The 72,089-nt window shown below is 45.4% G+C and overlaps 3 protein-coding genes across 3 annotated transcripts; 1 reads left to right on the top strand and 2 right to left on the bottom strand.

The window, feature by feature from the left end:
- Positions 1-12,709: 12,709 nt before the first annotated feature.
- LOC127325624 (uncharacterized) lies at positions 12,710-40,017 on the bottom strand. Its single transcript, XM_071827041.1, has 15 exons — positions 39,951-40,017; positions 39,482-39,693; positions 37,996-38,075; positions 36,479-36,970; positions 36,228-36,338; positions 35,907-36,059; positions 35,687-35,797; positions 34,546-35,243; positions 33,921-34,068; positions 32,947-33,824; positions 32,432-32,830; positions 31,928-32,183; positions 31,538-31,797; positions 31,211-31,390; positions 12,710-13,342 (listed from the first exon to the last, which is right to left on the bottom strand). Exons 1-4 carry the CDS (start codon positions 40,015-40,017, stop codon positions 36,928-36,930), a joined length of 402 nt encoding a protein of 133 aa, XP_071683142.1. The 3' UTR covers positions 12,710-13,342; positions 31,211-31,390; positions 31,538-31,797; positions 31,928-32,183; positions 32,432-32,830; positions 32,947-33,824; positions 33,921-34,068; positions 34,546-35,243; positions 35,687-35,797; positions 35,907-36,059; positions 36,228-36,338; positions 36,479-36,927.
- On the top strand, positions 40,016-42,520 carry LOC139837773 (uncharacterized). The gene is made up of 2 exons (XM_071827040.1): positions 40,016-40,454; positions 40,677-42,520. The coding sequence occupies exons 1-2, from the start codon at positions 40,016-40,018 to the stop codon at positions 42,518-42,520; spliced, it is 2,283 nt and encodes a 760-aa protein (XP_071683141.1).
- A 3,619-nt stretch (positions 42,521-46,139) lies between these two features.
- LOC127325623 (uncharacterized) lies at positions 46,140-46,778 on the bottom strand. The gene has a single exon (XM_051352430.1). The coding sequence runs from the start codon at positions 46,776-46,778 to the stop codon at positions 46,140-46,142; it is 639 nt and encodes a 212-aa protein (XP_051208390.1).
- Between the last annotated feature and the right edge of the window lie 25,311 nt (positions 46,779-72,089).

The raw sequence follows: 72,089 nt of genomic DNA, 5'->3' as shown, positions 1-72,089 counted from the left end.
ACTAGTATCATATCAATCCTATTAACATGTTGGGTCGATGTCACACTTCTTTATTGTTTGAATTTCAAATAATTATTTTAATAAACAAAAGTAATGATCTAATAATAATCTTGAATAAATAAATAAATATTAACTTTTTAAATTTATATTATAATTAATTTTATAATTTTTTAAATATTTTTTTTGCCAAACCTAAAACCTGAAAATTTGAAAATCTAAAAATTGGCTAACTTTATGGTTAAGTAATAGTAATCTTTATGCAAGATGCAATTATTAATTTAAAATTTTAAAAAAAATATAAAATACTGAATTTCTGGCAAAAACTAAAATCTTCCTGCTTTCATATTTTCATTTGGAATTTTGAGAATCTAAAAATTGGCTAACCGGGTAAACCCTCGTGAATTCGGATGTAACTTTTTTCCAGGATTTTTTTGATATATTATACGTTTTTTTCCGACGTCGTATGCAAAAGTTATTGCGGTTTTACCATTTTTTAAACTTTTTTTGCAAAAAAAGTGAAAATTCGAATTTCTTAATTTCTCCGAATAGTAGGTTGCATAACATACAAGAATCTGAAAACAATTTTTTTTTGAATTTTCTATCATTTTCTTTTGTATTTTACAATCCAAATAAAGGCGATCCACGGGGGGGGGGGGGGGGGGGGGCAGGGTGCGTGGGAGTAAAAAAACTCGGGAAAACCTTTAGTCCCGGTTGGGGACACCAACCGCGACTAAAGGGGTACCCTTTAGTCGCGGTTGGCCTGGCCAACCGCGACTAAAGGCCTTCGGCCAGGCCTGAGGACCTTTAGTCGCGGTTGGCCTGGTCAACCGCGACTAAAGCCCCTTCCGTCCGCCAGCTGTCGACCGAGCCCGCTGGGCCCAGACCTTCGGTCGCGGGTCGCCTCCCGAACCGCGACTAAAGACCCCTTTAGTCGCGGTTCGAATATTTCCGCGACTAAAGGGGGCGTCTGGAAGCCTCTTTTTCTACTAGTGACCCAACAAATTTTTTTTTCAAACAGGTGAACAATTTTGTGAATCCCATGAAAATATTGTTTTGGATCATAAACAACATTTAGAAACACATGAAACGTTTTTGTAACAACCATGAACATTTATGGAAATCCAGTGATTTTTCTTTTCAAGCGCTGAACCTAATCCGTAAATTATATGTTGACGGGTGAACATTTTTAGAATCGGTGAACATTTTTCCGAATCCTGATAAAGCATATTAACCTCTTGAATGTTTTTTGTAACATGAAGTTTTTTTATTAAAATCATGAAGATTTTCATGGACACCGTGAACATATTTTTATAGTTGATGCTAGTATATCAAACTATTACCTACCAATCAGTATTGTGCTTTGGTGACAGCATGTGACAGTGACGAGCAAGAGAAATATTGCCTGCCTGCCTGCGTTGACTCCACATTGCCAGCCGATCCACATCGTAAGCTGAGCTGTACTACTGCCGTTCAACCGCCAGATGCTCTAATATCCAGCAAGTAATTTACGGGATGTGAATGTAGTCCAGCAAGTATAATAAGATCGAGAAAATTCATTTGGTTTAATTTGAAGGCCAATGTTCCAAACATCCATGACACACCCGGCTTCTAAAATTTTGCTACTACTAACAAATACCCTCACACTAAACCAGCAGGTTTTTTTCCGAGTACCTGCGGAAGAACTGCGCGTTTTGTATTGAGCTTAAAAGTAGAAATTTTGACGCAGTTTGTAAGGAAAATCGGACCCAAAACGCTTTCAGCGAACGACCCACACCCAGAAGCACAGGACAAGCACACACGCCTTGCCCAACATCGAACCAAAAAGGCACATATCAGGACACACAGCTCAAGAACGCGTCACAGCTGAAAACAAGACAACTTAGAGCAAACCCTAGCTCCAGGATGGCACACGTCGACGTATGGCCCACCCATAGCGCCTGGAAGATCGGCGAGTGGACAACAAGACCTTGCCGGACGTGAGGATAGCGTCATCCAAGAAACGTCAGCGCTAGTGTACATTGCGCCCAAGACACCCATGCTCCAAGTAGCCGCCAAGCTTGACTCCAATTGCCGACATGAGACTCCACAAGCAACCCGGACAACGCCTCCAAGAAGGGAACGACGCCGAAGAGCCGCTGCTGCCTGAACCAGCAAGCTGGGTCTAGGGTTTTCCCCGATGCTAAGGTGGGGGCATGGTGAGAGGGCCTAGACGATGCTTTCAAGAAGGTGACAACGCCCACATGCATCACCGTTGTGCTACAACGGCATATCAATTTCTCCTAGCCCTTCCACTCGCCCCATATTCTACACCAGGAACCAAAAACGTGACACGACACCAAGAGATACCAGCACTTGGCACCGATGAGGGAGGCGGCGACCACCTAGAGCTTCATTCCGGCCAGCCCCAATCCCTGGCGTTCATCCTTCCACCTCCCCACGCTAGTGGACAAACAACACAACTGTGATATCCTAGCCCATAGCTCAATAGGATTGATTGGATACTCATAAAAACAAGTTGCAACTTCTTTTCCGGAATCCCAACTCCAAAGAACTCTGAGGTTAAGCGTACTTGGCCTGGAGCGATTTGAGGATGGGTGTCCGACTAGGAAGTTGATCCTGGGTGCGCACAAGTGAGGACAAAGTGCGCATAAAAGATTAGTCTAGAGATCCTAGAGTGGCCTGGCCGAGGGTGGCCGGGGTGTTACAACAATCCCGAACAACATCTAGCCAGAGCAAAGCCGCAACGAGGCGACGCACAACCCTGGCTGGACCCAGGTTAGGCCCCCGCGTTTGACGCCGCGGGATAGCCATCCACGCTGAAGCGTTTGCACCCCCGCACCAGCACTTGCTTATCCCGCCAGCCCCCAGATCCCAGCCCTCATCGGCCCAGGCAGGGACGGAGCCAGCTTCCCACCTTAAGGGGGCAAAATGGTGTTGAAACTTGACGAGGGATGCAGAGTTAGCTAAATCAACAAGAATTAGAGTTCTAGTACTGAGGTAGTATTCTTCATAAAATCCAAACCATGGGACTGCTAAGCCCCCCTCATCGCTCCTTATCTCCGTCCCTGAGCCCAGATCAGGCCTGGAATGGGCCCAGATCGGGCCCTCACTACAGGAATGGGCTGATATGCCGACGGCCGGGAATCCTTGGCGTAGCCGGTTTTGGCCGTCGGCGTAGGCTACGCCAAGGGCAGCCCTCGGCATAGCTCCTCGGCAACGACCTCCCTTGGACCGTGATGTCACACTCTTTATTTTTGAATTCAAATTTCCTTTTTCAAAAAAAATTTCAAAAAAAAAATAAAAAAAAATCTTTTTTTGCTATGCCGACAACCCTTGGCATAGAGTTTTAAGTTTTTTCAAATTTTAATTTTTTTACACCATTTTTTTTTCTTTTTTTTACTTGTTTATCTTTTACCCAAGACACTTTTAACTCTAAGTACACTTAATCTTAAATCAAATTACAATCATGGTTAAACTTCCCAGTCGGTCACCCATCGTCACATTACTCCAGCATCAGCACGCTTAACTTCTTGGTTCCATTCGGATGAGCTTCCATTAAAGAATTGACACCTTCCTAATAATAATAGCATATCAACCCTATTAATCCTTGGACCGTGATGTCACACGTCTTTATTTTTGAATTCCAAACAATTACTTAAGTAAACAACAATGAATATATAAGTAATAATAATATTGAATTCAAATAACAATAAAATGATTTTATTTTTTGGTCTTTTTCCTATTTAATATGGAATAATTAATATATTTAAATCGAAAAATCGAAATTCCACAAATAATATGTCTAAATCGATCAGAAAAATGAGAGGAATCTAAATATAACATCCATATCATCTTTTGAACCTAAAAATTAGAGGAATCCAAATATGACGACCAGTTTACCATCTGGCCAAAACACACCCCCCCGGGAGATGCGGAATGGCCGTACCGGGCGCGCTGGTGCACTGTTCGCCAACACGCTAAACGGACAAAAATTAGCACATAAAGTGATGTGTTATAGACCTAAAAATATTTTTCCCGGAATTTATTGAGCGACGGAAAGTGTACCCCTAGTTCAAATCCGGTCACTTTCCAGCGGATTCGGTGGGACATCGCATGAAGCCGTATGTATTCTCAGATAGCTAGTGCGCACATATGCATGTGATATGTGGTGCGGAGACGGTGTCCTACCACTACGCGGAGGTCTCACGTAATACTAAAATGCGCCCCATATAGCTGCTTCACAAAAAAAAATGTTTTGGCACCCGAAAATGAAAAAACCATCGCCCGTGGGTCGGATTGGAAATCCGCTCCCGGGGCCTTGCTTCCCATCCCAGGGACCACGCACGTGCCAAATATGGCCTCGTTCCGACAAACTATGCGGTGTGACGGGCCGTTTCCTACTCATTTCCCCTAAAAGCCATAGAACTTCGGGCGTGGTAGCCCTATTTGTGAAGGGTTTTCCAAAATAATTGCCGTATCCCAATTCCGACTTTTCGAGTGGTTACTAGGACACATAAAATGATGCCATGCGAAGCCGCGGGATTTTCTGACTTCGTTAAAATTGCCATCCGGCCAAAACGGGCCCCCCGAGATATGCGGTATGGCCGTACCGGGCGCGCTGGTGCACCCGTTCACCATCGCGCTAAACGGAAAAAATTAGCACATAAAGTTATGTGTCGTAGACCTAAAAACATTTTTTCTGAAATTTATTGAGCGACGGAAAGTGTACCCCTAGTTCAAATCCGGTCAGTTTCCAGCGGATTCGGCGGGACACCGCAGGAAACCGCGGGGATTCCCAGATAGCTAGCGCGCACATATGGCATGTGATATGTGGTGCGGAGGCGGTGTCCTATCACTACGCGGAGGTCTCGCGCAATACTAAAATGCGCCCGATGTAGCTGCTTCACAAAAAAAAACCGTTTTGGCACCCCGAAAATGAAAAAACCATCGCCCATGGGTCGGATTGGAAATCCGCTCCCGGGGCCTTGCTTCCCATCCTAGGGACCACGCACGTGCCAAATATAGCCTCGTTCTGACAAACTATGCGGTGTCACGGACCGTTTCCTACTCATTTCCCCTAAAAGCCATAGAACCCCGGACGTGATAGCCCTATTTGTGAAGGGTTTTCCAAAATAATTGCTGTATCACAATTCCGACTTTTCGAGTGGTTACTAGGACACATAAAATAACACAATGCGGCTCCGCGGGATTTTCTGACTTCGTTTAAATTGCCATCTGGCCAAAACGGGCCCCACGGAGATGCGGAATGGCCGTAACGGGCGCGCTGGTGCACCCGTTCACCATCGCGCTAAACGGAAAAAATTTATCACATAAAGTGACGTGTCGTAGACCTAAAACCATTTTTCCCAGAATTTATTGAGCGACAGAAAGTGTACCCCTAGTTCAAATCCGTAAAGTTTCCGGCGGATTCGGCGGGACACCGCATGAAGCCACATGGATTCCTAGATAGCTAGCACGCACATATGGCATGTGATAGGTGGTGCGGAGGTGGTCTCCTACCACTACACGGAGGTCTCGCGCAATACTAAAATACGCCCCATGTAGCTGCTTCACAAAAAAAAACCGTTTTGGCACCCTCGAAAATGAAAAAACCATCGCCCGTGGGTTGGATTGGAAATCCGCGCCTGGAGCCTTGCTTCCCATCCCAGGGCCCACACACGTGCCAAATATAGCCTCGTTCCGACAAACTATGCGGTGTCACAGGCCGTTTCCTACTTATTTCCCCTAAAAGCCATAAAACTCCGGACTTGATAGCCTTGTTCGTGAAGGGTTTTCCAAAATAATTGCCGTATCCCAATTCCGACTTTTGGAGTGGTTATTAGGACACATAAAATGATGCCACGCGGCTCCGCGGGATTTTCTGACTTCGTTTAAATTGCTATCTGGCCAAAACAGGAACCCCAGGACATATAAGAAAGTGTTTGAATTGTTACTATGTTAACATGGTACTATACATGATTCAAATATGCATGATTTTGACATAAACGGATATAGGATGTTTTTCTGAACATTTTGATACCTTATACACATTTTTCTAACGGCATATGAATTAGTTATGATTTTTACAAAATCAGACAAATTTGAAGGATGGCCTACGCCGAGAGTGGCCGTCGGCGTAGCCCTGTCTACGCCTAGGGCCAAAGGTATGCCGAGGGCTGCCCTCGGCGTAGACCTCGCTACGCCGACGGCAACGCTACGCCGAGGGTCTTTTTGGCAGGCTGGCCTAGGCGGGCCATACGCCGACGGCCCCGACTTTTGGCCGTCGGCGTATAAAAGGCCGTCGGCGTGTCGCGCCATTCCTGTAGTGCCTGGGCGAACCTGCACCAGGGGGGCCTCTCCGCGTCGCCCACACGTAGAACCGCGCTGAGGCCTGGCCGCCCTGCCGTGCCAGCCGCAACCTGCTCCACCTGGCACAACCTCCACACCACCCATCTGCGCGCGAAGACAAGCAGCCGGGGGCTCTTCCGCCGCTCCCTCCGTATTTGATGGCCGGGCGCCGCCGCTGCCGCCGGTGTTGGCTTTCTAGCTAGGATTTCAGTCGCCTTCGGAGTTGATCGCACGAGCGAACTTGAAGGCACGGTTCCTAGAGGTGTGTGACAATTGTGTCCGAGTATAGTTCTAGAGCGGCAGGTTGGGCGTCGTCCCGATGGCCAACGTCCGTGCTGACTGCCGACGTTCGCCCTTTCGTCCCCGACGGCATGCGAGGGGAGGCGACACACCAGAGAGAAGTCAACGGGAATGATTAGGCGAACGGGAAAGGATGTGTCTTCTCTTTGGAAAAGGTGTCAGTTTCGTTTGGAACGAGTAAACGACGCATATGTCATATTCATTGTGTACCACCATTAACAACTTAATTTGGTACCTAGCTCGGATCTCAGCAGCAGCAGAATTACACAAGTTAATTGGAAGATTGTCTTCATACTTAGAGTTGGGAAAATGAAATTCAGTTTCAGCTGCTGGGTCTCCTCGTCCAACATCTTAGACAACAAAGTAGAGTAGTAACCGTGAGAGTCTCTAGAAGATATTGCCAAAGGTTCAAAACCGCAAAATAACTACCTATTCATGGTTTTGAGCCAAAGAAGAAAAAAAAAACATCCACACCGGATACCACAAAATCGACAAAACCATAAATTTTTTACAGGTTCCCGCATACTGGGTACTGACTCCTCAGAACCCCATACATCTAGTGTCGAGGGATTCTTTTCCGGTAAACCGAAAAGGAAAAGGAGGGAAATTTGAAGTGGTTGTTTCCCTTCCGCCATGGAAGCCGGCCAAATTCCGGGCACCATTGGCCATAACCCGGCGAACCTGGAGCCAGGACCGCGAGGCAGACCTGCCCGGCATCCACTCCCAGCAAAAACACCGCTGCCCATGGTCAGCCACGCCCTGCGCGGCCGCCGATTCGGTGCGGAGCTAATGGCCGCCGATGCGGGAGAGGGTCAGACAAAGCTGCCTCGAGGGCGAAGTGGGGCGGCCCAGGCCAGAGCGACGCCAAGAGGCTGCGGCGGGAGACAAGAGTGGCCGAACGCCTGAGCTCGATCCTCGCCTGGAGCTGCAGGAGCCTCGAGGGCTGCTGGCGGGAGCACACCGCGCATGGGAGCGGAATCCCATAGGGTCAAGAGCGGAATCCCGCAGTTGGCACTCCCTCCATATCTAGATAAATCTAAGACACTTATTAAGTTTTACAAGGTGTTGATAATGACGAGGGAAAAAAAACAAGGCAGCTATGTAGAAAATTCGTCCATAGCTCTTTCTCTTTGCCCGTCCCGATCGATTGATGTGGCCCGGCTTTTCGTCTTAAACCCCTGGTCAAATTGTCCAAACATGGCACGTGCCGGACTGAATACATCAATTATACGAGTCAGACGAGGAGTCCCTCCTTACAAAACACCAATAATGCCCGCGATACTCCCTGGCCTCCTTCGATCGTCGCGACGACTCCCGCCAAAGCTTCCCGGCACGGCTACACACAACCTCTGTTGCGTCATGGCGGCGACGAACGACAGCCAGCTCCACAGCGATGCCTAGCTTGGCGCCGCTCGGGGCATCGGATCCTCAGAGCTCGGCGAGGACGTCCACAAGGGGCAGAGTTACAGAGGACCGGCGACACCAACGTCTTCACTGCCGCCCTGTAGCGGCTTGATGTTGGCCATGGTTTGAAAGCATCAGATATCCGGAGATGAGATCCCCGTCTCATGCTACAGAGGTTACTGTTTTCTTAGGCTATCAGTCTCTTACGTGCAGGTTGATAATCAAGAAGGCGTTGCTAATTTTGATGACATACTTGCAAATTCATATGCTTGCATGGTTTCCCTAGGTGATATGGAGACGGAGATCCCTATTGCGAAGATATTATACACTCAAAAGGTCACGATCTTCAAACGCAATCAACATGAAAAGCCTGTAGTCACTGCAACCCAACTGCTAGAGTTGATGATTAAATCTCCCAAGTCTGCACGGGCAGAAGCAACTGATCTCGCCAATGTTGTCCTAGACGGAACTGACCGCGTGATGCTTAGTGATGAGAATGCAACAACGGCGTATACAGAATTAGCAGTAGATACAATGTATAACATCTGCTTGATGGCTGATCACGGTGCAGTCTTCGATTTGGTTAATAAAGCAGCCTAATTCCTATGAGCCCACTGGAGATATTGCGATCATCAGCTGTTCGGACGGCTTCTCTCAAAAAAAAAAAAAGCTGTTCGGACGGCTAATATCACCAACAAATCACTTCAATTTCATCCTCACGAGGGGAGGTACAACTGCAAGGCTCGTCACGAAGTAAAGAGGTTGGGGATGCCGATATTGAATGCCGTGGTTCCAAAACTGAAAGACAGGCAATGGCTTCCTTTGCACCTGAAGCGATGAGCCTCCCTTGTTAATTTGTTATTAGGGGGCCGACCCGGATGCTAAGTGCCACTACCGCAAAAGCTTATGATACCGAATTTCAAGTCCATTTGGAAACTTGTGCAAGCAACAAGTAACTGCGCTTCATCTGTTGGTGTATTATAAACTTTTATGTGAACTTATCAGTTAAATAAGTATTCATGTCTTCGGTTGAGATGCAAACCTTGATCTGTTGTTTCTCATGGTCTCACCACTTTACCAGGCACTAAAATTTGCTTTCATCATCTCTTTTGAAGGTACAAGTTTAAAACCAGTCTTCTACGGTAGTCTATCTAAGCATAGATGTGCACACTCACATACCTGAGCACATGTCAGTAGTCGACCAGCTATAATCTTCTGTTTAAATAAATGTGCCAAAGAATTTATCGAGTGTAAGAGATATGTGTTTACAAAATAAATTAGCATGAATAACAGTTATATTTTTTCTCAAAATACAAAGAATTCATTCACAAAAATTATATCCTAACAAGTTATACTTATTTTATCCGTAGTAACGCACGGGTATTTTGCTAGTCTAGATAAATCTAAGACACTTATTTTTAGACAGAGGTAATAAAATAATTAATATAATATTACTATAGCTAGCGGTCCATGTCTCATATACGTCGCATCTAATAATTAACGCTAGTTGCTGATTAGTATACCTCTGAATCTGGTAGCTTAAGCGTATTCGTCCCTCATCTATAAGAAAAATATTGCCTGCCTGCCATTGTTGACTCCAGATTGTCAGCGCGCCGATCCAGATCGGAAGCTGAACTTCAGTGCTGTACTACTGCTGCCGTTCAACCGTCAAATGTCCAGCAAGTAATTTACGGGATGTGAAAAGTTACCAATATTCTAAAATGTATGATAAGATAGAGGAAATTCATTTGTTTTAATTCGAAGCTGGGACTCGTTTGGCGCCATCTCGTCCCCTGAGAGGCTCAGACGATGACAAGGCCAATGTTCCAAACATCCATGACACATCAGGCTTCTAAAAGTTTTGTACTACTAAGTACCCTCACACTACACAGCACGAGTTCCTCGGCAAGCTATCTAGTACTATCATAAAACATTCGCCAGTTATCTAGAAATAAGACAGCAGCATATGCCCTGCAAAAAAAAGGGTTGCATCTGAAGACTAGCACTATGCATTCAGTGAGAAACAACGTCCAACGGGTAAGGTTACAGATGCCGCTGTGACTCCTGCCAAACCACCACCAAGCAAGATTCACAACACCAGCATAATGTGGGTCGTCTAGGTCAGGCACCATTATGAGGAACTGCAATGACATTTAAAACCATCACTACAACAATGTTCAAAGGAAGAAAGTCACAACCGATCTTATATGTTAACATACTGAGACTTAGCGCTGACCTTTTTGTATCGCTCATATGAGTAGAAGCTCATGGCAGAATAAGGTAACCGATGTACAGTTGTCACTAGGTTGCCTTTCCAAAATGCCCCGAAGCCTTCTTATCAAACAATCCGTGAAGCCTAGTGCCAAATAATACACTTTTTTAGACCTGCATCATCTGAATGCATACCTGCCACCTGTCGGACACCTGTCGGATCAGTATGTCACAAGCTTTTATAACAGATTTTATCCTCAATATGTACGACGATGGTTGACAGAAATTTAACAGTCTGGTTTATTCAAAAACATTTTGACGCAATTGTGATTTCATAACTACGAACAAGGTTTAGCTTCGGATGGTCAAACTACAACCTGAGAAACTCAATGAATGGAGTAACTGGAGACCAGATGTGCAGAGTATTCTAAATGAACTAACAACGATAATTCGTTATTGTCAACCAGGGGTACATAGTTCCAGACAACCAGGTAAAGTGGAGAATGATTTTATGCATCCATACAGAACTAAGTTGAGTACAAAATCAATAAGTAGAACAGAAATGTAAATTTATTATGGTATTATCATCATTCAATAACTTTCAAGAGCCTCCAGGTTGAAGACTAAAGAAGCACAACGAGTATGCCACAGCCCATGAAAGAAGAAATTTTCATTCATGGTCACAGAACCACATTAACTCTTTTAGGCATCTGCAGACTGATGATCTTGCCACTGGGATATGGAGAAGTGCTGCCCCTCTGAATTGCAAAGTTTTCTGCTGGCTTGCAAGGCATTGGCGTCTCCCAACCAATGAGCGGAGATTCCGGCATAGCCTTTCCCCCTCGGCCACCTGCCTCTCATGTCCCGAGGACGAAGACATTGACACCTGCTGCTCTTATACCCCCGAGCAAAAGAAGTTTGGAACTTCTTCCACCGAGACTTCGACACCCGTGGCCTTGTGTGCTTCGCTGATATCTGGCTCGCGCATGACCACACCTACGAGAAAGCCACGATCAACACCGCCATCGCTTGAACCATTTGGAAAAGGCGGAATGCTCTCGCTTTTAATGGGATTGTGGAGGATCTTCCCCTAGTCTCCCGTCGCTGTATTGAGGATACTAGACTTCGGGCTTATCGTTGTACTACTCCCTCCTCTACCACCGCTCTTCATTATTGGTGTAATAGCTATGACCCCCCTGAAATTTCTCTTGCTTTCTCTGCTTCCGCCCTCTAAAACTGTTGTAATGTTCCTCTGATTCACTCCCTTGGGAGAGGTTAATATATTGTTCATGCTGGCTCAAGTCTGCCGTAGCCCAGGTAAAAAAAAAGAACCACATTAACTGCTACACACCCCCAAGGTTTAACCCATGTTTTTCAATTCCTTGTTCCTCACAAGATAACAGGGCAGATAGAATCCCACAAATTTAATGGGGAAATCCTTTCTCTACCATCAAATCTATCTTGTAAGCACCAATGAAATTATCACAGAATCGCGCATATCCAACAAATACATCTCGTATGTCTCAATTAGTTGTCAACGGTAGTTGTACAATATGTGGGTTATCTCACACGAATTTAACAATGTTAGGTTTGCATTTAAAAACAACTTCATGCGTTTGTGCAATTATGGATACTAGTGTATTGCACAAAAAATTTACAGCCAAGGTTTAACTTCAGATGGTCAAACTACACCCCGTAAAACTCAACGAAAGGGAGTAACTAGGGACCAGATGTGCAGAGTATCAGTAAAACTTAACAACAATTATAGTAGTTCCTTATTGTCAACCGGGGATAGATAGTTTCGGACAACAAGTTGAGGCAAGGAAAGAATCTATATGCCGTATGCAACGGACTAAGTTGAGCATACATAAGTAAGAATCTATAATGTTATTGTCAGCATCTGGTTCTCTTGAAGAGCCTTCATGTTGAAGACCGCAGAAGCACATTCTACCATCATGCTCACATAGCCACATTCACTGCTACGCCCCAAGGTTTATCCCATGTTTTTCAGCTCAAAATTCCTCACTAATGCAGGGAACATAGAAGGACCACACTACAAGGTGGCGCCGCACAGAGCAGCCGTCCGTGTGACGGTTTTGATTGGGACCACCCATGTGATGTAACCGAGCGCGCGCGCGGGTAGCGCGCAAGCGTGAGGAGTGACCGGCTTTTTCATCGCCAGCTGTACTACCGGCCCCACTCCCCTCATATTTCTAACCAATCAAAACAACCAGGTGGGCCCTATCATGATTTGGTCCAGGCAGACACCAGGACTTCTCCTTCCTCAAGCTTCTCGTCTTGGCAGCCATAATGTCATGACCTCCAACACACACAGCGGGATCAATCTTCTTCTTCCTCAAGTTTTCTCCAAAACAACAGAAAAGTAGATCTGGGAGAAGAAAGGCAGGAGAAAAGAGAAGAAGAACACATATCCATGGCAGATGAGGCGACCACCTCGTCCAGAGGGTGAAAAGTAGCAGATTTCAAAGGGATTTGCAAATCAAGACAGGTATGAACTGGAAAAACATCCTCTCTCTTTACCAAACAACCAACATGTTTCACCAATCCCCAAACTTTTCACCCTCCTTCATCCCCCCAAACAAGTTGATTTCATCATCTAGATAGAGAAATCATGATCCATAACCCCAGAGAAAAAGGACATCATACACTTGGAAAAACATCATACTGGGAAATCTTTGAAGCATTGAGTCACATGCACTTGCCTGGTAGGATTTCGTTGATCACCATGTCCATCATGACCAAACAAATTCTGGCAGGTTTGTAAAACCAAGATTCACATGCACTTGCCTAGTAGGTTTTTGTTGATCACCATGTCCATCAGGACATGCTAAAAGAGTCACATGCACTTGCTAAAAACCAAAAGAAGTAGCACTTGCCTGGTAGGTTTCTAAAATCAAGAGTACCACATGCTAAAAACAAAGCAAGAGACAAAACTACACAGCCACCAGGATCAACTTGCTTCACTCTGCATTCATCTTGCTTCCCTCTACATTCATCTTTTTTGCATGTGCACTTTACATTGGTCAACTTCCAAAACAAGAAGTAGCACACCTACTTCCTGCATTACCAAAAAAAAGGGTAAACAACAGTATTAGAAACTAACCCAGATTTTGATTTGCAGGTTGCGAAAGATGAACATCACAGAAATTAACGGACCAGATGTGCCTTTATCAGTTCAAGTAGCTTCAACAAACATAGGTTAGCATGAACAGATAAGCAGTGATGCATTTCCCATTAGATTCTGCTACAAACAATGCCAAAGAACTAAAGGATATATGAATTTGATAATTTAATTGAAAACTGCCAAGTTAATTGTGCCCAGCTACCAGATTTAATACATCACCGTTGCCAGCTAAAACTGCAAAAGTTATTTGGCACCAGAAAAAGCAATAACAGATAAGCAGTCATGTATTTGCTATTAGATTCTGGTGCAAACCATGATAAAAAGTAAAATGATGCACAAATTTGATAATCTACTGGAAAACTACCAAGTTAATTGTAAGCAGCTACCAGGTTTAGTCCATCATACTTGCCACACAAAAAAAACACAAAAGTTATTTAGTACCCAAAAATAAACAACCATACAAAATCCCTGTTTTACCACTACTATAATTGCCAGATTCTTTACTTGCTTGTAAATTATTTTTTGCAGCAGGCATGCATAATGAAGGATCCACCTCCAGGGCTATGTCACCAGATAGAGCATGCACTGAGATTACGCTTCCGCAAGCAAGTCTGCACATACTCCACCAGCTGCACGGAACGATGGGATTGAAGGGAATGTAGAAGTAGTATCAACGCCACAACCGCCTAGAGCAGACATGAGATTTGATACACTGGAAGAAGCTCAGAGGCACTACTTGGCATTTGCATGGTGGAGAGGATTTGGAATCAGATACAATTACAGGAAGAAATCCGAGGTCACTGGCGAATACATAAGAGCACCTATGGTTTGCCATAAAGCAGGTCACCAAGCAAAAGAAAAAGAAGATACGCAGAAACCTAAACCAGTTGTACCAGAAAGGATGAAGTGCAGCAACATTAGGACTGACTGTCCAGCTAGGATGGCGTTGAAAGTCAGGGACGGGAACTGGTTGGTGACGGAATTCTGCGATGATCACAATCACCCTCTAATCTTGAAGTGGTCGTTGACTGGTTTCCTACGCTCACACAAGGAGATTCCACAAGAAGACCAAGATTTCATAAAAATCCTACACTCTGTAAACATGGAGACAAGCAGAATGATGCAAGTTATGGCTACACTATATGAATCAGTAGAAGGTGTGCCATACACACCAAAAGAGATGGCAAATTTCAGATCCAAACTTCGAGCAGAGAACAAGTACACAGATATGCAAGAGACAATGGCCTACTTTGAGGACTTGAAGTCGCGAGACAAGAATTTCTACTAGAGATACAAGCTTGATGACGAGGACCGTGTCCAGTACTTGTTCTGGCTAGATAGTGCAGCAAGAAAAGCTTACAAGAACTACAATGACTGTATTTCTTTTGATGCAACTTACATGACAAACAAATACAAGATGCCCTTTGCACCATTCATTGGGATAAACAACCATGGTCAGTCCATACAACTAGGCTGTGGGTTCGTAAAGAATGAGCTTAGTGAGAGCTACATATGGTTATTTGAGTCGTTCTTAATTGCAATGGATGGAGTAGCACCGCTTAACATAATTACAGACCAGGATGGTGCTATGCGTGCTGGAATTGAGAAGATGTTTCCAAACACAACGCATCATAATTGCAGGTGGCACATTGTCGATAAAGGAACAGAAGAAATCGGTCCGTTTGTCTCAAAGATACCAGGGCTTCGGGAAGAGATGAATGATTGCATAAACTGTAGCTTGAAACCACAGGAGTTTGAAACAAGATGGAACTTAATGATTCAAACATTTAATGTGCAAAACCATGAGAAAATTGCATCTTTGTACCAAAAAAGAAGTTTCTGGGTTCCTCCCTACTTCATGCAAAAGTTCTACCCGTTCCTACAGACAACTCAGCGGAGTGAGGGGTTCAATGCGGTACTAAAAAAATACATAAGCCCTCCAAATTCTGTGCTCGAGTTTGTTCGCCAGTATGCTGATATCCAAGCTAAGATAATGAAAGCAGAGAAGAAAGAAGAGACAGATTCATCCCTTTTGACAGCTAAAAACTGGTGTTGGCACCCAATAGAGCAATAAGTGGAAAAACTCTACACGAAAAACATACACACCCGCTTTGAGTACGAAATGTTGTACACCATGTCTTATAACATAAGGCATGTAGCTGAGAATACATATGAGGTGTACTGCATAACGCACTTTGTACCAAATTACTACAATAGAACATATCAGGTGTATGCAAATCCTCCCAATGCGAATTACAAATGCATATCTGCAAATTTGAAAGGGACGGCATCGTCTGCTGTCACATTCTAAAGGTTAAAAAAAATGCTTGACAATACTTTCTAGATTATTTGTGTGTGGCTGCCTGCTAAAACATTCATGATTTCGATATTTTTGTGTAGAGAATACTAAAATGACATTTTAATGCAGGCCATGGTGACAAGGGATTAACTTATCAATGCCTACGGATTGTAGACTAGGGTTTAGTTGGAAGTAGAGGGCAAGTAAATCTCGAAGGTTTCAGCCGAAAAGTACTCGACGATTATGAAAACTAGGGTTGCGTGAAACAATGAATCGATCCTTTCTTTGTCCCTCGACTCCCCCTTATATAGGAGGCGGAGCCGAGGGATTCGTAATACACAAGTTACAGAGTCCGGGAGGGTTTCTAACCCGTCCCGTAAAATTACAAGTCTATATTTCCTAATACAACTCTAGCTTTCCTTAACACTATCTTGGGCTTCCGAACTTTACATTCTTCAAGTCGTGGGCCTTCAGTAAACCCCGGGTACCATCTTTGGCAGGCCCATTGGGGATGCCTATGTCAGTAGCCCCCGAGATTTTGCTTGAATCGAAGAATCAGGGAAAATCTCCAATTCAATAACTTTGTCAAGCTTATCATATATCTTTGGATATGCAACTCTATATTGTACAGGGATAATGGTAGTTGGGGCTAGTTCATCTGACGGATCAGGTACTAGTTAACTGCTCTAGTGGCAATCCGCAAAAACCTACTTCAAGATCACGTCCCTGGACATGATCTCGGGATACTGGTGTTAACTCGACAGGTGCCGCTTAAGGTCTTACCATTCTGTCGAGTCCCAGTCATGTTTTATCGGGTACCTAACGCGTCCGTTAGGATTTTTCTTCGTATCTGTTGATACGGAAAAAAGTAGCGAACCGACATCAGAGACGGTGCCACGCCGCTCAGAACGGATCTGGGGTCTTACCTTCGCAAAGTTTTGCGGCATTCAGAGATTGTTCGCAGCTTTGGCGCTCTGAGAATATATTGTCGAGTGCTTTTTCGGCTGTTGGAATAGCACATTTTATTGAGTCACGGATGACTTATCTTGCCCTCCCGATGGGAGTATATGTAGAGTTATTTGTATAACTCGAAATATGCTCACTTCTCCTTTTTTTTTTAAATTTCATCGGGCACGCGAACAGCGTTCCCGATGGGAGTAGCCCCCGAGGCTACAACCAAGAACTTGTGCTTGGTTGTAGGCTCAACGCCTTATGCCGTTATATTGTCATTCTTTCTCGAGCTTTTCATATCTATCGGGTGCGCGACCAGCGCTCCCGATGGGAGTAGCCCCCGAGGCTATGAACAAATGCTTGCGTTTGATCATAGGCTCTCGCCATTTCTATTTTGTCATACTCGAGCTTTTCTTTTTTCTAAAGTAGCCCCCGAGCATTTGGTCAAAAACTTGTATTTGATCAAAGGCTCTCGAAATAATCGATAATTTTTCCTGCCGCCAATTTCATTAATCTTCACAGCCGAGATTTTCCCTTAGTCAAGGTGACATCATTACTGACGATAGCCACGACCACTATATCGGGAAGACGCGAATACTGCTCTCTCTCTGTCTTGTGGGTCCAGAATCCTTATCAATTTGACACGTCGTGCAAGTGGGGGACACACGTCCTCCGCTTTTCCTGGCGCACACACTGTAGCGCCTGTTCCGTTCCCTCATAGTCAAAATACTCTTTTACCCCTTAGCCACGTGTGCAGCATCCACCGCAAAATTACTCAATCCAACGGCGCGTCGCTTCGCCAATTCTCTATATAAGGTCTTCTTCTTCCTCCGTTCATACTTTCGCCTGCGCCGCACCTCTGCTCTCCTTCTGCAAAAATTCCCCATTGCGCCCAACACTCCGTGAGCGCGGCCAGACTCGCACTTCGCGTTTTCGCCTTTGTTAATGCCACCACGCGCACGGCTCACTCGACACAGCACTCCTGAATCGAAGATGGCGGCGGAAGATCTGGAGTGGGAGAGATCTAAATCTCCAACCAAGACCTCAACCTGATGAAGAAGCTCGGGTTGATGAAGAAGGAGGGCTCTCTGCGCTTCCCCAGTGAGGAAAGCTATCCATCGCCTCCTATCGAGTATCGGGTCAGTTTCGTTGACCACCTTATTCGTGGCCTCTCCACCCCCATTCACGATTTCCTCCGCGGTCTTCTCTTTGTTTATGGGGTGCAGCTGCATCAGCTGACTCCCAACTCCATCCTCCATGTCGCAATTTTCATTACCCTCTGTGAATGCTTCCTCGGAGTCCAGCCAAACTGGGCTCTGTGGAAGCGCATCTTCTGTCTTCGCCGCAATGGCTCCCACAACATCGCCTACAACATAGGCGGTGTTGTTATTTGCGTTCGCCCTGACGTCGAGTACTTTGACGTAAAATTCCCCGACTCCGTCCAAGGGTGGCGCAAAAGATGGCTCTATGTGCACGAAGAAAGCTCCGACTCGACGGAGTACAACATAGCTCCTTTCGATGGAAGTGCCAAGATTCTTCGCCGCCGATCCTGGGACGCTGAAGCCACTGAAGAAGAAAAAACGGCGACAGAGGCACTGATGTCCCGTATCCATGAACTTCAGAACACCCGTGGCAAGGAATTGTCGGGTATCCAGATCACAGCGTATTTCCTTAGGGTTAGAGTGCAGCCTTTACAAGCTCGCAAAAATCCACTTTGGATGTATGCTGGCGAAAAAGACGCCGACAGGCTCTCCAAGGATCTTTCTGTAAAGGACTTGGAGAAGCTTATCCGAAGAATTTCGTCGCTCAGCAAGAAAGATCCTATTCCATCTTCTTGCCGCGTGGAGCCATATAGTGGCACCAATCCTCTCCCCAAGGTATTTTGTTCGACTAGTATTTTGTCCTCTCGACTTTTTTGTCTTCCCGAATGTTTTACTATTTGTCGACTACTATTTTGATGACATCCCCTGCGTAATTTCTTGTCGACATTTCTTGTCTTTGTAGAATCATCTAGTTCTAGCTTCTCTTGCTCCTCTTCCTGAAGGTGGAGAAGTCAAAGAACAAGCTGTTGTCACTGACGACAACCAGGGTACTTCTCGCCCTGAGAGTAAAGTCGTGGGTTCTCCAAAATCCACGGCCTCCTCTGAAAAAGAAGTTGAATCCGAAGCTAGCGAGTCGACTCATTCTCTTCCATCTGCTGTTTCTCCAAGGAACAAAAGAAAAAGGGATGAAGTCGTCGACTCCGGCCCCTCCAAATCCGGCGCACCTCCTGCCGAAGAAGTTGTTCCTATTGACGAAAGAACAACTTTCAACCCTTACGAGGATGCCCTTGTCAGCTCGTAAGTTCGTGTTACTCTTTGTTGTTTGCTCCCGACTTTTTTTATTTATATATTGTCGCCTTTTTATTATAGTGGTGACGAGGATGAAGATCCACCTATTGACGCGACTGCTCGAACGAGTACGTCGCGTACTTTAGTTGTCTCTAAAGCTCAGCCTGGTGGGGATGAAACCTCGCCTCCTCAGCAAGACATCGAGCATCCAATTCCAATTGGAGGCCCCCATGCCCCTTCGCCAAAGAGGGCTAGGGTTGAGCCAGCTAAGGAGTCTACCTTGCGAGTTGGTAGTTCCACAACTCCTTCAATGGATGATGTAAGTTGTCCACTTCTTTTTTTATGTTCCGAATTTTTCAAAGCTTTCGACTCTCCTTTGCTTGTTGCTGTCGAACTTTTCGCTTTCTATATTGATTTTTTGATCTCTATTTTTCGTTGCAGCCTCTAATGAAGGAGTTTATCCGTCTCGGTACCCAATTTGTTGGGTACCGTGACCATCCGAAAAAGCTTGAAGGTACTATTTTTACTGCTGCTTCTAGCAAATGACCTCCCCATGATTCTTTTGTCATGACATTTATTACTGTCGATTGTTTTTCCAGCCAATCTTGCGGAAGCCAACAAGCGCGCTGATGCTCTTGCTCTTAAATTGGAGCAAAGTGAAAAAGCTCGCAAGAAAGCTGAAGGAGATGTTGCCGCTGTCGAAGATCTTCGAAAAAGACTTCACGACGCGGAAACCTCCTTGAGTGACAACATAGCTCAGCAATCTGCTCGTGAAGATGAAATCGTCACTCGCTTAGAGTCGCAGAGTCGACGTTTTGTCAGTAAGTACTTGGATCCATATAATTTCTTCGGGTAACCATACTATTCCTTTTCTTGTTTGTTGACAAGCTATATTTTTTCTTTATTAGGGAGAACGCAGCAAGATTATGATCTAAAAAATCCTGAAGGTGATCGCCTTCTCGACGCGCTCTCCCTTCTTGAGATTCACGGAGATGAAGCACGCCAAGGCCTTACTGACGCTAGAATAGTTCTGTCGCGGCTTTTTCCCTACTTCTTCGTGAAGAAAGAAGAACCCGAGACTTTTACTGCTCTCGCCAATTGCTTCAAATCCAAAGAAAATCTTGGACCCAGTCTTCGACAAGAAGGCCTGAAGATTGGTGTTGAAGGCACCATAGCTTTGGTTGCTGACAGCCAACAGGATGTCGACTGGGCTAAAGTTGGCGTTGTAAAGGAAATGGAGACGAAGAAATGGCAGTTTTTGATTAAGGCTGCCAAGCCAAACTCGAAGAAAATCCTTGCTTTCCTTGGATTCAAGCCAACTCCAGCTCCTAGTTCATCGAAGCCGGAGGTCAAGTAGACCACCTTGTCTTTTTTTTTGTTTTGCTTCTCTTTTGATGCTGTCGCCAAAGTAGCTTTGGCAACAACTACCCCATTAGTTCAATAGGAACCTTTTGTAATAGCCGTGTAACTATCTGACCTTATTAATGAAAAAACTATGTTGCCAAGGTATTGATATCGAAGTATTTTCTCTTCCAGTTGATTTTTGACAACTATACCACTGGGCCTCATTCCTCGGCTGCTTTACCTGCTGCGACTTGCTCGAAAAGATCCTCCGCTGCCGAGTATATTGGAGGTTCTTCGAGTGCTGCACAAAATGAAGACTTGGACGAACTCCGTCAACAACTACAGTCGATGAAAAAACAAGCTCTCGTGATCATGGAACCGTCTCGAAAATCATCTGAGAATGAAAAACGAGCTGTTCAACAAGCTCAAGAAGCCATAGCGTTGAAGGAAACTGCAATTGCTGAGGCTGCTGAAGCTACGCGCCGAGAGAATCATATGCTTGAACTGATGACTGAAGCAAGCCTGGAGATGGCGGGTATGTTCCTCAAACTTAACCTTCCTCTTTTTCTTTGCCTGTTTTCTGCTTTTAACTGGTGTACTGTCGCCAAATAGGTCCCCTTTTAGACGCTGATGCCGAAGATCAACGAGTTGACACAAGATCAAATTTTCTTATTAACCTGGCACTTGATCATGGCATCCTTTTTTGGGCTACCCCTGAACGCACCCGACAAATCGTCAGATTTCAAGACCGCTCATGCCAAGTTCATGAATTCCTCGAATTCTGTACTAAGACGTTGTCCATGATTTACAACTCCATGTTTCCTCGTAATGTTCAGCCTAAGACCCTTCCTGAGCTGATGGACAAGTTTAGGGACTCGCACAAAATCCATGGTTTTGTAAGGGCTCAACTAGTAGCTGGTGCCAGGTTTGCCCTTATCATGCTTCAGATCTGCCACTCAAAACTTGATATGACCAAGGTGGTTGAAAAAGTTCATACCAGGCTGAGGTGACGGAGGATAGGTGTCGATAGAATTGATGCAGTAGTTACACCAGTGGCTGAAGAAATAATTGGTGATCTTCTTCGAATGGATGCCGACTTTTTTGCAGACGGCCACTATGCCGATTTTCTGGGTGCCTCTGCCGAAGAAGACAAAGTCAACATTGACGATATATTAGGGCATGACTAAGTTTATTTCTTTGGTAGATAACTTCTTTGTCGAAAGGAACTGTAACTTGCTGTATATATGTTGTAAGACAATATATATTTTTTCCTAGCCCCCGAGTGTTTCGGTGGCGATTTTCTTTATTGTGTTTGCGAGGTTGAACCAAGGCAAATATATTTTTTATTGAGTATATTGTATTTGTTGGTATGAGCCCTCGAGCTTTTTGTTGATCACTATTTTGTATCTTCATTGATTTGCGAGGTGCTTTGCACCAAGGCGAAACTATCTTTTTGTAATTTGGAGATCTATATTGTAATTGCTGGGCGTGAGCCCCCGAGCCTGTCGAAGAAAAAGATGTATGTCTCCACTATCTTTACTATATTGCAGCACCGCGAGCCTGCCTCATTAAAAACCTTTCCAACCCCACTCGGTGCCCTGAAAAGGAAAAGAGTGCGTCTGAAAGCTCGCGGACGTTTCAGTACATTGTATTTTTACAAAGGAGGCACTATATTTTGACTCTAAGCGTAGAACCGCCTGAGTTGCACCACGTTCCAGGGGTTTTGCTCGGCAACCCCTGTCTTCTTGTCCTTTATCCTGTATGCTCCTCCTTCGATTACTTCTGTGACGATGTAAGGGCCAAGCCATGGCGACTCGAGTTTTTCATGGCTTTTTTGTGTAAGCCGAAGAACTAAGTCGCCCACCTAAAAGGATCTCGGGCGCAAATGTCGACTGTGGTAGTTTTTCAGGTCTTGCTGGTACTTAGTGACTCGTGATAACACTTCGTCTCGAGCTTCATCTAGTGCATCGACATCATCCTCCAATGCTTTTCTTGAAGCCTCCTCATTATATTCTGTGACTCTTGGAGAATCATGCTCTATTTCTATTGGCAGTACTGCTTCGGCTCCGTGGACCAGGAAAAACGGAGTTTCCTGTGTCGCTGTATTTGGTGTTGTTCGAATACTCCATAACACACTAAGCAACTCCTCTGGCCAAGTGTGTCGAGCTTTTTCCAATGGTGCCAGCAGGCGCTTCTTGATACCATTGCAGATGATACCATTGGCTTTCTCGACTTGTCCATTGGTCTGCGGGTGCGCAACTGATGCAAAGTGTAGTTTGATGCCTACCTCTGCACAATATGCCTTGAATTCCTTGGATGTGAAGTTACTACCATTGTCCGTGACGATGCTATGAGGTACTCCAAACCTGAAAATGATACTTTTCACGAACTTAACGACAGACGCTCCGTCTGGCGAATTTATCGGCTTCGCTTCTATCCACTTTGTGAATTCGTCGACAGCGACGAGCATGTATTCGTATCCTCCTGGCGAAGCTTTGTGCAATTTTCCCACCATATCGAGACCCCACTGAGCAAAGGGCCAAGACAGCGGTATTGGCGTCAATTCTGCTGCCGGAGAGTGAGGTTTTGCGGCAAATCTCTGGCACGCGTCGCAAGTACGAACTATTTCTTTCGCGTCCTCGATTGCTGTCAGCCAATAAAATCCTGCTCTGAAAACCTTGGCTGCTATAGCTCGGCTGCTTGCGTGATGACCACATATTCCTTCGTGTACATCCTTTAGAATTAGCCTTCCTTCTTCGGGTGTGACGCACCTTTGTAACACTCCCGAAATGCTTCGTTTGTACAGCTCCCCTTTGACTACAGTAAAGGCTTTAGAACGTCTGATAACTCGCCTTGCTTCAACTGGATCGTCGGGTATTTCTTTTCGTAGGATGTATGATGTGTATGCTTGCATCCATGGAACTTGCACCATCATTACTAGGTCTGATTCCTCTTCTTCTTCTAGTGCTTCTTTTGTAGCCCCCGAGGGTTTCTTGTCCTTCTCCTTCTTTTTTGGTTTCTTCGACTTCGTAGATCTCTCAGCTATCTCCTCCCAGAATGCACCTGGTGGAATCGCGAGACACTGCGACCCAATGTTTGCAAGAACATCGGCTTCATCATTGCTCAGCCTGCTGATGTGATTTACCTCGCATCCATCGAACAGCTTCTCTAACTCGTTGTATACTTCCTTGTATGCTATCATACTATCATTGACTGCATCACATTGATTCATGACTTGCTGAGCCACCAATTGCGAGTCACCGAAGATTTTTAGTCGAGTTGCACCACAAGCCTTCGCCATCTTCATCCCGTGTATGAGAGCTTCGTATTCTGCCTCATTGTTAGATGCGTTTGGGAACGTCATCCGCAAGACATACTTTAACTTGTCGCCTTCAGGTGATATTAGTATCACGCCTGCTCCAGCTCCCTCCAATCTCTTGGACCCGTCGAAGTTCATAGTCCATGTTCTCGATAAATCCGGGGGTCCCGTATTTTGTAGCTCCATCCATTCTGCGATGAAGTCTGGTAAAATTTGCGACTTTATTGCTTTTCTTTTTTCGTACGTGATGTCCCGAGGGGATAGTTCTATTCCCCAAAGGGAGCCACGACCTGTAGCTTCTGGATTGTTTAATATATTGGATAAAGGCGCCTCATTGACCACTATTATCGGGTGTGCCGAAAAATAGTGCCGTAATTTTCTTGCGGTTGTAAACACTCCATATGCTAGCTTCTGGTACTGCGGATACCGCTGTTTTGAAGGCGATAGAACCTCACTGATGAAATATACCGGCCTCTGTACTCCATGGAGTTTTCCTTCTTCCTCTCTTTCGACTACGAGTGCTGTGCTGACCACCTGAGGCGTGGCTGCAATGTATAACAACAGGGGTTCCTTCTCCTTAGGCGCCACCAAGATTGGTGGTGTCGAGATTGTGCGCTTGAGATCCTCGAAAGCTCTGTCTGCCTCTTCGTTCCATTGAAACTTCTCTCCCTGCTTGATCAAAGCGTAGAACGGCAACGCCTTTTCTCCCAACCTGGCGACGAATCTACTTAAAGCTGCGACTCGCCCAGTTAGTTGTTGTATTTCTTTCATCTTTGTTGGCTTCCTCATTGTTACGATAGCTTGAATTTTCTCTGGATTGGCTTCGATCCCTCTTGCTGAAACTAGGAACCCGAGAAGTTCTCCCGCAGGAACGCCGAAGGAACACTTTGTCGGGTTTAGCTTGAGGTAGAACTTGTCTAGGTTGTCGAAAGTTTCCTTTAGGTCCTCAATCAACGTTGATCCTTTTTTGTTGTTATGACGACATCGTCGATGTATACTTGTACGTTTTTCCCAATCTGTGTTGCAAGACACTTCTGCATCATCCGCTGATATGTTTCTCCCGCGTTTTTGAGACCAAAGGGCATTGTTTTGTAGCAAAACACGCCATAAGGTGTTATGAACGCTGTCTTGACTTCATCCTCTTCTTTTAATCTGATCTGGTTATAACCAGAATATGCGTCCAGGAAGGAAAGACGTTCACATCCTGCCGTGGATTCGATAATTTGATCGATCCTTGGGAGAGGAAAGTGATCCTTTGGACAATGTTTATTGAGACACGTGAAGTCGACGCACATGCGAAGGACTTTTGTGTTTTTCTTCGGCACCAACACTGGGTTAGCTACCCATGTGGCCTCTGTATGTAACTCTTTGATGAAACCAGCTTCTCTGAGTCGATCAATCTCCGACAGCATAGCTTTGCGGTTTGGTTCCGAGAAACGCCGCAAAGGTTGTTTAATTGGTCTCGCTATTGGATCCAAATTTAAGTGGTGCTCGGCAAGTTCCCTGGGTACTCCTGGCATGCCAGCTGGACACCATGCGAAGATTTTCCAGTGCTCACGGAGGAACTCGACGAGCGCGCTTTCCTATGCGAGGTCCATGTCTGTTGCAATGGACGTCGTTTTCTTTGGATCTGTCGGGTGAATCTGCACCTCCTTGGAATTCTTGGTAGTGCTAAAGGTTGGCTCCCTGAGTGGCCTTCCTACATCTGGTAACACATCATAGTCAGTTGTTAGCCTTGACGCCATATATTCTGCCTGCATCCCGAAAGTTTCTGACAGTCGATGGAAATCCTTGTCGCATTTATCTGCTAACGCAAAACTCCCCTTGACTGTAATCGGTCCCTTAGGTCCAGGTAACCTCCATAACAAGTACGTGTAGTGTGGTACCGCCATAAACCTGGCATATGCTGGTCGTCCCAACAAGGCGTGGTATTGCGACGGGAAATCCACAACTTCGAACTCCAGCCTTTCTATTCTGTAATTTTCTCGGGTTCCAAACTGAACGTCGAGATTGATTTTCCCCAGCGGATAACTCGGCTTTTCTGGCGTGATTCCATGGAAACGTGTGTCCGTGGGTTTTAGATTTGCCAGTGATATGTTCATCTTCCTTAGTGTATCTGCATACATAAGGTTTAGACTGCTGCCTCCATCTATGAATACTCGAGATACGTCGAATCCTGCGATTACTGCTGGTAAGATAAGTGCTGACTGCCCTGGTCGAGGAACTTGCTGCGGGTGATCCGCTATTGTGAAGCCAATGTCCTGTCCCGACCAATTTAGGTACTCAATCGTTGGTGGAGGCATCTTCTCTGCCATGAACACTTGTCGCGAGATTACTTTCTGAGCCCTGTTAGACGACCTAGCTTTCTGAATCATCGAGACCGCCCCGTTGGAGTTGGGGTCGACATATGGAGGTGGGTGTGGTGCTGCCGCTATTCTGAGCTGATGCCGATTTTCGTCCGTAATTGTGGGAGGAGGTGGTAGGTGGATCTCACTCCTAGGTCCCTGGGGATTTCTACTTGCTGCCTGAGCATTGGCTTGCCCTGCAAACCTCAACATTGCTTGAAAGTTTCGACAATCCTTCTGCAGATGTCCTGATTGCCTCTTCCCGTTATTGTCGAGATAGAAATGCATCTGACATGGCCCGTTCATCATATCCTCAGGAGATACGTATGGCCTTTGGAACCTTGGTCCGCTATTTTGCTTGTTATTTCGGGAGTCATCTCTATTGTCGCCCTGCTGCTCGCTACTCCTTTGATATTCATCTCTATTGTTTCCTCTAGTGCTTCCTCGAAAACCAGCCGATATTTGGCCAGGAGCATCATAACTCGAGAACTGCCGAGAAAATCTTCGTCTATTTTGAAAATTTCGATTGCGGTCCTCCTCCGGTGACCTGTGTCGCTTATTGTGAACATCATCTTCTCCATCTGCCCATCTGTTTGCTATCTCCATTAATGCTGATACTGTCTTTGGGTTGGTTCTCCCCAAGTCTTCGACAAAGTCTCCTCGTCGAATTCCTGCCACGAACACATCTATTGCTCTCTCGTCAGATATGTTCTCTGCCGAGTTTTTAATGATGTTCCACCTCTGGATGTACTTTCTCATTGATTCATCATGCTTTTGTCTACACGCCCTCAGCTCTTCTAGCGACGCCGGTTTTTTGCAGGTGGATCGGAAATTCTTGACGAAAACATCCTCAAAGCTTTCCCAGCTGTCGATGGAACCCGGAGGAAGCTTCTTTATCCAAGATCTTGCGGCTCCACTCAGGTGTACTTGAATGCTCTGCATGGCTGTTGCTCTGGTTCCGCCTATCAGCTTCACCGTCTCGAGATAATCGACTAGCCAATCCTCGGGATCCTGCAGGCCATCGAATTTTTTGAAATTATCGGGTAACTTAAACCCTGAAGGAACCCGAGTTTTTCGGACCCTCCTTGTAAAGCACGGTAACCCGCACATATCCTCTTCATCTATTTTTGGAGAATGCCGATGTTCCCTTCTATTTTGTCGTGCTCTATCCACCCGTGCTTGTGTTGCTGTGTCTCTTGCTCCACTTGTTCTCTCGGGACCTGGTGCTGCTGCAGTAGGTCGTCGACTATTTTGCCTTGCTGATCCTTCAGGAGGTGAATTTATAAACACCGTTCCCATGGCTCCGACTCCTGCCATGGCCATATTGTACAGTGCTTCTCGTGGATCTCCGAGAGGTGGCTTGGATGCGAGGATGAATGCTTGCGTCGCCATGTACCCAGCTTCTGGTGTCTTAGGGATAATGTTCCCCCTCGTGTCTATCGACATAAAGGACATGTCGAGGTTTTGAACCAGATTCTCCCTATCTGCCTCAGGTATATTGTGGAGTCGAGATCTTGCCCTGTTGCGAGCTTCCCGGTGATTGCTTCCCGAAGTACCTGATTGTCGACTCAGCTCCGCTCTTCGCCTGCTCGATGCTGAAGCTGCTTCCTGCCTCTTGTCCAACTCGATCTTCTGTTTTTCGAGCTCTCGCCTAGTACGTGCAAGCCTATACTGATACGCTTGTAACTCCTCAGGTGTCGCTGTTATGGTCATTGGCTCTGTACCATTGATAGCTCTTTCGACTCGATCCCATACTGCCTGCGGAAATCGTACCATCTCTTGTGTCCCTGTGCCGATATATTTTGTTCCTAGACCTTGCGTGAGATCTGCAGGATCGACATACGGATTTCCCGCATCGTCGAAGTTCTCTGATGTCTCCTGTTCGTGACTTGTTTCTCCAATGGCGTAGATCTGATGATATTTTGGACTCTGAACTTTGTCGGGTTTGGTGACACCATCATAGAGATTGGTGAAGACCTTTCCAACAATGGTGGATTTGTCGATGAAGTTGAAGCTGTCTATGTTGCTCGAGTCATCGCTCATATCGGAGTCCGCGGATGACTCAAAGGACATGTCGCTGGAGATCTTGGCGAGTTTTTCGCTTGCCCTGGTGCTGATGAAGCGTGGCGATGAAGTTTCCTCGTCGCCTGACTCGATTGACGATGTCGAGCTCGAAAAATCGGGATCGACCGCTGATAATCCCGACAAGATCGGAATTTCGAGACGATACACTCCTTTTTTCTCGACGCGGAAGTGGAACTTTCCGAACGTCATCTTCATGGGCTCCTCCAGATACGCATATGCATCCAAACGGGAGGGCGGGTGAGGAACAAAATCGACTAGACCAGTTTCGATCTGTTTACCTCTGTCCATTGCGTTGCTTGCGGTTGATGAAGTCGATGATCTTGAACGTGCCATCGAGATCAGCTCCTTGACACCTCTAATTCCCACAGATGGCGCCAATTGACAAGGGATTAACTTATCAATGCCTACGGATTATAGACTAGGGTTTAGTTGGAAGTAGAGGGCAAGTAAATCTCGAAGGTTTCAGCCGAAAAGTACTCGACGATTATGAAAACTAGGGTTGCGTGAAACAATGAATCGATCCTTTCTTTGTCCCTCGACTCTCCCTTATATAGGAGGCGGAGCCGAGGGATTCGTAATACACAAGTTACAGAGTCCGGGAGGGTTTCTAACCCGTCCCGTAAAATTACAAGTCTATATTTCCTAATACAACTCTAGCTTTCCTTAACACTATCTTGGGCTTCCGAACTTTACATTCTTCAAGTCGTGGGCCTTCAGTAAACCACGGGTACCATCTTTGGCAGACCCATTGGGGATGCCTATGTCACATGGTTCAACTAGGAGTTTGTCAGATGCCGCTAGCATATGTGCTGCGCAGGTGGACATGGAGTGCCGAGGAAAACCTAGTTGAAGAATTACCAGGACAGTCGGCTATCATGCCAGAGGAATCTAAGAAGAAGATGTGGCTAGCAGTAACTTGCAATGAATTCAAAGGCCTAGCGCTATGCGGGAATGAAACAGAAGATGGCAGGAAGATAATTTGGATGCACATGAAATCTATGAAGAAAGACTTGGCTTCACTGAAAAGAGAAACAGAAAAAAGAACAAAGAAAGCTCCTGCTTCAAGCGATGCAAGGAAACCAACACAATCTGCTCTAGCCCAAACAACACAGACAGATTGTCATACATAGCAGGTACCTCCAGAACAAGCTCCCTCTTGTCCGAAACCACGACAAGCTAATCGTCAAAAGAAACCTACAGGATCATCATCAAGCACAAATCCAACAGTATGTGCCACACTGTAGCTACTACCAACGCAACAGAAGGTTCAATTCCAACTGTAGCTGTTGTAGTTGAAGAAACTTCAGAAACTTAAGACACTCCTAATATCCGTGATCCTCGTGTATCAAATACTAAAGGGAGAAAACGCAAGAAAGCATATCAGAAAACCACTGGACATAGGGAGAAAGGAAGTACGCGTCGGCAAACAATGTGGCTCTACTCAACATGATTTGAGAATGTGCCCCCAGAGAGGAGAGCTCCCAGTCCAGAACTTAAAAACTGGATCATTGTATTCCTAACTACTGTCCTTCATTTAGTACTAGAGACTTGTAATATTTATTATTGAAATTCGAAAAATGCATGTGATTGTCCCTTTAGGCTCTCCGATTGACCTGCCAAATTATTTGTACCTACCTATGAGATTTTCATAGAGTACCTACCAGATTCTGATAAAGTACCTAACAGATTATTTCTGGGGAAAAATCTACTTGTCGGCGCCGCACCAGCGTTCGTCTCGTGCGACGCTGTAAAAGATTTGCAAAACGCACACGTCCCCTATATGGCAGTGCTTTAGTTGCCCGTGCGGTTCAACCGATCATTTTTTACTGTGCGTGTTTAGTGTTTTGAGATTATTGCTACCTTTTCAGCACATGCACGCGCCGGACTTGGAACGATGTGATGTATCTACGCCTCCTGCTACAAGAGATGGTACAGTACATAGTACTAGCAGACCGTGCTACACGAGCATGCTTAAGTTTTTTGCTACCCACGTCGGGTAATGTAGTACTAGTTAAAACGAGAATATTTGATAAGCAAACTTTTGAGATTTTAGACTACTGCGTATTACTACAGGTGGACCATTGCATTATAAGCCGTATGTTGTACAATTATGAGAACTCGGAAACTATCAATAAAAACTAGTTAGTTATATCTAGATAATCAGATAGCTGGATGAAAAGAACTTGGCAATTTATTTCATAAAACTAGATTGTCGTACAGAAATAACTTGATAGTTGTACAGAAGAATTTGGTGGCTACATTCGTAGCTACAGTAGAGAACATGGAAATTGGATTTAGATAACCTGGCAGCTACATAAAACAAACAGATAGTTGCGGTAGAAAAATCTGACAGTTGATCTCGATAAACCGGGTAGGTGTATAAAATTAATCTGATGGTTAAACTAAATAAATCTGATAATTGCTATTAGAAATCTAGTAGGCGTGTAAAATCTAGTAGGTCGTACATAGAGGGAAAATACGTTGGTGAACCTGGGAGCAAGCACACCCTATATTAATTTTTTTTTTAGTAATTCAGAAAAAGGTCAAAAAAATTCAAATCTTTTTGGAAATCAAAGATGATCATGTACTGTACTCGTATACGAAAGATTTACCATGGAATAACTTCTATTGTTTCCTGGGTGAAAAAAACAGACTTGAAGGTCCTATATTAAAGTACTATTCACGCTATATTCGTCATAGATTTGTTTTTTTTTGCCTGAAGTCAATGTGAATCATTTCTTGGCCAAACAATTTTATACGAGTACAATACTGGATTATCTTTCATTCCCAAAAGATTCAATTATTTTTTTACTTTATTTGAAATTACTACATTTTTTGGAGTATATAGGATGCGCCTGCACCAGAGAGCACAAAGTGCGGGTCAGTACATAGAGCCATTTCCTTAGCAAGCATACTAGTACTGTCGTGCAGAGTAGCTCGTAGTAGTGCAAAATGACAATAAAAATAGGGGACACTGTTACCGATGCTAGCTCTATTGTATAGCAATGTGCACATCATAGCAATGTGGCGGATACATTAAGGGGAACCGGCAGTTGTATAGCAAATGTGCACATCATACACATAACACATGTTGAAAAAAAACCTTGAAAAGGATAAAACTTATATTACCGGACGGCATTGTTGAACAAGTTCCACTTCCAGTTATCTTTCTCTTTGTTGAAATCGGCAGTCTACCACCTGTGAGGCATCACCCTCCGTAGCTTAGGCACATCATCTTTCGCAAGTGGAGGAACGTTCTATCCATCCCACTTCTCGACATTGTATAAGGCATGATACCCACAATCAAATCTGCCAAAAACAACACGGGGGAAAAATAAAAGAAGAGAGTCACAAATCAAAAAATGTGACGGGGAAAAATGATGAATTCCCAAAAAGTATAATATATGGTGCATGCTACAAAAAGAAGCTAACAGGACAAAAAAAACTTTGACTTACATAGTTGACTGTATTGGAACATTTATAATTTTCAAATCCCAATTCTGGATTTGAACCTTAGAGGTGCTGTAGTGTATCTTCCATACAGCCTTGATCCTACTGATTAGAGCATTTGCATGGCTTATTAGAGCTTCATCACCTTCACCCCGCATCGAGTCAAGTGCTTCGAACCTTTCAGCTTGATAGTTCATATGCAATGAGTACCAATGATTGCCTTCTTTTTGCTGTCTGGCCATCTCTTGCAAAACCGGGAATGAAATCTGAATGGATAACATACATGAGAAAAAGTTAACAGAAAAGCAGAAAAAGATTTAAAAACAAAAACGATCTAAGTACACGAAAACACAGACAACTGTGAACAAAAAATCCGTAGTGAATAAACATCCTTACCAATTTCATCACGCTTAGTGAATAATCCTTGCTCCTTTTGAATAGAGAAACCACCGCTTTCTTCTCGAATTCACCATTCATAAGGTAGACAGAAATTTGGTAAGGCACTATCAATTTCCCCTCCACAGTGTTAGTGCGCCGCAGGTACTCTATGCCGACCTCCATGCAATGATTAGACAGTTCACCTCTACCATGAATTGAATTTGCTAAATCACTCGTGTAAGCAAAACTGTCAGTGTACTTTATTATCTGGTACCTGATATAGAACAGAACCAAAACAAGCATAGTTAGACTACGAAAAAATGATGATAAACTAATAAAAACATGGCATAGAAGCCACCACATTATATTGAACAGCTAACCCAAAAAAGTTTTCGTACAGTTGCTGATATATACTAGATGTTCCACATTGCCAAAATAAATTTCCCAATGCAAAAATGAAGCTAGAGCTACAGCAAAAGCACAACTAAAAAATGCTAGAAAATACATGAAAAAAATACTGACATCCTTATGTTCGATCTGACTGGCCTCTGATGCTTGTTGCTAAGCATGATCTTCTGATATATTTCTTCTTGTTCAGCAGTTACTTTTATTGAGCCGTCAAACGGTGATTGCATATAATGTGATGACTTCTGCACTCTAGCTTTATGCGGGTACACCTTCGGAGTTGCACTGTGCACATTAGTTACCCCTTGTGATGGGAAAGGAGCTGCATCAATTTGCAGTGCTCGTTTCCTTGCTATGAATGCCTTTGATAACTCCTCATACCTTGCAAGCTCTGCCATACCATTTTCACTTAGATGAAGAGTTTTCCCTGCCATGACATCTTGTACCTCCTCAGATAATTGGAATTGTTCAAAATCATCACCACTTGATGCTCCATCTTGAGTCCCAATTTGTTGACTTAAAATACAGATAAAATGGAGACAAAAAAAAGATTAGCCTAGAAGGAATACAAAATTACTGGAATAAAACTATAGTAGTTGCCATCAGATTTGCATATAAAACAGGAAAAGTACCTTGTGTTTCTGGTTCTGCCCAAGCCTACGGCTTGACAGGCACTGGAAAATTAGGGGCTGCATCCTCATCTCCGTTAAACTCATCTACTTGAATATCACTGTCTACAGATCCTTGGGAGCAAAAGCCAAGGTGAAAACTTGGTGGTGTGAACATACCAATACGGTTGTCCCTAACAGCTCCACTTGATCCACCCTTTTCATTTTCCACCCTTTTCCTTTTTCGAGGCCTCTCTTGTATTGAGTTTGATTGTTGTGCAGCAAACCTTGATAGCCCTCCCATTTTCTTCACAGATTTAGAAAATTTCCTAACTGCATCTTGAACTTCAGGCGGTACAAAAACATGGCAACGGTTCAATAACCCAGGAATACCTAAGTTAGCGCCAGCAAGAGGAGACAATCTGAATGGCATTCCAGATTGAGAATTGACTGAAGTGAACTGCCTCTGTGCTACTGGAGAGGACACAATTGATCTGCATGTGTTTGCATCAAGGTGTGGTGCCTGAGCTTCAGTAACATTTGGAGAAATTGGAATATCGTTGTCCTTTGTTTTGCCTTCTCCTACTGGTGGGCATTTCCTATCGCCACTAGTACTCGGAACATAACTTGTGCCTTGCTGCATTGTGACAATAGGAGAAATTGCAATGGCAGTTCTCAGAGAATTCCCATCACCAACAATGTGGCTACCGTCCTTCTGAGGTGGTTTGCTACTAACAGTTGGTGATACCACAAATGATGTGCTTGAGGACTTTCCATCTTCTGGTGATGCAGACTCAGTAATCGCATCATTTCCACCATTCCTATCAGCTTTGTCACTGTATATAGAAGCAAGCCTTGGAGACTTCCTTGATGGTGTAGTGGTTGCTATACCATGGCGTTTCCTACATGTCCAGCTTGAAAAAGTTAAGGATTGAAACATACAAACCGAAAATAAGATACGCGAGACATAAGTTATGCAAGAAAAAACTGATTAAAACCTTTTTTTTTGGAGTTTCATTGGATACTATTGCAGGCACATGGGCATCCACCAAATTCCCACTGTTTGTTGACTCTTCAATGATGACATCCTTGACTTTTAATTCAACATTACCACTGGTTGCATTTAAATGATCATCAATAAAATACCTACATAAAAAAAAGACAGGAACCTTACTTACCATCATAATAGGAGCCATTAAAAAAACTTATGTGGAGAGCATAAAAAAAGGATACAACTACCATCCTATGTTGACCAACAAGAAACCATGTTAGTTACTCACAGCCTCCATTATTTCCACATTCAACTACCAGTTTAAGTAGACAACCCTATCAGGTTAATTAAACTAATAAAAAAACATGATTCCTAGACACAACTACCAGTTATATACATACAAAACTATCAGTTTAAATACCATCAGCAGCCATGATTTGTACATACAACTACCAGTTTATATATACCAAACTATCAGGTTAATTACGAAAGTTATTTTAACAATTGCTAGCAGGTTTCTTCTTCACAGGACATAGTGATGTGCAGGGCGTATAGAAAGAATTTTCATGGTTTCTTGTGAACTAATTCCATAGTTTTTCATGCATGTAAAACAGATAAAAGTAAAAGTTTACCTTTCTGGTATGGTTTCCAAAACTTGTTGTCCATGGTCAGGTATAGACTTTATCATGGCAATAGAATCACTTCCTTGCTCAGACACACGAACAGGGATTCCAAATTCTTGTGCTACAACATTCTTGATCCTATTATTCGCAATTGTTTCAGAAGATGATGGAACCCTTGACTCTTTCGTTCTTTTACAATTACTTAGACTTGCTGCAAGACGAGCTGCACTACCCCTGATTCTGTCATCATCTTGCGGAGTGGACTCCAAAGGTGAATTAGTTTCATTCCCACCACCATTCACTTCATCAGATCCATCTAAGTCACTCAAGGATGGTACATTTATTTGCGAGTGCATGGCAGGAGGAGATGCACTACTAATCGTATCTTCCTGAAGTTTCTTTTGTGTTTCAACAGCAGGAGATAGTTTAGCTGGGCTGGTAATTCCATCTTGCCGACCTTCATTCCTTCTGCCAACAACAGGGGATACAGACTTTTTCTTTGCATGGCCAGTTGCACATCCAACTTTTGTAGGAGCAGCTACATTTCTAGATGCATCATTCTGGTGTGCGTCACGTTCAGATAACTCCGTGTCAACGTCACTTGATTCTCCGTCGCTACATTGTGTCAGTCCTTGAACAAGGCTGCTCAACAGACCATTAAGGCTTGGTGCAAAGTTCTGCATTAAAGTGAATGCTTTCACCCATTGCTGTGGAAGGAAAAAACAAAAAGCTAAAAAATATGAATACAAAAAATTGAACATGGATATGAAGACACACAAAAAAAATGGCGACTAGCCAGCAGCGCCACAAAATTTTAGTTCTTGTGTAGTGCACTAATATGTAACTTCCTAATTACTATAGTTTACATGTATTACAAAGAATTTAAAATACTGTACTAGTACTATCTGTTTCCGAGATAAATTACCCCAGAATTTAAAATTACAGGTAACCAGGTTAGTTGGACACACTTTGCATGCCATTATGTATCACACTTAAGCAAGCACAGGGGGCACAAAAAAGTGCAAGCAAATTGTAGAAGATAGAAAAATCCCATGCCCTCAATGTGTTGCAGAAAAACAAAGTAAGGAAAACAATTCCCGCACCCAACACACCGCAAAAAACCCAAGACGATTAAAAACAAATTAACTACCTTTTGCGTGCAACTGGGATGCGTATTAAGCTTCATCGAGGAATCAAATCCATCTGGACCACCGAAAAGACCCATTTCAAGAGCAACAACCTCTTTATACTCATCCTTCAACTGAAAAGTCAAAAAAATATGAATGAATACAGTGAGCGATAATTACTGATAAGTAGATGCATGTGAGAAGTAGCTGCATTGAGAATTTCGACATATACAAAATGCTAACCTCCAATGAACCGAAAGTGGTTGTATCATACTCATGTACATCCAATGCTCCCACTGCATCAATAGCTAACTTTGACCAAGCATTTATAGCAAATTTAGCATTGCCCAGCTCGAGCTCGAAATGATCAGTTTAAAGAGCATCAAAATATCTCAACTTGTATACCCACAATGAAGATACACATGAAAAGAAAAGCAAAACAGATCATTTAAGTTAGGATTGTTACATGCACAAAAATAAAAAATCACAATTACACAGCATCGAGAAAACATGTCTAAATAAGAAGAGGAACAGTAATAATACACAGGAACTAGGGAAACTCACCATGCAGTACAGTAAACAACCCTTTTTGTATTTCTGATTTGATAGGTGGTCATGAAGTTCATCAGCAACAAATTTGCAGAGGTTCAATTCATTCGCACGAGCAATGTCGACCTAAAAAACAAGATGCCACCAACAAATTCATGAGATAAAAACAACAACAGAGAACCAACACTTAAGCTGATGTAGACAGACAAAGTTAGGATTATACATTAAAACCCATATTAAAGCACTAAAAAGAAAAAAGTTATTACCAGCATAGGATAACATTTGTTACTCATCTTGTTATCAGTTGTAGGAGCTACTACTGTTGACATAATGAACAACATCCATAGCTCCTTGAAAGAATCATCAGCTCCCTCATACTATTCAACCATCCTCGCGAGATCGGAAACCTTTGGCCTAATACTTCCAACAGGAAAAAGCCTCGCAGCAATGACAGCTTCCAACTCGTAATCAGAATAATACTGAACCTCCAACTGCCCCCGTGGAAGACCATTCATAATATGAACCGACTCTTCTGTCAAAGGTATCGCACCACGGAAAGGGACTACAAATGCTCTCCTAGCTGGTTCGTAACATTGCACAAACCAACTAATAAGTGGGTTGTGCAGCTGTTCACACTTGATATCCAGAAAGCTTCCCAGTCCCATGGATACTATGGCATCACGCTTCTCTTGAGTCAAGTTACTATATAGCTTAATTATGGAAGCTGGAGATGCCCTATTTCGGTCTCCACTAAAAGCCTGTCGAAAAAACAATAAAGAAACCAAAATGAACATGAGAACTAGATTAACTAAAAAACTTATGGAAACCTGGAAAAAGTGCATAACCAAGTTCTTCAAAAGTTATTATAACAAAAACCAGCAGGTTATGCAAAAAAAAAACTACCATATTCCTCACATTTGCAACTACCATGTTCCTCAAAAGTAGATACCAGCTTACTATAACATGGCTGCAAGATTCATCAAAAAACAGCTACATAATTATTCACATGCAACTACCATATTTGTTGAATTACCTACCAAATTAGTACAACATGGCTACCAGGTACATGAATTGCAGCTAAAAAAATTATTCTCATGCAACTACCATATTTTTTAAAATTACCTACCAGCTTAGTATAACATGGCTACCAGGTTCATCAAATGCATCTACATAATTATTCACATGCAACTACCATATTTGTTGAATTACCTATGAAATTAGTACAACATGGCTACCAGGTACATGAATTGCAGCTAAAAAAATCATTCTCATGCAACTACCATATTTTTAAAAATTACCTACCAGTTTAGTATAACACGACTACCAGGTTCATCAAATGCATCTACATAATTATTCACATGCAACTACCAAAGTTGTTGAATTACATATCAGATTAGTATAACATGGATACCAGGTACATCAAAAGAATACATTCTCATGGAACTAGCATATTTTTAAAATTTACCTACCAGATTAGTACAACATGCCAACCAGGTTCATCAAAATTCAGCTGAAAAAAAATTATTCCCATGCACCTACTGTATTTCCTTGGACTACCGCAATATTAAAACACAATTACAGGGTTTCCCAGAAAGCAAAAGGTTGTCCGCATCCGCATGGATTGGACATTTGCAGAGGATACATTTCCTAGAATAATAAACGAGGTAGCAGTGTGATAATAGAAAAATGGTAAAAAAGAGCATGATATAGAACCTACTGCATATCAAATACCAGAGAATAGTCATAAAAAAGTCTCACATGAGAGTGACAAAAAAAAACATACATGGTGGCGCTTACGAACTGCTTTCCCTTTACGACCAGCATTGTTTCACACTGTCTTCCTCCTAGCCATGGTGGCACCGCCTATGATTAACAACAAAACAGACTATGTAAACAAAAATGAGATGACAAAACACATATCAAAAACCAAAAAGCTACAAAAAGGGCTACCATTGCTAAGCATCTTGAAAACATGAGTTTGCCATCATCTGGAACTATCAAAAATCTAAACCTAGAGTAACATAATGACAAGATCTGAAAAATAACAAAAACAGGGGCGCCACGCATCATATCCAGTCCCCCATTTTGCTTCTTACTCCTGTTCCTGGCTTCTGCTCTAATCCTATTTTCCTTCTTCACTAACTCAGCTCAGAGAGAGAGAAACGAGGAGATAAGAAGCGGAGGCCATGGCTGGACAGGTGAGCAAGGAGCTAGGGATCATGCTAATGCAGGCCATCCTAGTCGCGAAGAACATCCGCACCCATCGCACCACCTGCTGCAGATCTGCCGACGGCTGGAGCATCTCAGCTTCGGCGACAAAAAACAGGCGGTAGGGGACCAGGTACAAGGGCACGGCAGCGACCTCTTCAAGGTCTACTTCATCTGCAACGAGGCCGGCGCGCGCATCCTCGCAACCTGCCTCAAGCTGGCGGCCCAACACGTCGCCCGCCTCGCCGTCAACCTCGCCATCGCCGCCATGCCCGATGAAAAGCTCCACGACGAGCTTGTCCCGCAGCGGCTCCCCCGCGCGCCCGACCACCCCAACAAAGCACTCCAGCCACCCTCCAAACCCCAAGACCCACCGATGACCAGCGAATCTGACGACAAAATCACGACCAGCGAAAAGCCGCCGGGAACGACGAACTACCAGCGTAAAATACAGAACGGTATGACGCCGGAAACGGGCTAAAAATACACCAGGAGATGCGCGGAGACTCACCGTGGGGCGACGTGCGGCGGATCTACTCGCCGGCGGCGAGGAATCGGAGAAACGCCGGCGGCGAGCGAGCTCCGCCCCCAAATCGCCTCGGAGACGGAAAGAGAGATGAGAGAGAAACCGACGGCCAAAAATGAGCGGTGGGACAAAAAAATATCTGAAATAATTTCAGGTAGCCCGCATCCCGAAATAAAAAAAATACGCTGACATGTGGGGCTCCCAATCTGTCTAAAGCGGCACGTGCACGCGGCGAGGGGGGTTGCGCTCGCTCCATTAGATGGCGACGCGCGAATCTTAAAGGAGCCGGTCGCACGGAGGGTTCCTTTCTTTCTGGTGAATTCATCTCCTGAGCATCACAGACACAGAGTGGCGCGAATTCAACAAATACACCACAGAGTTCGCAATTAGTCCACGCTGGTGCTTCGTGCGCTCTAAAATCCCCACTCAGACAACAAATTCGCAGGCCCGGATGCAAAATATTTCCCTCCCCTGAGCTCCCCAATCCTTACGGACAGCAACGCGGGATTGCAAAAGGGGGCGAGAATCTCTGTACCTGGAAGAGGATGGTGAGGCGGGCGAGCGGCGCGGTGCAGGTCTTGCTGACGACGCCGGCGAGCCCGCCGGCGGCCAGGTGCGCCGCCGTGCCGATGTGGCGCTGCTGCTGCTCACCCGCGCCTCCGTCTGCATCGGGAGGGAGTGGGGATTGTGTCAACGTCCCGCTCCCACCTGCCAGCGAGGACCTGGACAGCGACTGGACGGCGACCACTGACGCAAGCAAGGCAAGGCCCAGGAGGCAAGCCAAGCTACCGGCCAAATTCAAGGATTACCAGCTGGGCCTCCATAAGCCCATGTAATAGGATAGCTATCTCGTTATAAGGACATCGTTCTGCTTCGTTAGGCTTGGCTAGGATTTGGATGGATGGACGACAGTGCCGTGTTTATGTGAACTCGCTCGGGGGAGGTTGGGAGGAGAGCAATGGAACCCTAATTCCTGTCTCTACTTCTGTGATCCGTTCGAATACTCCTAGAAATCCGCAGGGATCTTACATCTGGTATCAGAGCTCCTAGATCCACCGTCCTGGAAGCCATGGAGAACCTCTTGCCGGAGGCCCGGGCGATCTACGAGATCATCACGGCGGAGACTAGGGAGGCCTACGAGAACCGCTTCCTCGACTACAAGAAGGAATCCCTCGATGCCGTCAGGACCTTCGTCGAGGACACCACCAAGCAGTTCGCGAGCGTCAACGCCTCCATCGCCACTGTACAAGCTTCCATGGGCACCGAGCTCGCGGCGGTGCAAGCGGCCCTGGGCGCAGACCTGGCCATCATCAAGGGAGGCCTCAGCGCTAAGATCTCGCAGCTGGCCTCTACCGTTGGCCGCGCCATCCAGTCTCCTCGACCAGCCTCGGTGGAGGGAGCCCCCGGGTCCATTCCACGGACGCCGGGAGTTGGTGCTGCCGGCCCTCATGGGAACTGCATCGCAACTAACCACCGGGGGATGGCCTCAGCGCCTCCTCCAGTAGGAGGTAACAATTCGTCCGCATATTTTTCCGATTCCGTGTACTACCCTGGAGAAACTTCCTCAATTACTGACGCCAACGCCTCTGCGCCTCGAATTGAGTTGCCCCAATTCGATGGAGCCAACCCTAAACTCTGGCAGCGTCGATGTGAAGAGTATTACATGAGGTGGAGCACACCCCAGTCTCTCTGGGTCTCCTACGGGCCATCTTAGTTCACCGGTGCTGCAGCTACGTGGCTTGAATCGTTCCTGACAAAGTCTCCTCATGCTGGATGGGACGAACTGGTGCGCGGCATGATGGCTCGATTCATGCGCAATCAACACACCATTTTGCTCCGCAGGTTCTATCACATTACTCAGACTGCTACTGTAGAGGATTATGTTCAGCGATTTTCAGATTTAGTGGATCAGCTATCTGCGTATGAGCCACACCCTGAATCAATTCGGAATATGACAAGGTTCCTGGATGGACTGAAGCCAGCCGTCAGGGTTTTAGTAGCTATACAGCAGCCTGAAGATCTTGACACAGCTTTTACTTTGGCGCTCCTGTATGAGGAATTAGGAGAAGGAACTAACCCCTTTGCGGCCAATTCACCTCCTCGTCAAGGCACCGGCAGAACTCTACCACATACTTACCCGCCACCGCCACCACCGCCGGCGAAATGGGTATCAAAATCAGTAGAAGAGAAGAAACAAATTGAAGCAACTAGAGGTAGTTCTGATGACAAATGGAGCAATCTAAAGGCTTACCGCAGGGCCAAGGGTTTGTGTTTCATCTGTGGGGAAAAATGGGGCAAGGAACATGTGTGTAAAGGATCTGTTCAACTCCACATTGTACAAGAAAAGCTGAACTGTATGCAGACAGAGCTAACTGATGAAGGGCCAGACGATGAATCAGACACTGAATCACAACACCTTATGTGTCTGTCGGTAGCAGCGGCTGATTCCAAGGAACAATCCCAGAAAACTCTGCAACTCAGAGTTACTGTGCAAGGACACTCTATGCTTTTCCTGGTTGACTCTGGCAGCTCCGCATGCTTTATTGATCAGAGCAAGGCACACCTTCTTACAAGCCAGCAAAAGATGGACAGAACCCTTAAGGTGCAAGTAGCTAGAGGAGAAGTTTTGCAGTCCAGTGAATATTTCCCCCAACTCGGTTGGTCAGCAGGTGGTCATGATTTTGTGGATTCGTTCAGGGTGCCACCGCTCAAAAGCTATGATGGAATAGTGGGACATGACTCATTAGCTAAGCACAGTCCAATGCTCACCCATTGGTCTCAACATTGGTTGGTGTTGTTTCAAGACGGACAGTTACTAGTATTGCATGGAGAAGGGGCGGATGATATTACCCATGCACTCATCGAGTTACACGTGGTACAAGATATTCAAGATCAAGATGCAGAACATCACAAACCAGGAGTACAAGAATTACTGGACAAATTTTCCTCCGTGTTTGATAATCCCACTAGCCTTCCTCCCAGCAGGCAGTATGACCACCAAATTCCATTGATTCCTGGAGCTCGACCAGTATCTATGAGACCTTACAGAGTTGCTCTAGAATTGAAATCTGAATTGGAGAAACAGATACAGGAGCTGTTGAAACAGGGTGTCATTACTCACATCAATAGTGCTTTTGCATCCCCAGTCATATTAGTGAAGAAAAGTGACCATACTTGGAGATTGGTAGTTGATTACCGACATTTGAATGCCCTTACAGTTAAAGGCAAATACCCTCTTCCAGTAATTGATGAGTTGCTCGATGAATTAGCTGGATCCAAGTGGTTCTCAAAACTAGATTTACGGGCTAGTTATTACCAGATCCGCTTGGCACCTGGGGAAGAGTATAAAACTGCATTCCAGACTCACAATGGACATTATGAGTTCATGGTCATGGCGTTTGGTCTTACTGGTGCTCCAGCTACATTCCAATTTGCCATGAATGCTTCCTTAGCTCCGGTGCTGCGAAAGTTTGCTCTGGTTTTCTTTGACGACATCTTGATTTACAGCCACTCGTATGAAGAACACTTAGGACATGTACAAGAAGTGTTGGCCATTCTTCAGCGTGACAAGTGACAGGTCAAGCTGAGCAAGTGCGCCTTTGCGCAGCAGCATATTGCTTACCTAGGCCATGTGATATCTGCAGAAGGAGTGGCAACTGATGAAACAAAAATAGAATCTGTCTAAACATGGCCCCGTCCCACTACTCCAAAAGAAGTAAGAGGATTCCTTGGGCTAAGTGGGTATTACCGAAAATTCATTCAACACTACGCCATCATTAGCCAGCCACTCACAGCTCTCCTGAAGAAGGGTTCCATTTTTGTTTGGACCGAAGCACATGAGGCTGCTTTCCTGGTGTTAAAAGAGGCTCTAGCGACAACTCCAGTGTTGGCTTTACCGGATTTCTCAGCACCGTTTGTTCTCGAGACTGATGCCTATGATGTGGGGATTGGAGTTGTGTTGTCTCAAAATGTTCATCCCCTGGCATTTGAGAGCAGGGCACTTGGACCCAAGAACATAGGATTATCGGTATATGAAAAGGAGTACATGGCTATTCTGTTAGCTGTACAGCAGTGGCGTTCATACCTCCAAACTGGGGAATTCGTGATAAAAACTAACCATAAAAGTCTCACTCATTTGACTGATCAAAGGCTACACACTGAATGGCAACGTCGTGCTCTAACTAAACTCATGGGGCTCCAGTATATTGTGCAGTACAAGAAGGGTATTCTCAATGGGGCAGCGGACGCGTTGTCAAGGAAACCTATCCATTCCTCACCACTGATGGTGGCCACGGTGGTGCAACCTGTTTGGCTTGACAAGGTCGTCGACAGCTATAAGGATGATCCCTACACCTCTCAGCTTATACAGAAGTTGACAATTGATTCACAAAGTGAACCTCTCTTCTCATTGTCCAAGGGAGTACTCAGATACCAAGGACAAATTTGGATTGGCCCAGACAAGGAATTGCAACAAACTATTATTTCCGCGTTCCATGACAGTCTAGTGGGAGGACACTCGGGATTTCCTGTGACTTATCGAAGGTTGCTATCTCTGTTCAAGTGGCCTGGAATGAAGAGCGCCGTCAAGGAATTTGTGGCTCATTGCCATATTTGCCAGCAAGCTAAGCCAGAAAGATCATTGCCAGCTGGTCTCCTACAACCATTGCCAATTCCTTCTGGTCCTTGGGACATGGCTACAATGGACTTCATTGACGGTCTACCGTCTTCATGTCAGTACAACTGCATCCTGGTAGTTGTCGACAAGCTGTCCAAATATGCACATTTCATTCCTCTGCGCCACCCTTATACATCAGCTAAAATGGCCGAGGTCTTCGTGGATAATATTTACAAGCTACATGGTATGCCTCTCACTCTCGTCTCTGATCGCGATCCAGTTTTCACTAGTCTCTTTTGGCAAGCATTGTTCAAGGCCACTGGTACACAACTCAATATGAGCACTGCCAACCACCCTAAGACAGATGGACAGACATAGCATTGCCAACCACCAGTCGATTGAGTGTTATTTGCGCTGCTTCATTAGCGCTCATCCGCAGCATTGGTCCAAATGGCTTTCTCTCTGTGAATTCTGGTACAATAATAACTGGCATTCTTCGTTAGGCAAAACACCCTTCCAAGTGATCTATGGCCGTGAACCTCGTTACTTCGACATTACTGCTACTGATACAGTTGCTTCGGGGGATATTCAAGACTGGCTGCGTGAGCGTGCTCTTGTTCTGGATTCTGTCAAACAACATTTGCTGAGACTGCAACAGCGTATGAAGAGCCAAGCTAACAAGAAAACATATGAGCGAGTTTTCTCAGTGGGAGACTGCGTTTTCCTGAAGCTGCAACCATATTTGCAATCGTCGGTGCTCCGCCGGGCAAATCACAAGCTCGCCTTCAAGTTCTTCAGCCCATTCCAGGTGATCGAGCGAATTGGAGAAGTTGCTTACAAGCTGGATCTACCTTCGATGAGTCGTGTGCACCCAGTCTTCCATGTCTCCCAACTCAAGCCATGTCTAGGCCCGGGCCGGGTCAGCAAGTTCTTCCTTAGCTCCCATCTGCTGATGACATTTTGCAGGTTCCTATACAAGTTCTTCGGCGACGAGTTCGTCAGCAAGGACTGCGAACGATCGTGCAAGGCCTGGTGCAATGGAGTGGCAAACCAGAATCCATGGCCACGTGGGAAGACCTGGAGTCGCTTCAACATAAGTTTCCTCAAGCATCTGCTTGGGGTCAAGCAGATTTTCAAGGAGGGGGAATGTCAACGACCCGCTCCCACCTGCCAGCGAAGACCTGGACAACGACTGGACGGCGACCACTGACGCAAGCAAGGCAAGGCCCAGGAGGCAAGCCAAGCTACCGGCCAAATTCAAGGCTTACCAGCTGGGCCTCCATAAGCCCATGTAATAGGATAGCTGTCTCGTTATAAGGATATCGTTCTGCTTCGTTAGGCTTGGCTAGGATTTGGACGGATGGATGGCAGTGCCGTGTTTATGTGAACTCGCTCGGGGGAGGTTGGGAGGAGAGCAATCACTAGTGGAGAATGGGCCAATTGTCCCGACCCGTAAGAGCTTTTTGTCCCGGCTGGGCAACCGGGACAACGGAGGCGGGACAAAAGGCACAACCTTTTGTCCCGGCCCGCTTACCATCCTGGACATACAGTCCACCACGTGGCTGCGATACAGGGTTTGGGCTGGAGGACATTTAGTCCCGGCTCGTAAGCCCAACCGGGACAAAAGGTTTCATTTTCTTTTTTCATTTTTCATTTTTTAATTTTTCATTTTCTTTTTCATTTTTCTTTTTGTTTGACTAGTTACTCTCTCACTTGGACCATTTTTAACACTAATTACACTTAATCTTTAGTCAAATTCTAGACTTGGTCACTTACCGGTCAGTCACCCATCCTCACACTACTCCACCATCAGCATGCTTAACTCCTTGGTTCTTTCCTGTTGTGCTCCCGTGAATATGATTGTACCTTGTTATAAATACTACCGTATCAATCTTATTAATACTTATACCATTGTGTCACATTTCTGTATTTTTTGAAACCAAAAACAATTATTTAAGTAAACAATAACGAATAAGATAATATTTAATTCCAATGAAAATAAAATAAGTAATAAAACTATTTATTATTATTATTATCAAGTAATATATGCATTATTCATATAATATGGCATAATTAATATCTTTAAATCTGTAAATCGCAATTGGACAAATAATATATCCATTATTATTAGAAAAATGTGAGGAATTTGAATATGAAATAATTTTGTTTTTATTCATTTTATTATTATTATCAAATAATATATGCATTATTCATATAATATGGCATAATTAATATCTTTAAATCTGTAAATCGCAATTGGACAAATAATATATCCATTATTATTAGAAAAATGTGAGGAATTTGAATATGAAATATTTTTTTTTATTATTTATTATTATTATTATTATCAAATAATATATGCATTATTCATATAATATGGCCAAATAATTAATATCTTTAAATCTATAAACCGCAATTAGAAAAATATGAGAAATTTGAATAACAATAGAAAGATTCGATATATTGAACGATTCATAGTTCATACAAATATAGAAGACACACACCGTACCACACACCACACCACCGTCTACTCATCATCTTTAAATATTGAGACGATCAACATGGCTATTGTAGCCAACTAGCCTCCAATGCCTCCTAGCCATCTCGGGCGAGCGTCTAGAGCGGCATAGTGCACTTGCTCGTAGCTCAATGGAACATTGGCCCATCCAAAAATCAGTTCATCTTTTTTTTCTTCCGCGGCGTCCTTCTTCTTGTACTTCTTCCTCTTCTTCTTCTCAAGGTTTGTCCCAATGGTAGAGTTTGCCAGATCATATAGATTCAGAGTGGGCTTGTTGGTGGGGTTCGCGAGTATCTTCTGGAGGTCGAACGCAGAAGTAATATTAATACCGTAGGGACTCAGCATTTCCACATCTTTGCCGATAGCCGCGCCGCAGAATCTAATGTTCTCGTCCTGCAAGAACTCCTTGAGAACTTGTGGCACTTCATCAGCCCAACAAATTTGGAATACCAAAGTCTCGCTCTCCACCGAGAGTTGAAAGACGGCGGCGCGCTGATCACCCTCGCGAGGGTTGGTGAACTCGCAGTCCAAGCCGACGCACTTGGTTGGTGCGGCGTCGAGAAAGTCCCTCTTGACGGTGCGGATCCACTTCTCCACTCTTGATGCACGGAGAGTGACCGTGACCTTGAAAGACATCCCTTCGGCCATGAGGTGGTATATCCGAGATCGAGGAGCCGGGGCGCGCGCGAGGTGCTCCATTGAGGCCGGAACGTCGACGGGGAGAGAGCTTTTGTGGGAGAGATGATGGATGGAGACGTGAGAAGAGATGTGTGGCAATGGTGAGGAGATGTGAAGCATATATGAAGGTGAGGAAGGTGAAGATGAATAGGCCGGCCACCGGGTGATCAATTCCCGTGGTCGACCGCTGGCGCCGGCGACCCGAATTCCTGCGCGTCGATCGATTTCTGCGCCAGTAATGGTGACGATGATCGGGTTCCGCGCGGGAACGAACCAGTCGACTTTATGTCCCGGCTCGTGTCACCAGCCGGGACAAAAGGGCTGCCAGCAAGCCGCAAAAGGCCTTAGACCCTTTTGTCCCAGTTTGAGGCTCCAACCGGGACAAAAAGTCCTTAAACAACCGGGACAAAAGGCCCCGTACCCTCTCGCTGGTTTCGGGGTGATGTGGCCTGACCATTTGTCCCGGCTCCAGACTGGGCCGGGACAAAAGGCCTGGACGGAAGGTCCGTTTTCTAGTAGTGATTGGAACCCTAATTACTGTCTCTACTTCTGTGATCCGTTCGAATACTCCTAGAAATCCGGAGGGATCTTACAGATTGCGGCGGCTAGGGTTGGGTCGCGGGGCGGGACGGGGTGGCATGGTGGATGACGCGTGCTCGGAGTTCGAAGCTGCGACGTGCGGGGCGGGGGCGCGTAGGCAGGGCCTGCGTAGTCTGCTCTGCCTCCGCACGTTTATAATTTATTTTATTTTATTACTGTCAATGATGATTTTCCTTGTGAAATTTTATTTAGATGCTTTGGCATCTCCACTAGTAGAAAAATGGGCATCCGTCTAAGCCTTTAGTACCGGTTCCCTTACGAACCGGTACTAAAGGGGGCATTAGTACCGGTTCCCTTGCCCAGGCGGCCGAGTAACATCTATACCGGTTCGTTAAGGGCCTTTTGTACCGGTTCGTGTTACGAACCGGTACGAAAGGGTTTCAGTCCAACTTTGAGGCGGAGGTGGGGCCAAGGCTGGACCTTTAGTACCGGTTCATCTAAAGAACCGGTACTAAAAGGTCCCTGCCCTATTTCTTCAGCGCTCGATCCCTGCATCTCTCATTTTCCCTTCTCCTTCTCTCCTCTCACATTTCCAAATATTTTGCACCTCTCACACTCCAACAAATCTCCATTTTTCTCCACCATTTTAACAAGATTAATGGCACCCATCTATCCAAGGGTTAGCAATATCATCCTTTCTTCCGGCGTTCCTAATTTAGCTCATTTCTTTGCTAGTTTAACTCGTATTATTTTTCTAGTGCTAGCAAGGTGTTCGATGAAATGCCTAAGTTAGGGATTTCATTCTTTTTATATGCAATTTGAGCTCAAATTAAAGTATGATTTGTAGGTTTTAGTATCATCCCCGTCCTCACCGCCGTCGATCGCCAGCGTCGTCCCCTAGCCGGCACCGTACCACCTCGGTGAGCCTCTTCTTTTTTATAAAAAAAACTTAGTTTTATGTGATGAACTTGAATATTAATTAAGTTGGTCACTCATATATCCATGATGTTGAGTAATTAATGATTTTTGATATACTTATATAATGCAGATGAATCGACAATGGATGTACGGTGACCGATGCCATCCCGACTTCATTACTGGCATGCATTATTTTCTCAACGTGGCTGAGGCAAACAGGCGGTCGAATGGTTTCATTTATTGTCCATGTAGTTCCTGTAAGAATACGAAGGATTACTCTACCTCAAAGACCCTTCACGTCCACCTGCTTGAGAACGGTTTCATGCCCAACTATAATTATTGGACCAAGCACGGAGAAAGAGGGATTATAATGCAAGACAACGAATAAGAAAAGGATAGTGACAACTATCCTATGTTCACTGAAGACGGTGATAGTAGAATGGGGGAAGACGAAGCTGAAGAAGAGCCCATTTTTGATGAGCCGATTTTTGATGACCCCGATGACGATTTGGGTCGGGCCTTCTTGATGCGAAGATAAACTGCGGAAGTGAAATGGAGAGGTTGAAGTTGGAGAAAATGTTAGAGGATCACAACAAACTGTTGTACCCAAATTGCGAAGATGGCCAGAAAAAGCTGGGTACCACACTGGAATTGCTGCAATGGAAGGCAGAGAATGGTACTTCTGACAAGGGATTTGAAAAGTTGCTGAAAATAATAAAGAAAGATCCTTCCAGGGGAGAACGTATTGCCCTCTAGTACGTACGAAGCAAAGAAGGTTGTCTGCCCTGTAGGATTAGAGGTGCAGAAGATACATGCATGCATCAATGACTGCATCCTCTACCGCGAGGAGTACGAGAATTTGAATGCATGCCCGGTATGTGGTGCATTGAGGTATAAGATCAGGCGAGATGACCCTGGCGATGTTGAGGGCGAGTCCACCCCCAGGAAGAGGGTTCCTGCAAAGGTGATGTGGTATGCTCCTATAATACAACGGTTGAAACGTTTGTTCCAAAAAAAAGAGCATGCCAAGTTGTTGCGATAGCACAAAGAGGACCGTAAGAAAGATGTGATGCTGAGACACCCCGCTGATGGGTCGCAGTGGAGAAAAATCGACAGAGAGTTCAAGTCATTTTCAGATGACGCAAGGAACTTAAGATTTGGTCTAAGTACAGATGGCTTTAATCCTTTCGGGGAGCAGAGCTCCAGTCATAGCACCTGGCCAGTGACTCTATGTATCTATAACCTTCCTCCTTGGTTGTGCATGAAGCGGAAGTTCATTATGATGCCAGTGCTCATCCAAGGCCCGAGGCAACCCGGCAACGACATTGATGTGTACCTGAGGCCATTGGTTGAAGAACTTTTACAGTTGTGGCGTGAAGAAGGTGTACCTGTGTGGGATGAGCACGAACAAAAGGAATTTAACCTACGAGCATTGTTGTTTGTAACCATCAATGATTGGCCTGCTCTTAGTAACATTTCAGGACAGTCAAACAAGGGATACAATGCATGCACACACTGTTTAGGTGAGACTGACAGTATATATTTGGGAAACAAGAATGTGTACCTGGGGCATCGTTGATTTCTTCCAAAACAACATCACGTAAGAAAGAGAGGAAAGCATTTCAGAGGTGAGGCAGATAACCGAACGAAGCCTACCCGCCCTACTGGGGATGTTATATATGATATGGTCTAGGATTTAAAAGTGATCTTTGGAAAGGGTCCTGGCGGACAATCTGTTCCGCATGATGTTGACGGACACGTACCCATGTGGAAGAAGATGTCTATATTTTGGGAGCTACCCTACTGGAAAATCCTAGAGGTTCACTCTGCAATCAACGTGATGCACGTGACGAAAAATCTTTGCGTGAACCTGCTAAACTTGTTGGGCGTGTATGGGAAGACAAAAGATACACCGGATGCACGGCAGGACCAGCAAAGTATCCACGAAGGAAACAACCAGAATCCAGAGAAGTATCAGGGTACTGCCAGCTACGCTCTTACCAAAGAAGAGAAGGAGATATTTTTTGAAGTCCTGAGTAGCATCAAGGTCCCATCTGGCTTCTCGTCGAATATAAAGGGAATAATAAACATGTCAGAGAAAAAGTTTCAAAATCTAAAGTCTCATGACTGCCACGTGATTATGACACAACTACTTCCGGTTGCATTGAGGGGGCTTCTGCCGGAAAATGTTCGAGTACCCATTGTGAAGCTATGTGCGTTCCTCAATGCAATTTCTCAGAAGGTGATCAATCCACTAACTCTACAAAATTTACAGAAGGATGTGGTGCAATGTCTAGTTAGATTCGAGTTGGTGTTCCCACCATCCTTCTTCAATATTATGACGCATCTCCTCGTTCACCTGGTCGAAGAGATTGGCGTTCTCGGTCCTATATTTTCTACACAACATGTTCCCCTTTGAGAGATTCATGGAGTCTTAAAGAAATACGTTCATAACCGTGCTAGGCCAGAAGGAAGCATCTCCAAGGGCTATGGAACAGAGGAGGTCATTGAGTTTTGTGTTGACTTTATTCCTGACCTTAAGCCGATCGGTGTTCCTGAATCGCGCTATGAGGGGAGACTGCGTGGAAAAGGCACGCTAGAAAAGAAAGCAACAATGTGTATGGACGATCATTCTTTCACTCAAGCACACTGTAACATCCCAAATTTTCAAACCAATGAAGGAGAAGAAGTTCAATACCCCAAATTTTTGGAACCAACAAAAACTTTTATTATCACATGTGTTATGCATAGTGCTCTTACTCAATTTTAGTGAATGCCATGATGTTTGCTTGTGTGCATCTGTGCTATTCTCTAAAACCCTAACTTGATCCTTTGAGGATCACCAAACAAATCAAAAAGGAAGAAAAGAAATAAAATAGAAAAATCCCAAAACCCTCACATATGGTTTATGCCATTTTTGAAATTCTCAACCTAGACCAATTTGGCTTGTGCCATTAGTTGGAGAAGGTTACTAAATACTTATAAACAAGTTTGGAATCAAAGAATCTCAAATCAAATCAAATTTGAAATCAAATTGGGCTCACATGAAATGATGGTCATTTCTGACTTTTATACCATGATGCCCACTTTGAGCCTCTGTTTTAAGAGATTTTCAAACCACACATTTCCAACTCTTTGCACCTCACCCAAGAACTCTTCAAGGTGAACAACTTTGGTCAAGACCATCATTGCAAATTCTTTCTCCTTTTCTTAATCTCATCAAGCAAAGTAGCAACCCCAAATCAGATTCAAGATTATGCCCAATTTAGATTTTTGCAAACTAACTCAACTTTGCACACCACCACCACCATTGTGTGCCATTTTTGATCCAAATCAGCTCCACCAAATTTCATTCAAAATTTTGAAAATTTTCTTCTTGCGGCCATTGTGTCGAACACATGGTGGGCAGAATCAAACCAAATCAAATTTCACTATTTGAAATAGTGTTTGGCCAAATTTTGAACCCAACTTGCCTCCACCATGTCCCCTGGTCCCCTCTAGCACGAAACCAAGCCTTGAAACCCTAGGAGGAGGGCACAACATGGCCTAGCCATGGCCATGCCGGCCATGTCACCCATGGACATGCTTCCCCTCTTTTCTCTCCACTCCACCCCAGACCAGCATGTCCCCTAGCTCCCCCTTGGTCCCCTGAACCCCTTGGTACACGCCTTTGGTCGAGAGAAGCACGGCAAGGCCCAGGCCAGCGCGCGCCCGCGACGCCCTGGCACGCCAGGATCGGCATGGCCACGCCCGCGCGTGTCTGCCGGAGCGCGCCCCGGACACGCGTCGCCACGACCATCCCGGCCACCCCTGGACCCCTTCTCTCGCCTGGAGCCTCCCCGCGACACAAGGAACCCGCCAGACATGCCCAACTCACCGACCCGCACCCGGCGTCGCCGGAGACGACCAAACCCTCCGCCACAGCCGCGCGGATGCTCGCATGCCCCCGACACGGTTAGGCACCGCCTTGTCTCGCCGTCGCCGCCAGAATAACCGCACGGACGTGCTGAACACCTCCGCGCCCTCGCCTACCCCTCTAGCTCGCCGCAACACCCGCGCCATGGTCGACTTGGCCGCAGACCCACGGCACCCCTCCGCCATTATAAATAGAGGCCTCCCCTCGTTGATTTCTTCACACCGCCTCGCTTCCCTCCTCTTTCTCACCCTCCTCGACCACCTCCCCGCCTCGATTAGCCACTGGAGCCACCCAATTTGATCGTCGGAGCCCGTGACCGCCGCGGAAGCTCGCCGTCGATTGGAGCCTCCCCAGGAAGCGCCACTGGTACCAGGCGACTCGCCGTCGTCGACATCGTCCTCGCGCACACTGCCAATCCTCGCTGGAGCTCTGGTGAGCTCTCCGACCCCCTAGCCTCGCCGCGCCAGTGGCCCAGTCTCGCCGTCGACGACGATGAATGAGATCTGTCGGATCTGGTTCTAATCGTGCGTTCCACAGCCCCCGTACCGTTTCGGGTTTTTAAGCCCACTGACGCGTGGACCCCACCAGTCAGGCGGCCTGCTCGCGCTGGACGCGAAGTGGGCTGGCCCATTTTTCTTTTTCTTCTGGCCCGTTAAATTTTCCCGCGCTGGCCCACGAATTCAAATTCGTTCGAATTAATTCAAATCAATTTGATTTCTGGCTCCATTTTCAAAATTTAATGGAATCAGTTTGGCTCAACCAAATTTGGTGAATTTTATATATCTGGAAAGCTTGTGAAAAGATCTATCCAACCCCACTGGTATCAACCCAAAATTATTTGTAGAATAAAAGGGGCAAAAATAACAAGGCAGGGACTTGTCAGATTTCAAACAATTATTAAAAATCAACCAAAAATGCTTTTGAGTTGATTCCAACTCTCAAAAATCACATTTCTTATACTCTAATTGTTTATGTAAAAATATGGCATGGTTACTTTGTGTGATCATGGCCTAGTTTAAATAATGGCTCTATGGCTATTTCTAGTCCATTTAAATTTTCCAAAACTATTTATTAAATCTTATGAGAGGCTTGCTCTCATTTAAATCTTGTCCCAAGTAACTTCATATGAGGTTGTGACCAAGGTCTACTTACTCTCATATTAAATTACTTGGTGATGTTAAATCATAAGTATGGTATGGTTAAATTGTATGGGGTACCCTACCTCATTTAAATCATTTTCCCAAATGATGATTATGAAGGGTTGACCTTGGTCAACATTGGTTCATATATTATTCATTTGAGGAGATTAAATCTTAACAAAGATTCAATGAGAGGAAACTGTTTCCTCAAGGAACTAAATAGACACCTTAATCAATATTTGTAATGAGAGGAAATTATTTTTCTTAAGAAGAAAACAAAGTCAACCAACATGTTAGCAATGTGGTGAAGATAGATTAGCTTGTGTGAATCTTATGTGTGCTTAGTCTAGCTCTTAAACTTGTTGAGTGATTGTTACCTCGTATCCGTTTATAGACGCTAGTACCAAGGAGTACCAGGAGGAGGAGGTCTACTTCCAGGAAGAAGAATACCACTTTGATCAGTACCCTAACCAAGGCAAGCTAATATTCGTGCAAAAGTGCAGAGCTCTACCAGAGCAAGGCACACTTACCTATTACTTTTTGTTTCATGAACCTTCCCAAGTTTTACCCTTGAAAGCTTTTACTTTGATTTATTTAAGCTTACTTTTATAGTTAACTTTGGTCTAAGTATAGAATAGTACAAGAGTATCAAACTTAGCCTAAAAAGCTTGTTAAGCTAGATAGCACCCTTATGACAAGTTGCTAGTGCTAAACTAAAATTGACTATTCTAGATGGGAACTTGTGAATCAGGTGAGTTTGAAAACCTTGGAATGATGATTCATTCTATTGAAAAGTTTTGAAGGTGAATATGACCACTGGATAACAAGGTGATTTTGACAAAAACTGATGGCTGGGTTCGGATGCGATACCATTCCAATTTTTGAGTACCCCCACAATACCTGATTATGGGTAGGGCTTAGCTGGAAGTTTATGTATCTTAGTATGGGTTCCCTCTAGACAAGCATCATAGGGGTTATGCCGAGGCTGCCTCCGTTAAGAGTAAAATGATGTGAAATGAGGTGAATGTCCGGCCCAAGCCCTGTGCAGTTCCCAGGCTGACGGTGTGTCTTCACTGGGAGGCCAAGCTCATGGGGAGAGGTGCCTATACTAGGGTATGTAAGTGAAAAGTTATGGTTGATGATCCGCGTACTGAGTTACGATTATTCAGGGTTACCCCTGATGGATGTAATCAAATATTGTGGCACAAGAGTACAACCTCTGCAGAGTGTAAACCTATTCGAATAGCCGTGTCCACAGTTACGGACGATTGGAAAGGCCATACAGTTCCGTTGTCAGATGTTTCTCAGAAAGAAATGATGATTTGAAAGGTGACTTGATTTTTGAATCACAACTGAGTTGTGGGAATGACACTAATGTTCCCACTTGAGTTAGTTAGCAGATGAAGAGTCTTTATTATATGCTTGTGAACTAAAATTGGCTTTATGCAAATAGACCTAGAGCTTAGCACACCATTACTAAAACTGTTAGTACTTACAATAGTATTAGTTTGCGAGTACTTTAAAGTACTCACGGCTGTGTCCCTGGCTATTCAAATGGCCAGACTTTGAAGAAGAGCAGCAGTATCAAGATGATGACCAGCAGGACGTCTACCACGACTAGGAATCTTCTGACGTCAAGCGTTGGCCTGTGGATTTGATGGTCCACTACTACTACGCTTCCACTATGTAATATGTCCGTTGATCATTAGATCAACTATTTGTGTAATATGGGATCATGTGATCTCTACTTGTAAGACGACTATGGTTTGTAATGAATGATGACTTATGATATCAACTGTTATGTCTCGCAACAACAATCTTCCTGGGATTGCGATGTATGGCATAATAGGCATCTGGACTTAAAAATCTGGGTGTTGATAAGTTGGTATCAGAGCCATTGTTTGACCTTAGGAGACCCTAGTTAGAATGGACGTTCATAAAAACTTAGTTTCAAAAACAAATGAAGTAAATATGTCTAGTCAAAATTATTCACTCTCTTTTCCTTGAGATCTTTTCAAAACGATAGGTCATGCTCTTCCTTATGAATCTACATAAAATTTTGACACCACTTGTTCACGTATCTAACTTACTCACCCAACTCACTTTCAGATGGAGCCAACCAACACCAAGTTTTACCAGCTAGGGAATGGCGGGAGCCTGATCTTTGAGAGGGACTTAGATGCCCTATCAGAGTTCCTTGGACGCCCGCACCCTGAGTTCCACGGAGTCGAAGTCAACACCCAGCCCGGAGGGGAACTTCAGTGGGTTATCACCGCTGATCTGAGGGGCAAGATGGAGCCTCCTACCTCTGAGAGGATCCTCTTTTCCATCAGAGAAAGCAACTGGCTGGATGGACTCGCTCGTGCTCTTCAGGAAGCACTTGCCCGTCTGTGCGGGCAGAATGTGGTGGCAATCCAGGACTGTCGCTTCGCTCACCTTGCGAGGCATGATTCCACTGGAGGACCCATGTCACTATCCTCACACCCGGTGCTGAAGTATCACGTGGAGCATCTGGACTTTATGCTACACGAGACCCAGAAGGAGCTGGACAACGCTCGCGTTTACGCCAACCAGACTCACCTCCACCTGGCTGAGCATGCTGATGCCATCAAGATGCTTGCAAAAGACCGCAAGTCACTCCGCCAGCAGCGTGCCAAGAAGGATGCTACCATTGCGCGCCTTCGCGCAAAGATAGTACTCTTGGAGGCAACTGTCAAGGCCCAAGAAGACCAGCTGAGGGAGATGGAAGAAGATGGTGAAGACATTCAGGGAGGAGCAGCCTTCTTGAGTGATGATGATGACTTCGAAGAGTATGAGAACACTGATGTTGAGGACTACGAGTTTATGGATGCCGGAGAAGATGACTTCATCCCGATCGATGTGGATGATGAGGAGTAGTTGCACTTGATCACTTGAGTAGGTGTGAGTTTGTATCCCGTCACTCGTATCGTAGCGCGAGTAAATGGTTCTTAAAACCATGGACGTGTTAGCTTGTAATATGTGCTGTTGAATGAATGAATGTGTGTTTGTGTTTCATATCAAAAGACTTGAAGTTTTAAAATTTTCAGACTTACCCAAAATGAGCCATAGAAGATTCCCTCTTATCTCATGATCTATCTCAATGTCCAGATGGCCCCTCCTACCCGCGGTGCAAATCAAGATGCCCTGATGCAACTGCTGCAGACCTTGATGGCAGATAGAGAGAATGAAAGAGCTGAAAGACAAGCCAACCTGGTTGCACTGCAACAGATCGCCAACAACAACCAAGGCCATGGAAACCATGATCACCCAGGATCAAAACTCAAGAACTTTCAAAACACCAATCCCCCTGTTTTCAGCAAGACCGAAGAACCACTCGATGCTGATGACTAGCTCCAGACCATGGAGAACAACTTAGAGGTAGCGGGAGTTGAAGCCGCAGAGCAAGTCCTGTTCGCCACTCATTACTTAGCAGGACCAGCCCGAGCCTGGTGGACCAGCACCCGTGCCATGAATGCAGGACAGATCATGACTTGGGCAGATTTCAAGCTCAAGTTCAGCAAGTATCACGTGCCCCCGGGTCTAACCAAGAAGATGAGGGACGAGTTCCGGGAACTCAAACAAGGAAGGATGTCGGTGGTAGAATACCGCGACAGGTTTCTCACACTGTCAAGGTATGCCCCCGATGAGACCGACACTACAGAGAAGAGGAAGGAGAGATTTCTGAACGGACTGCACGACGAGATGCAGACTGTGCTAGTCAACATTCCCTTTACAGACCTTGAAGCCCTGGTGGACTCCGCCATCCAGATGGAGGGAAAGCTCCATCAAGCAAATGAGAACCGCAAACGCCGCATGATGCACCAGAGTGGGCCCAGCAATACCCCAAGGTATCGCCCCAACTCAAGCGGAGGTTTCGCCCCAAGAAACAACAACAAGCCCCAGATGCAGACTTCACGTCCGGGTTTTCAGAACCGGAGTGGAGGACACCCCAGGCCAGGAGGCCACAACAACAACAACAACCCCAACAACTTCAACCGCACCCCAATAAGAGCCCCCAGCAACAACAACACCAACACTGCTCCAAGGACTGGGAGCAACGCTATCCCCGTCGCCCCGAGGGACAAGTCCACCATCACTTGTTATGAATGTGGAATTGTGGGTCACTACTCCAACGAGTGCCCCAAAAGGTTAGCCAAGACTGCCCCCAACACCGCTGCACCTGCTCAGCAGCAACGCCGTGTCTCCACCGGCAGAAAGTTCACCCCCAACAACCCCAACAATCGCAACGGCCGTCTTTTCCACATGAATGCTGAAGAAGCCCAAGAAGCACCAGATGTTGTACTGGGTATGTTTTCTGTTAACTCAGTACCTGCAAGAGTGTTGTTTGATTCTGGAGCATCGCATTCGTTTGTCACTGAAGATTTTGCATGCACTAGTAATATTCAACCCATCAGTTTGAAGCATGTCATGATAGTTCAAATACCTGGTTCAACAACAAAAGCTAGAAAAATTTGCAAAGATGTGCCTATCAGAATACATGAAGTAGAGTTTTATGCAAATTTGATTGTACTGGGAGCAAAAGGTTTGGAAGTAGTACTGGGTATGGATTGGATGTCAAAACACCATGGATTGATTGACTGTGCCAAGAAGGCCATCACCATGACTAGTAACACCGGCGTGTTAGTAGAACACGTATCTGAAAGGCTGCCCAGAAAGTTTACCTGCAACCAGAGTTTAGCCAAGCCAACTTTGGATCAGATCAGGGTCGTCTGTCGATACCCTGATGTGTTTCCAGATGATCTACCCGGTATGCCCCCAGATCGGGATATCGAGTTTATCATTGAGTTAATCCCTGGAACCGGACCTATAGCCCAGAGAGCCTATAGTATGAACCCAGCAGAGTTAGTAGAGCTGAAGAAGCAACTGGATGATATGTTAGCCAAAGGTTTGATCCAACCAAGTGCCTCACCCTGGAGATCACCAGTTTTGTTTGTGGATAAGAAGGACGGTGCCACTCGTTTATGTACGGATTACCGTAAGCTTAACGATGTCACCATCAAGAATAAGTACCCCTTACCCAAGATAGAAGACCTGTTTGATCAGCTGACCGGTGCCAGGGTGTTCTCTAAGATTGATCTTAGGACTGGTTACCATCAATTGAAGATTCGTGCAACGGATATCCCCAAGACTGCCTTTACCACCAGATATGGATTGTATGAGTACAATGTCATGTCGTTTGGACTAACCAATGCCCCAGCTTATTTCATGAACCTCATGAATAAGATCTTCATGAACTTTTTAGATAAGTTTGTCGTTGTCTTCATTGACGACATCCTAATCTACTCCAAATCTGAAGAAGAACACGAGCAACATTTGGAGATTATCCTAGAAACCCTTAGACAGCACAAGTTGTATGCCAAGTTCAGCAAATGTGAGTTTTGGTTGAAGGAGGTAGGATTCCTGGGACATATCTTGTCTGCAGGAGGAATTGCTGTAGATCCCGCCAAGATCAAGACCGTTACCGAATGGAAAGCCCCAACCACTCAGACCGAGGTCCGCGCATTTCTTGGATTAGCGGGATATTACCGCAGATTTGTTGAAGGATTCTCGAGTATAGCCAGACCCATGACTCAACTGTTGAAGAAAGACAAGAAGTTTGAATGGACTGATAAATGTGAAGAGAGTTTCCAGCAGCTCAAGAGCAGATCGACCTCAGCCCCAATATTGATCATGCCGGACATCACCAAGCCATTTGACGTCTACTGTGATGCTTCCAAGATTGGTCTTGGATGTGTGCTGATGCAGGACGGCAAGGTGATATCATATCTGTCAAGGCAACTGAAGCAGCATGAGCAGAATTACCCAACCCATGACCTAGAGCTTGCAGCTGTAGTATTAGCCCTGAAAGTTTGGCGTCATTACCTCATGGGTAATCGATGCGAGATTTATTCGGATCACAAGAGCCTGAAGTACATTTTCACCCAGAAGGAGCTGAATATGAGACAAAGGAGATGGATAGAATTAATCAAGGATTATGGTATGGAAATTCACTACCACCCCGGCAAGGCCAATGTGGTAGCGGATGCCCTGAGTAGACTGCCGTGTCAGTTGAACTCCATGATCGCAGAAGAGCAACCTAGCTTGTATCAAGAATTTGAGCAGTTTAGACTGGAGCTAGTTAGTGAAGGATTCCTAGCCAGCATAGAGCTTCAGCCTACCCTGATTAGCCAGATCAAAGAAGCCCAGAAAGGAAATGCTAGCATCGACGGAATCAAGAGCCAAATAGCTGCAGGGAAAGCACCTGGATTCACCGAAGATGAAGCAGGAGTTCTTTGGTACAACGGACGCCTATGTGTGCCAGCAGATTCTGAGTTGAAGCAAGTCATCCTGAAAGAAGCCCATGACACCCTTTACTCCATTCATCCCGGAGGAACCAAGATGTATCAGGATTTGAAGGAACAATTCTGGTGGCATGGAATGAAGAGAGAAATTGGAAGCTACATCGCCAAGTGTGATATCTGTCAGAGAGTCAAGGCGGAACATCAGCGACCCGCAGGATTGCTGCAGCCACTACAGATTCCGGAATGGAAGTGGGATTCAGTAGGAATGGACTTTATCACTGGTTTGCCCAAATCGAGCAGAGGAAATGATTCTATTTGGGTAGTGGTCGATAGGTTAACCAAGGTAGCCCATTTCATCCCCGTCAAGACCACATACCAAGGCCCAAAGCTAGCCGAGTTATACATCTCCAGAATAGTCGCCCTACACGGAACCCCGAAGTCAATTGTGTCAGATAGAGGATCCCAATTCACCTCAAGATTCTGGCAGAAAGTACATGAAGGACTAGGAACCCGGCTGAATTTCAGCACCGCATATCACCCGCAGACCGATGGACAGACGGAAAGAGTCAACCAGATATTGGAAGATATGTTGAGAGCCTGTGTGCTAGAGTATGGATCTAAGTGGGAAGACTGCCTGCCTTACGCAGAATTCTCGTACAACAACAGTTACCAAGCCAGTTTACAAATGGCCCCCTTTGAAGCCCTGTACGGGAGGAAGTGCCGTACCCCTCTGAATTGGTCGGAAGTCGGAGAGAGCCAAGTCTTTGGACCAGATGTTCTCCGAGAAGCTGAAGAAAAGGTGCACAAGATCCGCGAATATCTCAAGACTGCTCAGTCAAGACAGAAGAGCTACGCCGACAAGAGACGCCGGGAGATGACCTTCGAGATCGGAGAGTTTGTCTATCTTAAAGTATCACCCCTGAAAGGAATGCAGAGATTCCAGCTTATAGGAAAGCTTGCACCCCGATATGTTGGACACTTTAAAGTTCTGAGTCGCTGAGGAGAAGTATCTTATCAATTGGAACTGCCGGAAGAAATGTCGGCGATGCACGATGTGTTTCATATCTCATTACTCCGGAAGTGTCTAGAAGTGCCCGAGAAGACCGAGGTTTTCAAGAATATTGATCACAGATCGGTGGATATCAACAAAGACTTGACGTATCGCGAAGTGCCTATTCGCATCCTGGAAGAAGCTTTCAGAACCACCCGCACTAGGAGTATCAAGTTCCTGAAGATTCAATGGAGCAATCATACCGAAGACGAAGCCACTTGGGAGCGAGAAGACTACATGAAGAAGGAATACCCAGATCTCTTTAGTACCTAGTTTTCTTTACGATCTCGGGACGAGATCTTTTGTAAGGGGGAAGGGTTTGTAACATCCCAAATTTTCAAACCAACGAAGGAGAAGAAGTTCAATACCCCAAATTTTTGGAACCAACAAAAACTTTTATTATCACATGTGCTATGCATAGTGCTCTTACTCAATTTTGGTGAATGCCATGATGTTTGCTTGTGTGCATCTGTGCTATTCTCTAAAACCCTAACTTGATCCTTTGAGGATCACCAAACAAATCAAAAAGGAAGAAAAGAAATAAAATAGAAAAATCCCAAAACCCTCACATATGGTTTATGCCATTTTTGAAATTCTCAACCTAGACCAATTTGGCTTGTGCCATTAGTTGGAGAAGGTTACTAAACACTTATAAACAAGTTTGGAATCAAAGAATCTCAAATCAAATCAAATTTGAAATCAAATTGGGCTCACATGAAATGATGGTCATTTCTGACTTTTATACCATGATGCCCACTTTGAGCCTCTGTTTTAAGAGATTTTCAAACCACACATTTCCAACTCTTTGCACCTCATCCAAGAACTCTTCAAGGTGAACAACTTTGGTCAAGACCATCATTGCAAATTATTTCTCCTTTTCTTAATCTCATCAAGCAAAGTAGCAAGCCCAAATCAGATTCAAGATTATGCCCAATTTAGATTTTTGCAAACTAACTCAACTTTGCACACCACCACCACCATTGTGTGCCATTTTTGATCCAAATCAGCTCCACCAAATTTCATTCAAAATTTTGAAAATTTTCTTCTTGCGGCCATTGTGTCAAACACATGGTGGGCAGAATCAAACCAAATCAAATTTCACTATTTGAAATAGTGTTTGGCCAAATTTTGAACCCAACTTGCCTCCACCATGTCCCCTGGTCCCCTCTAGCACGAAACCAAGCCTTGAAACCCTAGGAGGAGGGCACAACATGGCCTAGCCATGGCCATGCCGGCCATGTCACCCATGGACATGCTTCCCCTCTTTTCTCTCCACTCCACCCCAGACCAGCATGTCCCCTAGCTCCCCCTTGGTCCCCTGAACCCCTTGGTACACACCTTTGGTCGAGAGAAGCACGGCAAGGCCCAGGCCAGCGCGCGCCCGCGACGCCCTGGCACTCCAGGATCGGCATGGCCACGCCCGCGCGTGTCTGCCGGAGCGCGCCCCGGACACGCGTCGCCATGGCGATCCCGGCCACCCCTGGACCGCTTCTCTCGCCTGGAGCCTCCCCGCGACACAAGGAACCCGCCAGACATGCCCAACTCACCGACCCGCACCCGCCGTCGCCGGAGACGACCAAACCCTCCGCCACTGCTGCGCGGATGCTCGCATGCCCCCGACACGGTTAGGCACCGCCTAGTCTCGCCGTCGCCGCCAGAAGAACCGCACGGACGTGCTGAACACCTCCGCGCCCTCGCCTACCCCTTTAGCTCGCCGCAGCACCCGCGCCATGGTCGACTTGGCCGCAGACCCACGGCACCCCTCCGCCATTATAAATAGAGGCCTCCCCTCGTTGATTTCTTCACACCGCCTCGCTTCCCTCCTCGACCACCTCCCCGCCTCGATTAGCCATTGGAGCCACCCAATTTGATCGTCGGAGCCCGTGACCGCCGCGAAAGCTCGCCGTCGATTGGAGCCTCCCCAGGAAGCGCCGCTGGTACCAGGCGACTCGCCGTCGTCGACATCATCCTCGCGCACACTGCCAACCCTCGCTGGAGCTCCGGTGAGCTCTCCGACCCCCTAGCCTCGCCGCGCCAGTGGCCCAGTCTCGCCGTCGACGACGATGAATGAGATCCGTCGGATCTGGTTCTAATCGTGCGTTCCACAGCCCCCGTACCGTTTCGGGTTTTTAAGCCCACTGACGCGTGGACCCCACCAGTCAGGCGGCCTGCTCGCGCTGGACGCGAAGTGGGCCGGCCCATTTTTCTTTTTCTTCTGGCCCGTTAAATTTTCCCGCGCTGGCCCACGAATTCAAATTCGTTCGAATTAATTCAAATCAATTTGATTTCTGGCTCCATTTTCAAAATTTAATGGAATCAGTTTGGCTCAACCAAATTTGGTGAATTTTATATATCTGGAAAGCTTGTGAAAAGATCTATCCAACCCCACTGGCCCCAACCGAAAATTATTTGTAGAATAAAAGGGGCAAAAATAACAAGGCAGGGACTTGTCAGATTTCAAACAATTATTAAAAATCAACCAAAAATGCTTTTGAGTTGATTCCAACTCTCAAAAATCACATTTCTTATACTCTAATTGTTTATGTAAAAATATGGCATGGTTACTTTGTGTGATCGTGGCCAAGTTTAAATAATGGCTCTATGGCTATTTCTAGTCCATTTAAATTTCCAAAACTATTTATTAAATCTTATGAGAGGCTTGCTCTCATTTAAATCTTGTCCCAAGTAACTTCATATGAGGTTGTGACCAAGGTCTACTTACTCTCATATTAAATTACTTGGTGATGTTAAATCATAAGTATGGTATGGTTAAATTGTATGGGGTACCCTACCTCATTTAAATCATTTTCCCAAATGATGATTATGAAGGGTTGACCTTGGTCAACATTGGTTCATATATTATTCATTTGAGGAGATTAAATCTTAACAAAGATTCAATGAGAGGAAACTATTTCCTCAAGGAACTAAATAGACACCTTAATCAATATTTGTAATGAGAGGAAATTATTTTTCTTAAGAAGAAAACAAAGTCAACCAACATGTTAGCAATGTGGTGAAGATAGATTAGCTTGTGTGAATCTTATGTGTGCTTAGTCTAGCTCTTAAACTTGTTGAGTGATTGTTACCTCGTATCCGTTTATAGACGCTAGTACCAAGGAGTACCAGGAGGAGGAGGTCTACTTCCAGGAAGAAGAAGACCACTTTGATCAGTACCCCAACCAAGGCAAGCTAATATTCGTGCAAAAGTGCAGAGCTCTACCAGAGCAAGGCACACTTACCTATTACTTTTTGTTTCATGAACCTTCCCAAGTTTTACCCTTGAAAGTTTTTACTTTGATTTATTTAAGATTACTTTTATAGTTAACTTTGGTCTAAGTATAGAATAGTACAAGAGTATCAAACTTAGCCTAAAAAGCTTGTTAAGCTAGATAGCACCCTTATGACTAGTTGCTAGTGCTAAAATAAAATTGACTATTCTAGATGGGAACTTGTGAATCAGGTGAGTTTGAAAACCTTGGAATGATGATTCATTCTATTGAAAAGTTTTGAAGGTGAATATAACCACTGGATAACAAGGTGATTTTGACAAAAACTGATGGCTGGGTTCGGATGCGATACCATTCCAATTTTTGAGTACCCCCACAATACCTGATTATGGGTAGGGCTTAGCTGGAAGTTTATGTATCTTAGTATGGGTTCCCTCTAGACAAGCATCATAGGGGTTATGCCGAAGCTGCCTCCGTTAAGAGTAAAATGATGTGAAATGAGGTGAATGTCCGGCCCAAGCCCTGTGCAGTTCCCAGGCTGACGGTGTGTCTTCACTGGGAGGCCAAGCTCATGGGGAGAGGTGCCTATACTAGGGTATGTAAGTGAAAAGTTATGGTTGATGATCCACGTACTGAGTTACGATTATTCAGGGTTACCCCTGACGGATGTAATCAAATGTTGTGGCACAAGAGTACAACCTCTGCAGAGTGTAAACCTATTCGAATAGCCGTGTCCACGGTTACGAACGATTGGAAAGGCCATACAGTTCCGTTGTCAGATGTTTCTCAGAAAGAAATGATGATTTGAAAGGTGACTTGATTTTTTAATCACAACTGAGTTGTGGGAATGACACTAATGTTCCCACTTGAGTTAGTTAGCAGCTGAAGAGTCTTTATTATATGTTTGTGAACTAAAATTGGCTTTATGCAAATAGACCTAGAGCTTAGCACACCATTACTAAAACTGTTAGGACTTACAATAGTATTAGTTTGCGAGTACTTTAAAGTACTCACGGCTGTGTCCCTGGCTATTCAAATGGCCAGACTTTGAAGAAGAGCAGCAGTATCAAGATGATGACCAGCAGGACGTCTACCACGACTAGGAATCTTCTGACGTCAAGCGTTGGCCTTTGGATTTGATGGTCCACTACTACTACGCTTCCGCTATGTAATATGTTCGTTGATCATTAGATCAACTATTTGTGTAATATGGGATCATGTGATCTCTACTTGTAAGACGACTATGGTTTGTAATGAATGATGACTTATGATATCAACTGTTATGTCTCGCAACAACAATCTTCCTGGGTATGCGATGTATGGCATAATAGGCATCTACATAGTGGAACACAAGAATATTTTACGCTCTGAATACCCGGAGCAATGTGAAGATTGGATTGATGGAGAACACATGAAGACTTTCGGCGGTTGGTTGCAAACACGTCTCATGAATGTCACTGATGAAGAACAGCTATACTTGTTGGCCAAGCAACCATCTTCGACTATATCGACTTTTCAAGGGTACGAGATAAATGGGAATACATTTTACATGTTCGCCCAAGATAAAAAGAGCACCAACCAAAACAGTGGTGTCCGCTTTGATGCAGCAGAGGACAATGGGAAGAAGGTCACATATTATGGGTACATAGAGGAGATATGGGAACTTGACTATGGACCTAATTTCAAGGTCCCTTTATTCCGGTGCAAATGGTTCAACTTGAAAGACGGGGTATAGGTAGACCCGTAGTACGGAATGACTACAGTGGATCTCAAGAATCTAGGGTACGACACCGAACCATTCGTCCTAGCCAGTGAAGTGGCTCAGGTTTTTTATGTGAAGGACATGTCTACCAAACCGAAAAAAGAAAAGAAAGGCAAGAGGACACATCATACGATGAGCCAAAGCGCCACATAGTTCTTTCAGGAAAAAGAAACATCATGGGAGTAGAGGACAAGACAGACATGTCAGAAGATTATAATATGTTTGATGATATTCCACCCTTCAAGGTGAAAACTGACCCAAGCATCATGTTAAATAATGAAGATTGTCCATGGTTGCGTCGCAATCGGAAGAAAGGGAAACACACGAAGAAAACTCAGAAGACTAGATAGGGATCATAACTTGTGTATCTCAATATGGAAATCACTTTCCCATTTATTTTTGTGTAATGATGTTACTGTATGTAAGATATTAACAATGGAGATGGTTGGCTTGTTTTACTAGTTAAGTAGCTTTCACGGGCTTGCAGGGAAATTTTTTCGAGGCGGAGCTTCCGAAGATGCCGTAGGGCGTGAGCACCAACGACATCTTCGAGAAGCTCCGCCACGGGAGATTTCCCAACCCTTTCCCCAATACTGTTGGAGGAGATGGAGTCTTTCACGGGCTTGCAGGGAAATTTTTCCGAGGCGGAACTTCCGAAGATGCCGTAGGGCGTATGCACCAAGGGCATCTTCGAGAAGTTCCGCCACGGGAGATTTCCCAACCCTTTCCTCCATCCATGGGGATGAAACTCTCCCTACCTTCTAGGTTGGCTTGTTGAGCTGCTTGCCATGGCGTATCGATGCTCCTTTTATAGGCACGACGCCGCTTCTACTTTGTCTTGTTCCTCCGACAGGGCCTCGTGCGCTACATGCTTTATCTCATCGAGCAGTGCGTCCACCCACGCGTCCTTATCCTGCCGACAGCTTTAGTCTCGGTTGCACCCACCAGCCGGGACTAAAGGTTACCCACACGTCCTTATCCCACCGACAGTTTTGTTAGATGACACAAAAACCACCTTTAGTCCCGGTTGTACCCACCAGCCGGGACTAATGGTTGCCCGCACGTCAGCCACCCCCCAGATAAGGCCCTCCTAGATAAGCCTCCCCCAGATAAGGCCCTCCCATCTTTTGTCCCGGTTTGAGCCCCCACCCAGGATGAAAGTTTCCCGCGCCACTGCGTTCCCGCCTATTTTCTTCCCGCGCTTTCCACCGCTTCCCGCCTTCGTCTTCCCGCAATTTTTTCACTATATATATGTAGGCTTGGCCTCCATTTACATATCACATCTAGACTCATATCTGCAAACCTCATCACTCTCTCCCATGGCTTCCATCGTATCTCTAACCCCCCGGGAGGCGGAGGCGCTTTGCGCCTTGAGCTACCCCTGCCTGCCGGGCTACCGCGTCCCGACCGGCTGGTTGCTGAGCGTCGGATGCGTACCGGTCCCTCATGTCCCTCTAGGTGTGGCGCGCCAGATGGCCATCACGAACCACTACTACTTCAAGCTCACGCCAGAGCAGCGGAGGAATCCCCAGTGGCATCCCGACTACAGCCCGACTTGGGACGGCTTCTTCATCAATCGGCGTGAGAGTGCGCTTGCCAGGCACGAGGAGGACGGCCCGCCTCGTTCGAACTTCAACGAGGCCGGTCGTCGGCTGTGGTGGCGCGGCCGGACTCTCCAGAGCGTCATGGCCTACCGTGGCCCCGCCTGCGCTACCCTCAGTCCCAGCCCACGCGTGCTCACCCACCGAGGTTCGACTACCACGACCCCGATGCCATCGACGACGACGTCGGCGACTACGACGACTACAGTGGCGACGTTTATAGGGCTAGGCACGAGTATGATTGAATGACTCCAACATTCGAATCTGGCCATGTATCTTAATTTTCAGTTGAGCTCTGTACTTTAATTCCAGTTCAATCGTAATAAAATTTTATTCCCGCCCATTATTTCCCGCCCTTTTCCTCCCGCGCGGCGTCGTGGCGGGAAACTTTCCCACGCGACGTCGTGGCGGGAAACTTTCCCGCGCGGACGGCGTCGTGGCGGGAGTAAAGAAAAGAAATAGAAAAAGAAAATATAAGAAACAGAAAAGAAATAGAAATGGAAAAGAAAAAGAAAAGAAACAAGAAAGAAATAGAAAAATAAATAGAAAAAGAAATAGAAAATAAATAGAAAAGAAACAGAAATATAGAAAATAAAATAGAAAAAGAAATAGAAAATGAAATAGAAAAGAAATAGAAAAGAAATAGAAAAAGAAACAGAAAATAAATAGAAAAAGAAATAGAAAAGAAATAGAAAATAAATAGAAAAAGAAACAGAAAAAGAAACAGAAAATAAATAGAAAAAGAAATAGAAAAGAAATAGAAAAATAAATAGAAAAGAAAAGAAATAGAAAAGAAAAAGAAACAGAAAAGAAAAAGAAATAGAAAAGAAACAGAAATAGAAAAGAAACAGAAAAAGTAAAAGAAAACAAAAAATGACCTTTGGTACCGGTTGGATCCACCAACCGGTACCAAAGGGCTTTCGTACCGGTTGGTGGATCCAAATGGGACCAAAGGTCCCCACGTCTTTTTCACTTAGCCGCGCGACCAAATCGACAAGGAGAACAACAAAATCCCCCTCAGTACACCGTCGCCCGCGCGCAGCACCACGCCGTCGCCGACGCGCGCAGCACCACGTCGCCGCCGCCGCCGCAGCACCACGCCGCCGTCGCCGTCGCCGTCACCCGCTGCTCCCCTCTTGGCGCCGGTAACCAGAGGTGACCTCCTCTTCTCCCCTCCTCCGGTGCCGCCTCCCGCCGCTACCCCCTGCGCCGCCGCCGCGATCCCCTGCGCCGCTCGCCCAGCTCCACGCCGCGCACCACCGAGACCTGCAGGCCGGCCACGGACGCTCGCCGACCAGGCCACCACGTGCCAGGTGCTCGACACAATCCCCAGCCCGGGGGACGGATAGCACCTGGCCGACCTAGTCTCGGACGTAGAGCCGCCGTCGCCCGCAGCACTACGCCTAGCTCGTTGGAGTGACTCGGTGATGCCGTCGTGCTAGCGGCGACATCGCTTGTAGATGATGACGCGGAGTGCATGTAAGGAGTTGGTTGTTGACGGTGTAGACAGTGTCCCGCCGCGAGGGTATTCCGTGTAGATGTCGATGTAGACGGTGTCCTGCCGCGAGGGGACTCCGTGTGGCTGTTGATGTAGATGGAGAGAAATAGAGAGAAGAGCGAGAGGGCCCATCACGGAAGTAGACGGATACGCACATCGCTTTGAAGCATGTGTTCCTCGTGGTTGCCTAGGGCGTGGCCACGGGTGCTGCTTGGGAGAGGAGGAGGGGGAACGCCGAGTCCATGGCCGTGGCGCTCTCGGCGTCGGTGGAGGAACGCCGAGTCCGTGGCCGTGGCGCTCTCGGCGTCGGTGGAGGAACGCCGAGTCCGTGGCCGTGGTCGTGCCACCGTGGTGGAAGCGGCCCTGCCGCCGCGACATCGAGGAGGAGCGCCGAGTGTTTGCGCGAGACTAGACGAGGGAGGTAGTGGAGAGAGGAGGAGCGGTGGCGTTTAGAAAGAAAGAAATAAAAAGGCAGCGAGAGAGCACGAGGAGGCGGTCGCGGAGGCAGAGCACCTCGGTGATTCAGTGGGTTCATATCGTTAGCAGTGTTGTACAATTGCAATAATATATGTTACTCCTAAGTAGATATGTGAAAGGCCTCGCACACTCTCTTAATCTTGTGTTTGGTTATTGCTTTCTTCACTTGAATTGTTATCCATCTAGCAATCTGTTATGATCATGACATGATGAATCAAATAATTGCACTTAATTTTGTAGTGACATTGAGCTATGGAGGATGGCACCTTCATCCGAGATGAGGAGAAAAAAGAAATGGTGCAGAAAATGATATATGAGAGTGCCCGTGGACCGGAACCCGATGGAGAACCCGATGGAGATGATGATGATTTCGGCTCACAATTTCTGGACGATGTCAGTGAGAGACTTGAGTCTGAAGAAAGAAGAGACAATGAAGTGTCCTTAACAAACTCCGGCGAGGTGTATATTTATATATCAAGGCTATGTTCATCACTAGATGCATTGATTTATTTGTATTGCACTTATTAACGAATCATTTTTCTTTTAGCCTTCTGGATCATCGAGCAAATCTGTTAAAAAGCAACGAGGCCCAACGCAACGTCTAAAGGGCGAGGGTAGGTTAGCCCTCACCGCATTTAAGGATAGTGGTAAACCGGTGGATCCCAAAGAGCACTGCCGTAAATTTATAAATCAAGCTAGAGTTCCTGTTAGGGACCATGTACCGATCAGCATTGTAGAGTGGCATAAGCCGAAGAACGCAGGGGCTGAAGCTAGTTATGTCAACGATGCTCTGAAACTTTTTCTTTGGGACAGTCTACTGACACACTTCAGCCTACCGGAAGACATGACGGAACGACAGAAGAAGAAAGTCAAGGAATGGACTCTTAAGAAGATGGCCACACAATTCCAGACATTTAAGAAAAATCTATGGGCCAGATATGAACATGAAGATCCAGTATTCACTGAAAGTCTAGTGAAGATAAAAGATCACTGGCCCGCATTTAAGAGGTATAAGCAATCATCTACTGCTGTGTCCCGATCAGTCAAAAATACGGAAAATGCTTCAAAGAAGAAACATTTCCATCATTTGGGGTCAGGTGGCTACAAGACTGCCATTCCGAAGTGGATAGCATTTGAAGATAAACTGATGGCTGCAGGAATCACTCCACAGACATGGGACTGGCCTGACCGGTCCAAGTTTTGGTTGTTCGCGCATGGGGCAGGGTTGGACCCAAAGACAGGGTTGATCGTTGCAAAGGGAAAATGGAAGGAAAAAATTGAAGAAGTCACGACGAAGCTTATAGATGCAATTGAAAAAGTTAGAAAGGGAGAGTACATTCCCGATAGAGAGAATGACGAGCTGACACTCGCTCTGGGGAATCCTGAACACGTTGGACGAATACGAGCCCGCCCAGGTGTCAGCATGAAGGAAGCGTGGCCGGAGTGCACTGACAGTTATAGAAGCCGTTCGAGAAAGAAGAAGCAGGAGTCAGATAGGTTAGCGGAATTGATAAATAGGGTGGAGGTGCTTGAGAAAAATCAGAGGGCACCTGATCAGCCGCTGTTTCTACAAGATCCTCAAGCCGATGCCGCCCCATCTCAGCGAAGAAGCAGTGTGGGTTCCTCGCATCTTGAAGGATGTGGAGGAAGCTACCCCGTGGATTATGTCACGGAGAAGACAGATTGCGAGCTACATGTGTCAATGAGGAACATGTCCGTTAAGGTGGCGGTCGGCTATGTTTACCCAAATGAAAATGGAGCAACGCACCATCATATGCCCATTCCACCTGGCTGTGCTTGTGTTGGGGTGGATGACGTTGTGACGGGTTATGAAACATTGGAGCTTGATTTTCCTGGAGGTGACGATGAGAAGACAATGGCCGATGTCAAGCGCGGTTTTGCCCTATGGCCCAAGAAATACATCTTCCTTTTGCCAAGGCCACAGACTCCTCCTCGTAGCAGTCCACATGAGCAGCAAATTCCACATGAGCAGCAATGGCCATCGACTCCTCCTGGTAGTAGTCCACATGAGCAGCAAAGTCCACACCTACCTGAGAGGGACCCCAGCACGAGTCCACCATCTCGAGATCCTCCGCGTAAGACTGCGCCCGTTAAGCGGAACGGTACGCCGCCTAGGAAGAGACCTAGAAAGGAGAAACCACTGCCGCCTATTGAGAAGTTACCTTGGGAAAAAACTATCGAGGAATGCATCGAAACCTCTAAGTCCGAGGTGGAAAAACATTTTGCTAAGAAAGTGCCAGAGATACCTTTTGAGAAGACTCTAGATCCGGTGAAAGTTGTGCGTACTGTTGAGAATCTATATGACCCTGTACCATCGCCGCCATCTGACTATAGGCGTTCTATTGAAAGGTCGTATGACGATATGGTGGAGACGAAAAAACCCGATCAATCGGTGGTCTCGGAGAAAAAAAAGGAAACAAGTGCACCAGTTCGGAAAACAACCCGTTCAATCGGTCCCCCCTCTCAAGGTGTTTGACGAGAAGGCCGTTGAAAGTTCTCGACAAAATACAACCGATTACCCCATCGCTGAAGTAGCATACAAATTTATTCAAGGGAAAGATTTGGTCGAGAATATCAGGTCGCTACCAACAAGTATGCGTAATTTGCATGTGTGGTACACTAATGCCACAAATAGAGGGATCCAGGCTATCATGGTGCGAGTTAAGGATCAACACTACTTCCAAGAATACTCTGTGAGTGTTGACTTCTCCGAACTTTTTCAGTTATACAATCTCCGGGCCCTCGACAAATCTATCATCAGTTGCTATTGTTTGTAAGTGATTTATTAATGCGATTTGAGAAGTCTTTAGCTCAGCTCGTTCATTGTCTGCAAATTATCCTCAATTTAATCTTTTGTGC

Source organism: Lolium perenne, chromosome 3 (assembly GCF_019359855.2).
Source record: "Lolium perenne isolate Kyuss_39 chromosome 3, Kyuss_2.0, whole genome shotgun sequence".
NCBI lineage: Eukaryota > Viridiplantae > Streptophyta > Magnoliopsida > Poales > Poaceae > Lolium > Lolium perenne.
The sequence above is the reverse complement of the archived record's forward strand: the minus strand, read 5'-3'. Positions and strand labels throughout refer to the sequence as shown.

Bases quoted from the DNA above. Each gene is read 5' to 3' on its own strand.
- LOC127325623 (XM_051352430.1), bottom strand. From the start codon at position 46,778: ATGGAGCACCTCGCGCGCGCCCCGGCTCCTCGATCTCGGATATACCAC.
- LOC127325624 (XM_071827041.1), bottom strand. From the start codon at position 40,017: ATGGCTTCCAGGACGGTGGATCTAGGAGCTCTGATACCAGATGTAAGA. The intron at 39,694-39,950 runs GTATTCGAACGG...TGCTTGCGTCAG, and splicing joins ATCCCTGCGGATTTCTAGGA to TGGTCGCCGTCCAGTCGCTG. The intron at 36,971-37,995 runs GTATGTTTTTTT...TTTTTTCGACAG, and splicing joins CAGTTCGTAAGCGCCACCAT to GCTTTTAGTGGAGACCGAAA.
- LOC139837773 (XM_071827040.1), top strand. From the start codon at position 40,016: ATGGAGAACCTCTTGCCGGAGGCCCGGGCGATCTACGAGATCATCACG. The intron at 40,455-40,676 runs GTAACAATTCGT...CCGGTGCTGCAG, and splicing joins AGCGCCTCCTCCAGTAGGAG to CTACGTGGCTTGAATCGTTC.